Here is a 72,089-nt window from a genome sequence, read left to right as displayed (position 1 = left end):
ACTTGGAGGTCTGAATTAAGCCTGCAAATGCAATAACATATTTAATTGACTTTGAATGATGGAGAGAATGAGAGTGGGGGCAAAGGTTTTCAGCAGGTACTGAGCAGGAAAGAAATCACACAAAATAGGAAAAACACAGAACTGCTGCAAACACAGATGGCAAAAGACACTTCATTAGGGCTAAATTGCAGGGGTTGGGGCAAATGCAAGGATACTGTTTTGGAAAAAAGCTTGTGTGCTTTTATGACAGGACAGAGATTAGATATTACTCTGGATATGGTGGGGCACCAATAACATTAGGGGATATTAATTGCTCAAGGTTTCTACTGCTTAGATATAACACCATGACCAAACGTAACTTGAGGAGGAAATGTTTAATTTATTTGGTGTACATGCCTCTATCATAGTCTATCACCGAGGGAAGCCAAGGTAAGAAGATAGAAACTTGGAAGTAGAAATTGAAGCTCAGACCATGGTGTGCTCTAATGGAGACTAGGGATCAGTTTACAAGTCAAGGAGAGTAGAGCTTATAGACAGAGCATAGCAGACCTGATTGTTAATGGAAGAAGAGAATTAAAATGAGCAAGTGGTTCCTTGTGACATGGAAGGGAGTAACTGGACAGGATGATAGAAATTAAGAGGAAGGTGACCACTGCCTGAAAGCAACATTCAACTCTGGCATGTTGTGATGGCCATACTGAGAAATAAGAAAAGATGAATGAATAGAAAGGCCCTTTAGGAACACCCATTCAGAGCCTGCCCCACATGTGGCCCATACATATACAGCCACCCAATTAGACAAGATGGATGAAGCAAAGAAGTGCAGACCGACAGGAGCCGGATGTAGATCGATCCTGAGAGACACAGCCAGAATACAGCAAATACAGAGGCGAATGCCAGCAGCAAACCACTGAACTGAGAATGGGACCCCCGTTGAAGGAATCAGAGAAAGAACTGGAAGAGCTTGAAGGGGCTTGAGACCCCATATGTACAACAATGCCAAGCAACCAGAGCTTCCAGGGACTAAGCCACTACCTAAAGACTATACATGGACTGACCCTGGACTCTGACCTCATAGGTAGCAATGAATATCCTAGTAAGAGCACCAGTGGAAGGGGAAGCCCTGGGTCCTGCTAAGACTGAACCCCCAGTGAACTAGACTGTCGGGGGGAGGGCGGCAATGGGGGGAGGGTGGGGAGGGGAACACCCATAAGGAAGGGGGGGAGGGAAGGGGATGTTTGCCCGGAAACCGGGAAAGGGAATAACACTCGAAATGTATATAAGAAATATTCAAGTTAATAAAAAAAAAGAAAGAAAGAAAGGCCCTTTAGGGTTTTGAAAGATTCATTTTTAGCAAATGTTTAGAAACGAGTTTGATGGAAACATATGTCATCATTGAAGACTATAGGATGGATTAGTAGATCATCTCTTCCAGAGGTTCACATGTAACAAAATACATGCTACATCTCTAAACATAGGATTCAGAAATATAAGATATAGATTTTACTCACTGTATTTTGGCATTTATTTTAAAAGAATAGTCAGTTGGAAAGGGTTAGACAAATAATACAATAGGAATAATTAATTCTAAAACAATGTGAATGGTAACATTTGGTAGCCAGAGATGGGGTGTGATGTTTGATACCATTTAAACATGTGTATGATAGATAAAGGAACAGGTGCATAAAATTATGTCAAGACCCATTATTTTAAAACAGGTTTTTAGAACCCATTTTTGAAACCACCTTTTCTATTAATATTTGCTATTGTTATGCATAATGTCCTTGTGATCTTAAATAGTAAAGAAAACCTTTAAAGAGACTCAATTGTTTATATTTCAATGCCTCCTAGCTAGTGAATGAACAGGCGCGCGCGCGCACACACACACACACACACACACACACACACACACACACACACGCACACACGCACACGCGCACATGCACACCTGCACATGTTAATTAAAATTGAGCCTATGGCTGGAGAAATTTCCCAGTACTTAAAATAGTTTGTTGTCTTTGTGAAAGATCCAGGTTTCTATCATCCACATGACTGCAGGTTTACAACCATTCTTATTTCCACCCCAGGGGATCTAGCACCATCTTCTGACCTCTGAAGGCACCAGGCACCCCAGGCATTGCACATATATGCATGAAAGCAAATACTTATATCATAAACTAAAAATAAAATTTAAAGAAAAATTGAAAATCATCATAGTTCTGTCATCTCTGGCTGTTACAACTGTGTAATAGATGATTGCTATCTTTAAAAAAATTCACATAGATCTAAAGGCTGAGAAGTTGATGATGAAGGTACCAGAAGGTCTGATGCTGGTGAAAGCCTTCTTCCCAGTTCATAATTAGGTTCATTTTTTATGAGAAAACACAAGGTGCCCAGTTCCTTTATTAAGAGTGTTAGACTCATTGTGAAGCTTTTCCTTGTTACCTAACAATGATCCAAAGTCCTTTTCTTCAATTACCAGAATTAGGGTGTCAACATAATAGGGCAGAGAATTAGGAGCAAAAATAACATGCCATATCATAACACATCCTCAGCCCTTGGTAAGTGCCATTAGCAAAAGAATGTTTAAGTCTAAGATGAGATCATCGACTGAGAATGGTTGAAAGAAGGCAGCTGGCGCTTCTGGAAGATACTACTAAGGATTGAAAAGCAAGTTCTTCAAGGACACCCAAATGCTTGGCAGATAGTGCTGCAGGCTAATGGTACAGCCGGTGGAAACTACTACAAAAGGCTACATGATTTATATTCTTCTCAAAGGTACAGAGAGTCATAGAAATTGTTAGACTCCAGGTGACTATAGGAACCCACAATCTGGGGCTGCGATTGGCCTATTCGTGAAAAATAAGACTTGCCTTCTACTTGCTCTAATGACTTAGTAATTAGACGTCAGGTTGATATTTTTTGATTCACTAAAATAATGTAATATAGAAATAAATTGTTCAAGATTTTCGTATAGAAAACTAGGAACTGTGTGAGTGCTAGAATGCTGAAGTAGTTAGAGATCTTGGAGTAAATGGCTGAATACAAGAGTTGGCACATGATTGGGATTATTAATGTATATTTCATTTTGTGTATTTTATCAGAATTGTAGAGGGTTTACATCCAGTGAGGAATTTCTAACAAATTTGTATGATATATACATGACTTTAATATTCTACAGCTATAGGACGAATTTATAGGTGTCAGTTTTTTCTAACACAGTAGCTTCCGAATAATTGAAACAGAGGCTTATAGATTTATTCAATAAGCTTTAAGCACAACAACTGAATAGATATTTCTAACCCTCTGTGCTATTTAGACATTTCACAGACCCATGCCCTATGATACTTGCATTTAGTCTCTCCTTGGCTCACTTTAATGTAGCTGTCTGTCCTAATGGAGAACTCACTTAGCAACTTGTCCTCATGTCTGACCTCATGGTGACCTTCTTGCTTATCTGCTTTATGCCTCTTCTTCTTCTGGACCCTCACCTACCTCATGGTGAACCCTTCTATCTCATTCTTTTCCCCAGGACCTATGGCTGGGATTGAAAGTTTAGCCTTTCTATCTCCTCTGCCTAGTCACTGGCTATTCAATCTTTTATTAACTAATCAGTGATAATTGGGAACACTTTTCACACCACATTGATACAAGTGACTCTTCAATATTTATGACGATGCTCATGGATATGTCATGTACTTAGCTCTTGGGGCACAGAATTTAACATCTTAATACATGGAACATAAGAACAACCACCAACATAGAGCTGTAGGGGATGATTATGGAAATGAAAGTCACCCAGTGGATTCCATGTACATATCATTAACGATCTGCATGAGGTTACTTTTGGGGGGGGGCAAACCAGAAAAAAACCAATGCTAAAGTGACTAGTTTTGGAAAACCCAACATCATTTTTTGGCATTTGTGGGCTCCTGTATGCATATGTGAATATACATGGACTCAAACACACACATACACAAAAAATAAATATATACGTAAATAAATAAAAATAGAATTTTCAATTATGTATGTTCATGCAGGATTATGACATCAAATGAATGTTTTCTTGTAGTTTTCAAAAGTTTGAAGGAACAATATGAAACTATATTTGGACAAAATATGTAGCAAGAATAGAAAATCATAAGTAACCACAAGAGGAAGCTATGAGAAAAACCCTCCTACTACATTCATTACTCAGTCTCTGTAAAGCAGAAAATTAAGTGACATTTGAGAAGTTCCATAAGGATAGACGGTTGGGGGTAATGTCCAAATTGACTTCTTCTGTTTTAGAAATCATCACTACACTGGATTTATTAGCACTTATCTTACTACTAGGTTCAATGAAAAATTATCAATACATCTATCAATAAGAACAAGTAAGACTTACCCAATATCTGACCACTTAGCTATATTTCTCAAGCTGAATACCTATTACAACCTAAAATGTATGGAAGACTTCATCAATTAAAAAAACTGGTGTCTGCCAGATGCACATTGATATTTTTATTCCTGATCAGTTCCTTGGTGATATGGCCATTATCTAACCTTTAAGAACAGTGTCTCCTTTCAGTAGCTACCTACCTGGGAAGGTTTCAGAAGTATTTTTTTAAGTTACAAGTTCTTTTTACTTGGCTTGTGAAATAAAGGGGTTGTCTTAGCTAACTGAAAAAGAGTTATGTTTTGGTGCTCAGGGACTCAAGAGCCTATTTCTTTTCAGATGTGACACAGTTCATTCTGTTCTCTATGTTGGTAGTGTATTCCTTAGATTCCTTGTGTCCATTATGGTTTTACATTTTGTTGCTGTCATGGCTAGTAAACACACACACACACACACACACACACACACACACACAAACACACACACACACACACACAAACACACACACACACACACTAACATGTCTAGTTGAGCAGCCTGTACCATTGATTCATGTTTGCTGACACATACCTACAAACTTGTATTTCTGAAACATTGGGGGGTTGGGGATTTAGCTCAGTGGTAGAGCGCTTGCCTAGCAAGCACATGGCCCTGGGTTCGGTCCCCAGCTCCGAAAAAAAAAAAGTAGGTGAAACATTGGGTCTTATGGTCATCTCTGAATCAGTCATTAGCAAAGAACTGGGTTCACAGGCTTAAAGTTGATGAATGTGCTCTGAATGTTGGGAAAGGAATTTTTAGTGTGGTATTCCTATTCCTATGAATATGTAAACAAATTCTTCTCCATTTCAAATACTGCACCAATGACAGACAAAGATATTTTTTCACCCACTTCCATCTTGATAATACTAGTGTGTGTGTGTGTGTGTGTGTGTGTGTGTGTGTGTGTGTGTGTGTGTGTCTAGCTTGGACAGCAGCAAACTGTTAAACCATAATGGACACAAGGAATCTAAGGAAGAAGCTAGTGGCATAGAGAATAGAATGAAATGTTTTGCAGCAGAATCCACTGGTCTTATTTTGCAGGATCAGATTGGAGTGCTACTCACCACAGCAGAAATGACCCCAAGATAGCTATAAAACTGTCAAGCCCCAACATAGACAACATCAGTAGAAAAAGCTTTCTACAATGATGTTTGACTTTCAGCTAGCTTTTCTCCTCCTATGTAATTTCGCAGCTTCAACTGGGGCTCAGAAAGAAGCAGTAACTGGAATTGCAATAAGTGTCCCATAACGTTCTCCTTTCTCATTTGCAGAGGAAGTGTCACCAGTCTATTGTCATCAGCACAGACCTAGTTATCACAGTATTGATCTTCTTGTTTTATTTCAGTGATTACACAGCCAAGGTTAATGTAGGTTGGCAGTGCAGCCTTTGTCCTTGATGGTAGGTCCTGTTAAGCCCAGAAGAAGAAGCTATATTTCACACTTTGCACCAACACAGATCAGAAAGGAAAATCGGATTTGACTTTCCTGGATATTTTTGACATTTGTTTGTTGGAGAAGTAACACCATTTATCATTTATCCTATAAATCTGGCCTCTTTTGAATTCTACTGAATGTACATTTCAGGTATTAGAGTGGCCTCCAATTCACCACATGTCTATTAGACTGAGTTGCAGTGGTACCAAAGGAGAGGGCAATTAAGTCCCAGTGCAACCAATTTCACCAGGATTTCATAGATTCAAACCAAGCTGAAATTTTGTATTTGTGATTTGTCCTTAGAAAATTTTTAGAGATTTGCTCTAAGACAATACATTTGGTAGAGTTCAATTTCATACAACGCTTCCTTGTATTTTGTAGACATAAAACTCTATATTATGATAGATATAATTGTTTTTTAATTTTAGTTTTTCAAGATAGTGTTTCTGTGCATCTTTGGCTGTCCTGGAACTCTCTCTATAGCCAAGGCTGGCTTGAACTCACAGAGATCTGCCTACTTCTGCCTCCTGCGTGCTGATATCAACCGCATATTCCAATGACACCCAGCTTCTTTATCCTTTTAAAGCATGTTTGTTTATTTATTGATTGATTGATTGATTGATCTATTTATTTCATATGTGAGAGTTCTGGGCGCATACAGGTGACACTGCACTCATCAGTGGACAACCTGCTTGTGCGCATCCTTTCAGATCTATCTTTTCTACTAAATCTACTGATTTCATCATTTTTCTCCCTTGATCTTGCTTACTGTTACTACATTTTGAGACTTTTCCTACTGTCAATGCACAAGTAGAGCTGTCACCTCAAAGTTGATAAGATATAGTTTCTTCTGAAGCTAAATACATCACTAAGACCAGGAAACATGGGTATCCTAAATACCTCTGTTCCAGTTGACAACAGTTTCCTGAAGGTTTTATAATAACTGAGAAAACAAAAAAGTCAATAATTAAGACACTTGTTGAATAGTTGGTGGATGATCAGGTTACAGAAAAGCAGGGAAGTCTGCTTTAGATCTCAGATGCTCTCTGATAGCTTTGTTAACCTTTGGGTTGTTAGAGGTTAGGAGTTTATTAGTACATTCCGAAAGAATTTTATTAGACAATAACAAAGTTTTTACGTCCAATGCAAAAGTGGGCAATGAACAGGTAACACATGATGGGGGGCCAATAATGACAGCCACGAATGATTTAGTTCCAGACATACAACATTACAGCTCTCTAAAATCATGGCTATGTAGTCTGCCTTATAAAATCTCCTCTGCCACAGGTGACGCTTCCCCTCAACCCCCATGGGTTTTAGCTTATGGCACGTTTCATAATACCATGCATGGTACAAATACAATGTATCTTCCAGGCTTTAGTGTGTTCTGTTCTTTTTGGAATAAGCCACAAAGATGTACCTAATAAATAACAGATCACACTACATATAAAGCTAGAATGGGTCCCTATGTTTTGTGAATCATCCCAGTCCAAGCTGAAATAAGTTATTTTGACACTTTAGTCAGAGCCAAAAGTTCATGGACTGGGTTAGGAAAGGGGTGACCCAACATGTTGTTATGTAGCAAACTGGTATTTTTAGAATAAAGCTTCTGAGGCTCATGATAGGTCTGTACAGTCACCTCAGTATAACTGCAAGGTAACAGACGCCGATGTTTTTGACATAGAGGCCAAGTCTGTGAGACAGACCTATGTTGCTATGCTGCCTACATAATTCACTTGCCTTTCAGCCAAACGTTGAGCTCAGATTCTTTGCGATAAAACTACTTTCCAATTCCTCCAGACACTGATGGATCTACTTTAGGAAACAGTGTACAACAGCAAGAACAGGTGCTTGATCCTTCCCCATTAGGGGCCCCTCTTGCAGAAAGATGGGTAGACAGCGCTGTCACTAGGGGCTGTGCAGAACTGTCAGGTGTAATAGCTCATCTTTGAATCCCTTTGTTTTGAGAACCCATTCCTGTCAGACCTGGAATAAGTAATTTGAGCACTGTACTTACAGCCAGCAGAAATGGGATCAATACATGCCAAGATTAACTCCAGTGATTAATCCCAGAATCAATGAACCAAATGATCATCATTTCTGTCAGCTGAAGATTCTGGGATGCACAATTGTGATTAAAGAGGTGGGTTAATTTTCCTTGGCTGACTTCAGCAGCAGACAAACCAGAAGTTACTGAATTTCCCTTCCCATTGCCTTGCAGTGATTTAGCTTTGCGTTTGTACCACTACCAATTCTGGTGTCACACAGAGGAGTGCACAGAACCCAGATTTGACAGTGTGGGAGGCCGTGCCATCTCCAAGGATAATGCAAACTAGTAAAACTTCTTCTATTAAATCAAACCGATTGTTCTGACTCTGTGTTATGGGTAGGCAGGTATGGGTTGCTGTCTCGCAAAAAAGAACACGCAAAGGCTAGAGAAAATGCTGTAGATATGATTGGCTTGTTGACGGTTGTGGCCATCCGTCTGCTGGAGGATAATCATTTCTTTAGCCCAGGCACGTCCTAGGAGAAACACTAGACACAGCATACATCTGCAGAGAGGACTAGAGAATTGTTATGGGCCAAGCAGAACTCTCTCATTTATGATTTCTTTTATTTGAAAAGCATGTCATCTATGGGTAGGTATCAATATTCTTATTTAACAGGTAAGGCTAAGGCTGATTAGCCACTCAAGTGCTTTTCCCTAAGATATATGCCCAAACGTGTCCCAGGTCTTTCTAACTTTTTGTTCTCTTATTTTCTTCTCTCATTTCAAAGCATCTAAGGTGGGGTCTGAGGGTGATCTGTTAGTCAGCTCTGTCACCTAGTGTGATTCAGCTGTTCTGTTTGGCTAAGTAGGGAAACCTGTTCTCCCTCACCACTCAACCCGTACCCTACCTGCAGAAGCACAGTTATTCAGAGGTCTCTCTTTCAAAATCGAGGAGGGCAATTTTATAATCAATGTAAAGGTTACAATGAAATTCTTCAGGAAATCAAAGTACTCAACACATGATATTACTTTAGAAAGGACATGGCTCTGTTTACCTTTTAACTATAAGCTTTCTATAACAGCAAGACTCACATGGTTGATATTTCAAACTTCTGAGTTAATGATGCTATGTGATCGCAATTTAAGAAGAAGCTTTAGTTAAATATGTACTTATGTATATATTTTTGGAATGGCAGAACAAAAGAAACATCTGGTCCTCAAAGCCACTTATGTATGGGATACAATGTCAAGTACCCTGATACTTTGATAGTAAAGTCACAAACTTGTTCTGTGTTCTTGGCTAGCATAATCCATAAGATTGATCTTCTATAAACTAGTTTTCAGGCACAGTCTCTAGACTTTGGAGTCTGTGTTTCAAAATGAACTTCATCTCCAGTGTCAGGTCTTTATTGATGTGAGGCCCAAAACACACTCTATTGCTTAAGGAGAAATGTTCTAACTTTCCCCTTTATCTTTGTCACTTATCTAGAAAGTAAGAAAGCTGGGGAGAGAGCCAGGAAGCTAATGTTCAGCACATGGAGAAGTGAATGATCTTATCCTTATGTCTAGAACAACCATGGTACCTTTGGGAAAACAAAGTCTCAAAGGTTTGAGGAATTTCCCTAGGAATGCAGATGCTGTAAGTGCTAGAGGCACCATGCAAACTTCATACATAGTTATTCAAAGTTGGAGTTACGCTCCTTCTATTCCAGGGCTTCTTATATTAGAACATACCACCTTACCTGCCAGAGAAGTGGTTGCTACATATTAGGGATATCAATGCAAGAAGGGAGGAGCATATTTGAAAGGAATACCATGAGTGGTTTTGAATGTGAGCTGGAAATGCTGTTCTCATCAAGAATGCTAGACAGAAAAGAAGAAAATGTAAAGGTTGATCTGCAGCCAGCTGTATCCAAGGTACAAGTTGCGATATATGGTAATCTGTTTGGGTAGCTTCAGGTATATAAGGCATGGTGCATAACTGATAGCATCCTTTCTGTCACAGACAATGGGTGCCTTCAGCATCCAAGATCGCCCTGGAGATAGAAGAATCTCAATATGTTGTCATCCTCTCAACACTAATAGCATAACTGATGGGCAGTAGTCCAGTTTGATGACTTTTCCTTAGGGATGTATGATCAAAAGACTAGACATAACCCCACCCAAGTCTAGCTCTATAAATTAACGAATTCATTTGTTTTACTTACAATAGCATGGCTGAAAAGCCCATCCTAGAATGAATATTTAGACTGTGGAGTTTCCTGCCCAGTTTGTAGACTTCTCCACTAAGAAAAAAAGCTTTTTTTTTTCTGCCTAAGCAACATTGGAAAGGGATACTGTGGATCTTGTAACTTTCATGAGCTTCCTGTGGCAAACAGTTTTCATTTAGTTATTGGATCTTTCAAGCCTCTGGGCTCTCTTCCTGAGGGAATGTTTCAATTCCAAGGTAAGAGTTATAAAAGAAACCTTTCTTCAAATAGCTTGATTGAAGCCCCAAACTGAAAAGAAATATAATGTAACCGCAGACATGGTAATAACATGCATGGAATATTTTGTTCATAAGAAACGTCAATTTATTTCCTGAAAGAAAGACCCTAACTCCATGAAGTGGCTTGAAGACTCACTGTTAAGCCTGCCTACTTTCTGCACTCACTTTCCTAGCTGTAACACAAAGGGTGTTGCCGTCTCCTTTTCCTGCCACATTACAAAAAGCATCATTTTTCTATTACCTTTCCTTTACCTCTCCCAACGTACCCGCCCCAAGTTAAATCATGAACTCTGTTTATTTAGTTGTTATTTTATACACACACACACACACACACACACACACACACACACACACACACATGCACGCTCTTGCTCTGTGGGTTTAGTGTTACTAGTATACATCATAGTGTATACAGATGATTTATGATTTCAGGGCTGATAAAATGGAGAATACTATTTCTTCCCAGCTCACAGCATTCCTAATTCTTTGTCTAAGGGTGGGGTTCCATGAGATTTCTTCCTTCCATGCTAGTGTATTGATATCAATATTGTCACTGTTCTGCAGCCATGTCATGGAGATATCACAAGTGAAACTTCCCTGCCATTCCTAGGAGCTGTGATCTCATCTGCCTTTTTCAGCCTCTCCTATCCCCACACCACCACTGCAGTTGTCCCAGAGTCTTAGGTACAGGAGTTGTGCTGCAAATGTTGCAGGGTCTGGGAACCCATTGTAATTTATGAGTTTGTCTTTGAATTTTATTATCAAAACAAGGCTAAAACCTGTAGAAAAGGTTCAGTGTGCATCACCTCCTTCAGATTTTGTTCTTCTGGAATATCTAGGTATTTTCTGTGGGGAGGAAGGTTCTCTCTTCATCTGTGAATTTGGTTTTCACTTATTTAGTAACTCGGGGAGAGTTTGGTATCTGGACAGAATGAAAGGAAACACCAAGGAGAGGGGATGCTGAAGATGGGTGAGTTTCTTTTCTTACCCCATTAGGTTTATGAATTAAGTTGATCTGATGCTGGATATCAATATTTTTAAAAGCCTTGCTGGCTAGAAATGACAATACCACCCCCACACCTAGTTGCTGAAAGAAAGGGATGTTTAAAAGGGAGAAAGGGGCCAATATAACCTTTTAATGGATACAATCTTTATGCAAAGACAAAAATCAAAGCCAAACGTAGCTGTGGATTGGAAGAATACAAGACAGTGATGAATGGAAAAGCATAGAAAAGAATGCAAATGTTTCTAGTGGTTTTTCAAGGTGAAAAGAGAAAATGGTGTCTCAGTTATTAAATATTCCACATCCACTAATCACATAGACTGTAAACATTTAGTTCTCAGGACACTTATCGGGGTGTAGACAGATAGCACAGGCAGTCAAGAGCTTCCTGCAAACATGAGGTGTGAGTTTACCTCTAGCATCCCCATGGAAAACTGGCTGTGAGGGGATGCCTCTGAAGTCCCAGCCATGGGGAGGAGGACACGAGCAGATCTCTGGGACTTATAGCAGGCCAGACTAATCTACTTGCTAAGCTTTAGGTCAATACAATACTTTATCCCAAAAGCAAGGTGCAAAGTGCTGGTGGAATGTTACCAAGAGTGATTTGGGCTTCCACATGCACAAATGTCTATGCACCCATACATGAGCACACATGTAAACATGCACACCTGCACATTGCCCACACAAAACTACAACTATGAAATTCCCAGAGTTCTAGAACCAAAGAGTAAAAAAAATGTAATTTCAAATAAAACACTGCTCCTGAACCCCAGATCCAAACACCTTTTAAATATAGAACTCTTGGTGTTTGTGTCTGTATTAACTTTTAGCCTCTGCACCATTCTAATTGGAGAAAATTAATCACAGGGCCTAATGGCCTGAATCAATGAAGTACAATCAGAATTTTTCCTGACAATACCAAATGCCTAAAATGAAAATACCATTTTATTACCAATACGTGGCATGCATAACAACTCTAAATGTAAAAGAACTCTCAATTACCTCATGTGATAGCAGACTGACAGGATTACTGCAGGCTAAAATCTTCTATTATGCAAAAATGAGCTACTGCAATTTTCTGAAGGACTTTTTATGAATATCGGTTATTGTTTTTTAGTTAACATTTTCTTTGTGAGACTCTAAATATAAACATAAAAATTAACATAAATATTACATCTATAACACTCTCAGGATTTTATCAGGCTTACAAAATTAATAGATTAGTAACTACTGATAGACTCTGGTGTATCTGAACTCATTTTGACTGTAGGAAACATTTCTTGTAAAGAAGCAAGGAGCCAGCAGGTGGCAGCATATACTCACCCTTGAGGGGAGAACCCTTGGTGAAAAGCCCCTACCTGGGCTTGGAAACAACATAAAATGCTTCTTTTCTGCACAAGGCTGTAGAAGGATGGTAAAGTACTCTTCTCAGAGTCCTTGTCTCCTAGGAGTGACTGTGCATTTGTCCTTAACTGGGTGACCTTGTCGTTTTGTTGGACAAGTGTGCAAACTTCTGACACAGCCCACTGCTCTAAAGGCTGAGTCACAGCTACACCCGTAAAGTGTGTGTTCTCCAGAATGCAAGACCTTCAAACGTACTCTCAGGGTGATAAGAACAGCCTAGACAATAGCATATCCTCGTGTGAACTCAGCACCACAAATCTCCCTGAACCTCGGGGTCCATAGCTAACCTCCTCGCTTCACAGGCAAAGGGCCTGAGACCAATAAATAGGATTTACCATTTTGCAAAGAGGAGTGCTTCAAACATTTCTGATAGCTCCACTATCAAAGTACCCCAATTTCATTTCACTCGCTACTGAGATTAAGAACCACTGCCCTAGCAGAAAAAGGTTAACAGAGAGAACTCACAGACAATCTGTCTCACGGACTTCTGATTTACTGACTTTAGTTCTTGAACTCTTTTTATGGTTTGAATAAGAACTGTTCCTTACAGACTCGGGCATTTTGAATTCTCAGTGTCCAGTTCAAAGCTCTCTTTGAAGAGGTGCTACAAACATGTTGACGGAAGTGTGTTTCAGAGAGTACCTTTCAGAGTCTACAGCTTCGTCTCACATCCAGTTTGCTCTCTTTGTGTGGTCTGTGGAAGACATGATTTTTAACACCCTTTCCCAGCCTGTGCTGCTGTGTACATCATGCCTTTCAGGATTCCTTTTCTGGAGATATAAGTCTGAATAAGTCTTTCTCTTATTAGCTGCCTTAACTATGATGTTTTACCACAGAAACAGAAGAAACACTAACATATCTCTGATCTTAGTCAACTCGGATTGCTTGAATGCCAGTTGTGCTGGTGAGTTTTATGTTAATTTGACACAATATAGAGTCATTTGAGAATTGGGCTCTCAGTTCAGAAACGGCCACTTTAAGGGTAGCCTATAGGCAACTCCATCAGGATTTTTTTTTTTCCCACAGATGGGGTATGGCCCAGGTCATTGTGCATGGTAACATTAGTCAGATGATCTTACGTTGTGTAAGATTGCAAATTAAGCAAGCCACGACGAGCAGGCCAGTAAATACTGTTCCTCCATGGTCTTTGCTTCGATTCCTACCTTCAAGTTCTTGCTCTGATTTTCTTCAGTGATGAAATGTGAGCCATGAGTTGAAAAAATAAGCCCTTCTTCCTAAAGCTGCTTTTGCTCATAGTGTTTTATCAAACCAACAGAAATACTACTAAAACCGTAGTCATCCCTCTGTAGTACAAAAGCACTGTGATGCCATTCTTGATTTGGCCATTTAATCATCAACTGTACACATCAGTTATGAAACAAATATCTGAAGCTGCTTAACTTTTATTTCAAATAAAACTCTGTTAAATAATGAGGTCTACTCCCCTGTTTTACGCTGACAGAAACAAAATACCTCAGGAAAAAAAATAGAATATATTGAGAAGACACAGAAAGCCTTCCTGTTTCCATCTATGGATGGAGCTGACTTTGTGCTACAGCACTCTGTACACAAATCCCACCTGGAGAGCTCTAGTCTCCCAGGAATGCTGATACACCTGAGAGCACAAGAAAGGTCACCACTTCTGCTCAAATACCTGGCCCAAGAGAAACCTGCTCAGAGTCCTCAGAACACAGTAACCTAGGAGCAACCTGAGACAGGATCCTTTTGGTTTTTATCAGTGCTTAGAGAAGACCCTATACCACAGCTCTCCTTATCCAAATCCTACTGGAAGTGAGATAGTCTCCGAGGAGTACTTAAACAAAGGCTTACAGGAGAGACAAGCCACATTCAGAGACAGCAAGGCCAGCTAACACAAAAGAAGAGCAGATGGCAAGGGGCATGCTCAAGACATAAGCAACAGACATAGCAAGGCTACTTGGCATCATCAGAAACTAGTTCTCCCACAACAGGAAATTGTGGATAATCCAAAGCACCAGAAATACAAGATTCTGATTTAAAATAATATCTCATGATGATGAAGACTTCAAGGACATAAATAACCCTCTTAAAGAAAACACAAAATCCACAGTAAACAGGTGGAAGCCCTTAAAGAGGAAACACAAAAATCCCTTAAAGAATTACAGGAAAACACAACCAAACAAGTAAAGGAATTGAACAAAACCAACCAGAATCTAAAAATGGAAATAGAACCAATTAAGAAATCACAAAGGGATACAACCCTGGAGATAAAAAAAAAAAAAAAAAAAACCTTAGGAAAGTGATCAGGAGTATAGACATAAAAATCACCTACAGAAAAAAAGAGATAGAAGAGAGAAAATCAGGTGCAGAAGATACCATAGAAAACATTGGCACACAGTCAAATAAAATGCAAATTAAAAAAGCTCCTAACACAAAATATCCAGGAAATCCAGGACACAATGAGAAGACCAAACCTAAGGATAATAGGTATAGAAGAGAGCAAAGATTCCCAAGTTAAAGGACCAGTAAATATCTTCAACAAAGTCACAGAAGAAAACTCACCTAAGGTAAAGAAAGAGGTGTCCATAAACATACAAGAAGCCTACAGAACTACAAATAGATTGGACCAGAAAAGAAAATCCTCCTATGACATAATAGTCAAAACACCAAATACACAAAACAAAGAATATTAAAATCAATAAGAGAAAAAGGTCAAGTAACATATAAACAAGCAGTCCTATCAGAATTACACCAGATTTCATCTTATCAGATCACCATAGACTAACAACAACAACAACAATGAATAACAATAAAAATAACAATGAAAACAGCAGAAATAAAGAAAGAAATTAAAGACTCTTTAGATTTTAATGAAAATGAAGGCACACATACACAAACTTATGGGATATCTCTGAGTGCCTCCAAAAAGAAACTGGAGAGAGCATACACTAGCAGCTTGACACACACCTAAAAGCTCTAGAACAAAAAGAAGCAAATACACCCAAGAGGAGTAGATGTCAGGAAATAATCAAACTCAGGGCTGAAATCAATCAGGTAGAAAAAAACAACTTTACAAAGAATCAACAAAACTAGGAGCTGGTTCTTTGAGAAAATCAACCAGATAGATAACCCTTACCCAGGCTAACCACAGATCCCAGAGACAGTATCCAAATAAACAAAATCAAAAATAAAAATGGAGATATAACAAAAAACTGTGGAAATTAAAAAAATTAACAGATCTAACTGTAAAAGCCTATACTCAACAAAACTGGGTATCTTGATGAAATGGACAATTTTCTAGACAGATACCAGGTACAAAACTTAAGTCAGGACAGATAAGCCATCTGTACAGTCACACAATCCCTAAAGAAATTAAGAGTCATTAAAAGTCTCCCAGACAAGAAAAGCACAGGACCAGGTAGGTATAGTGCAGAATTCTATCAGACCTTCAAAGAAGACCTAATACCAATAATCTTCAAAATACTTGACAAAATATTAACAGAAGTAACACTACCCAATTCGTTCTATTAAGCCACAGCTACACTGACAACAAAATCACACAAAGACTCAACAAAGAAAGAGAACTTCAGACCAATTTCCCTTATGGATATCGATGCAAAAATACTCGATAAAATTCTCACAAACTGAAACCAAAGACACATCAAAACAATCATCCAACATGATCAAGTAGGCTTCATCCCAGGGATGCAGGGATGGTTCAATATATAGAAATCCATCAATGTATCCACCACAAAACAAACTTAAAAAAAAACCCACATAATCATCTCATTAGATGCTGAGAAAGAATTTGACAAAATTCAACACTCCTTCATGTTAAAATTCTTGGAAAGATCAGGAATTCAAGGCCCATTCCTAAACATAGTAAAAGCAATATACATCAAACCAGTAGACAAGATCAAACTAAATGGAGAGAAACTTGAAGCAATCCCACTAAAATCAGGGACTAGACAGGGTTGCACACTCTCTCCCTATCTATTCAATATAGTACTTGAAGTTCTGTCTCAAATAATTTGACAACAAAAGGAGGTCAAAGTGATACAAACTGGGAAGGAAGAAGTCAAAATATCACTATTTGCAGATTATATGATAGTATACTTAAGTAATCCCAAATATTCCACCATAGTACTCCTAATGTTGATTAACAACTTCAGCAAAGCGGCTGGGTATAAAATTATCTCAAACAAATCAGTAGCCTTCTTCTACTTAAAGAGCAAATGCGCTGAGAAAGAAATTAGGGAAAAGACACCTTCACAATAGTCACAAATAATATAAAATATATTGAGGGTTTGTCTAACCAAACAAGTGAAAGATCTGTAGCACAAGAACTTCAAGTCTCTGAAGAAAGAAAGTGAAGAAGACCTCAGAAGATGGAAAGATTTCCAATGCTCAGAGATTGACAGGATAAATATAGTAAAAATGACAATTTTGCCGAAAGCAATGTACAGATTCAATGCAATCTTCATCAAAATTCCAACTCAATTCATCATAGAGTTAGAAAGAACAATTTGCAAATTCACTTGGAATAATAAAAAACCCAGGATAGTGAAAACTATTCTCAACAATAAAAGAGCATCTGGAGAAATTATCATCCCTGACCTCAAGCTGTACTATAGAGCAATAGTGATAAAAACTGCATAGACAGGTAGATCAATGGAATGGAATTGAAGACCCAGAAATGAACTCACACACCTATGGTCATTTGATCCTTGACAAAGAACCAAAACTATCCAGTGGAAAAACACAGCATGTTCAACAAACACTGCTCATTCAACTGGTGTTCAGCATGTGTAAGAACGCAAGTGAATCCATTCTTATCTCCCTGTACAAAGCTCAAATCCAAGTGGATCAAGGACCACCACATAAAAACAGATACACTGAAATGAATAGAAGAGAAAGTAGGGAAAATTCTCGAACACATGGGCACAGGGGAAATTTTCCTGAACAGAACAGCAAAATCAAGAATTGACATATGGAACCTCATAAAATTGCAAAGCTTCTGTAATGCAAAGGTCACTGATAATGGGACAAAATGGCAATCAAACTATTGGGATAAGATCATTATAAATCCTACATCCAATAGAGGCTAATATCATATATATGAAGAACTCAAGAAGTTAGACTCCAGAGAACCAAATAGCCCTATTAAAAAATGGGGACTAGTGCTAAACAGATTTCTCAACTTAGGAACCTCAAATGGACCCAAGTCACCTAAAGAAATGATGAACATCCTTAGTCATCAGGGAAATGCAAATCAAAATGGTTTTGGAATTTCGCCTCACCCCAGTCAGAAAGGCTAAGATCAAAAACTCAGGTGACAACAGATACTGGCAAGGATGTGGAGAAAGAGGAGCACTCCTCCATTGTTAGTGGGATTGCAAGCTGGTACAACCACTCTGGAAATCAATCTGGTGGTTCCTCAGAAAATTAGACATTGTACTACCTGAGGACCCAGCTATACTACTCCTGGGCATATACCCAAAAGTTGCTCTAACATATTAAAGGACACATGCTTCACTATGTTTGTATCAGACATACTTATAATAGCCAAAAGCTGGAAACAACCCAGATGTACCTCAACAGAGGAATGGATACAGAAAATGTGGTGCATTTATACAACTGGCTACTACTCAGCTGTTAAAAACAATGACTTCATGAACTTCTTAGGTAAATGGATGGAACTATGATATGTACTTACTGATCAGTGGATATTAGGCAAAGAGCTTGAAATACCCAAGATACAACTCTTGGACCACATGAAGCTTAAGAGGAAGGAAGACTGAAGTGTACGCCTCAGTCCTACTTAGAAGGGAGAACAAAATAATCAAGGGAAGTAGAATATGGGAGGTATTTGGGAGAATGAAAGGACAGTGAGGGGAAAAAGACGGGCAGAGTCATGTATGGGAGGAAATGGAGGAGATGTATTGAGGGTCAGGAAATTGAACAGAGGTTTGTAACAACTGGGTATAGGGAACTGGGCGTAGCACCAAAACGTCCCAGATACCAGGAAAGCAAGAGCTCCCAGGAAGCCATGGTGATATTAGCTGAAATATCCCACAAAGGAGAGGGAGAACCTATCTGAGACCATATCCAGAGTTTAGGCAAGGTCCCCAGTTGAGGGATGGAGCTACCCATTATTCTCCAAATTTTAACCCAGAATTGCTCCTCTCTAAAGGAAATTCAGGGACAAAGAGTAGAGCAAAGCCTGAAATAAAGGCCATCCAGAGACTGCCCCACGTGAGTATCCATCCCACATGCAGACACCAAACCAAGAATCTATTGTGGATGCCTAGAAGTGATTGTGACAGGAGCCTTGTATAGCTGTATCCTGAAAGGCTCTGCCAGATCCTGACCAATACATATGTGGATACTCAAAGCCAACCATCATACTGATCACAGGGACCCCAATGGAGGAGTTAGGGGAATGACTGAAGGAGCTGAACAGGCCTTATCTGGCATCAGTGGGAGAGGAGGCCCTTGGTTCTGTGAAGGCTTGATGCCCTTGTGTAGAGGAATGCTAGGGCAGTGAAGTGGGAGAGGGTGCGTGGGTGGGAGATTACCATCACAGAAGCAGGGTAATGGGGGATGGATAGGGGTTTTGCAGATGGGAAACCGGGAAAGGGCATAAAATTTCAAATGTAAATAAACAAATTATCCATTTTTTTAAAAAGACACAGAAAGCTCAATGAGGCAGAAGGGAAAAGAAAAAATATTAGATGCAGTTTACAAAAGTACAGCAATTTAGGGAACAAGAGGATGGCTGTGGGTGACAAGTAGATGGGAGGATTTAACAGGTGAGTGATGTCTGATCATGGAGAAAAAAATCACATTGATCAGCACCAGCAGAATACTTAAAAATCACACAGAGTCAGTGTAGTGGTTACTGTGCATTGTAGTAGCTCAGTAGCCTGAGTAAGGGGTATCACATCCATAAGGGTCTTGATACTTGGGGAAATGGATTCAACATGGCTGAAGTCATAAAGCTTGCATAGCTAATGAAGATGGCATGAACTGTTTTACATATCCTAGGAAGCAGGCATGTCTGGTGCTGTCTTTGAAGTCTCTTCTTACTTGTATATCAATACTAAATAATGGGGTATGCCTTTCAATACAAGTCAAGCAGAGAATATCCATCTGAGCATGAGATTTCATACTACTTATATGCCAATAAGGAATAAAACATCTGAAAATAAGACTAATGAAAAGGCTGTAGTAGGATCTCCTAAAGGTATTCACTTTTCAAGAGGTTAGTTTTTCAACTCTACTTCTGTTTTGCTAGGAAATGATCCCAGTTGTGACTTCCACGTCTTCAATCAAGAGTCAGTCCCGACTCTAGATAAGAACATTAACCTTCTTAGCCCTCAAATCATTCTTCTTTCAGAGTTATTTTTTGCCTTTGAGCAACATCAGTTTCTAATCAGTGGCTTTGCATGCCTGTGCAGCCATAAGAGGGTCCACAGAGCTCTGTGAGTCTGCAGGCAAAATCAGTTCACTGCAAATGATTCTACTGATTATTTTAAGTACAACGTTTGTCCCTGTGTCCTTTGTGGACAAGGAGGCACCAGCATTTCCTTTTGCAGAAAAGAATCCCTAGAAGTAGTACTAGGAACAATGGAAGATCTCATATAAACTTTAGTTTTTGAAATAAAACTGCTCAAAATGAAATTCTCTTGACTTGGGCAAGGACACCGAGTACCATGGGGCTTTATTTATATTTCAAACCAAATCCTTCAGATGACCAATGTCCTGAATTGTGAAGTGCAGTTTCTGCAAAAAGATGACTAATGATCCAAATTCATGATTTAACCATTCTTTCCACTGAGGACGAGTTAAATAAGTTGAATTGAACATGTGATACCATCAAGGCAGAAGGTGGTTTAAACTTTGCAGAAACCTCATTGCTTTTCTGGCCATAGTTACGTTTCAAATTCAAATTGGCTTCTGTGGCTGTTATTCAAGAATATTTTACCTGTTGTGTGTGCAGTTCTTGTGATGGGACAGCACAGCTTCATGGGCCTGCATGATGTGGTACTGTGCTGGGATGGAACTGAACCGAACTTGCACCACAATGACTGTGGGTTACCTTTTTTTGCCACCTTGTCAGTATTCATTACTTTGACATTTCTCATGCTTTGATAGGTGATAAGAAATGGTAGCATTTGGCAAAAGGTAAGAAAATGAGGCTTCAGAGGGACACAGAACATTTGCCAAAGGAAGCTAAAGAAAATAGATGTTGCTTTCTTAGGAAATTTTGGCTCAGTTGTTTGCTAAGATGCCCCCATTTCTGTATCACCTGGGTCGTGTATTTCTCTTGCAAATCTGTCATGGATGCTTTTCCCATCTCTGTGTACATGGAAAGTTCTGCCTTATAGGGAAAATGAGTTGCTGGCTACCCAGAAAACATTAATCCACAATATTAATTTCCCTTACAGCTGCTGAGACCTCACAATTATTGGCCTTTCATTTTAATATGGGTATTGCTGACTCTCTTTTCATGGGTTTTATTTTTATATTGTTTAGTAAGACTCTCTGGGCCTTTTGCAAGGATTCTTTTATCCCAAAGTTGTCAAACATGCAGACTGCCTTGGGTTCTTTTCTTCCCATTTAAGTGTTATAAGGAGAATGGCATGCTGATGGAACATGGGAATTCTAATGAAAAATCCAACACAAGTTTCCAGAAGGCATGGGAAACCAGTTATGATCTGGGATGGGATTGCTATCTGGTAGGGGTTTTAACAGTCGGCTGTTGTAGGCAGATGGGCTGTGACAGTGTAATTCCAAATGATGGATCTGTTTGGTGTTGAAATTCTGTTCACCAGTGGCTTGAAGAACAGTGTGTGTGCATGTGTTTTTCTGATATCTGACTTCTACGGTAAATTAATTTTTCTATTCCCCCAAAACCAGTTAGCACAAATGGAAAACTTAAAGCGTTAATGCAAATTCACTTGTTAATGTTCACTGAAAACTTTGACAATTCCATCATTTAGCTTCTTTTACATATATTATTACTCTAGGTACTCCTGTTGCCTTCCTAACCATATAAATCTCACGTGCTAGAGCTGGGAGTCATGCCGAGAGCATTGCTCACCACTCTCTGGTTCTACTTTCTCCAAACTTTACTGCCAAAGGAGGAATATAGGGACTGGAGTGCAGGGCATGATATTTGCAGTCAAATAGATCTGACTCTCAGTGCTAATCATGCCAAAGCTACTCTGGAATACTACTATCATACTGAAAATGGAGAGGCATTCCTTTTTGTTGGTTTTGTGCCCCAACCCCAACGCCTTGGTGTTTTCCCATTTCTTTTGTGTCTTGTGATGGCGGGACACAATCGAATCCATTAGTTTCTGCCAAAAAAAAAAGTCCTAGAAACACAAAGTGATGGACTCATCTCCAGATTAGCACAGAGGAAATGGGTGTGGAGCTGAGAGGCAATATACAAATAGTGTGCACTGCGATTTATCCATCAAAAAGTACAGTGACGCTGTTGAGCAAATATAGCTGAACCTCCAATAAATTTCAACCTAGAGTAAGAAATTGTCCCTTAGTGGATCTTAGCTTTCGAGTGGCAAATATTGCCTATTCTTTTGTGCTGGGATATCTCTGTTCTGTAGCAAGAAGCTCTTGTACTATATGGACACATCACCTGTCAATTAAAAAAAATATGGCATATAGGAAATGGTAGATTAGAAAGTGTGATATCCAATAGGAAGAAAAGATTTGGGGATAGCATCAAGGATAGAAGGACTTACTCTGGACATATAGGTGAATATACATGTGAGAGCTGAGCAGAGGTAACCAGCCTCGTGACAGAAATTAGAATAAATGGGATATTAAGTTATGAGCCAAAGCTTATGACCAAAGTGTTTGCAAATACATTTGAATCTCAGAATCATCATTCTGGGAGTTTTCCTGGAGGAAAAAACATCACACAACATTGTCCATTCCCTAAGGGCTGTCGGAGAGACCACATTGACCTCTTAACTCACATTGCCATCAGCCTAACACAGGCTATGGGATCCTGGCTCTTTTTAGAGAGTTTCATCTGTAACTATCACAACAGAAGTAAGGATATTGAAAACACGCACTTGGTCTCCTCCCTCTATCTATCATGTTATGGAAAGAACAGACACCAAGAAATTGTGTTTCCTTAGCAATCTCGTCATGGAAGCAGGTAAAGCCTGGATTAAGAGCTGTGGGATAACTGAGTTTGAATGTGCTTGCCTCAAGCACACAGCACCCTGAGTCCTACTACCTCAGAAGCATCAATCAACAACAAAAACCCTAGCGGGGGAAACTGAATCATGGCACTATCCAGAAAAGGAACTTGTCTTCCAGAAAAAAATTTATCCAACCCTCATAATTTGTCAGACTACCTTGTTGGACAGTGTCATGCCCTTGCATAGCTCCAGAGAATTGGATCAGATTTGAATGATGATGGAATAAATAAATGCCAGAGAAAGTTAGAGTCAGGTGAGCTGTGCTTTCACATGGAGAGGTTACAGCACCAGACTGTCAACCTGTTTACAATACAGATATGCACAGACTGGTGGGTTTTTATATGTACCTGAGCAACAGGGCGACATTATTACATGCAGATGAACACGGAGGCAGGGTTATCATACACAGTTGGAGGATACGAACAAGTTTAGGTAATCGCTGTAGAAACAATCTCTCCAGGGGAGCAGTCTTCAGTCATAAATCTGGATTAGGGGAGAAAATCATGGTGAACATTTTCTATTGAACTTCACCGCCCCCCAGGGAGGTTTTGCAGCTCTGGGTTCCTTGACATGACCATGACCATGTTAGTAGGGCAGATTTACTGAGGACTTCAACCACTCAGTGCTTTCTTCCTACAGGACAGACAGGAGCAAAGATAATGATGGGTCAATGAAGGATAAGATCACACAACTGGATCAGCACGACTTAGTTGGGCATCCCTCTTACCTTCTAGCTAAACCTAAATTTGATGACAGGAACCTGAAGATGGACTTCAGGTGGGAGTGTTAATGGACATTTTTGTTCTTCTTAATATAGCCCCATGGCACTAGTCACCCCTCCCAATTTACATTATCTATTACCTTCATTGATGTACTGAGCATGGGTAGGCAAGCCTAGCTTTTATGAATGGTAGGGCTCAGGCTCTCAGTCTAATAACTCTGGTCAAATAAACTATTAACTTTTTTCTAGAATCATTTTAAAATATAGTTTTATTTATTTGTTTGCATGTGCATATCTGTCTCTGTGTGTACACATGAGTTTATGTGTAGGAGTCAAAGGACAGCTTGTTGGTATCAACAATTCTGTGATTAAGGTCCTGAGGAATGAACTTGGGTCATCAGGCTCTGTGGCAAGTGTCTTTCTTTACCCAGTGAGCCATCTAGCTGGGCCCTAAGTGTATTTTGCGACTGGTAGACAGTTGAAACTTTTATGGAGTGGCCAATGATGTTTCTGGCACATTTATATATTGTGTAATGATGAAGTCAGGAAATTTAAGCGATCCATCATCCAAAGCACCATCTCTTTGTGATGAGAACATCAAATCTTGTCTTTGAGGTTGTTAACTGTAATCACCTTTCTGTGTAATAGCACATCAGAATTTATTCCTTTGCTCTGCCTATGACTTTGGAGTCACTGTTTTGTCCCTCTCTGAACTGTTCCTTGAAGCTCAGCCTCCAGGAGCCTTTGCCCCCATCCCTAGGACTTTGAAATACAGAAGTTTGGCAAGCAGCAGGCTTCACAGCAGGCTTCACAGCAGATGCAGCAGCAGCAGAAGAAAAGTAGCAGCTGAAGCAACCCTGATGTGTGCCACTGCGCACAGCATTCAGGGCTAGCTGATGATTTGACCCACTTTAAAGCACAAGTCAGCAAGGCTGGGAAAGACCAGCCCCCATGGGTTAATCCACTCAGACATAAAGCCACCCCTTCCCATTGTTCCTTTTATTGCTTGGGGTTATTGTAAGGGTGCAGAGATTAATTAGCAGATTAAAAACCTTGAAAGCTTCACCACATAATTTTTGTCATCAGCAAACTTGGGAAAACTTAAAAAACAATGAAGGCACTAAATCATTTTAATTGCAAATTGAGCTGGTGCATTTATAGGATATTTTATTGCTCGTCTTCTGAAGAGACAGCCAGACTTAATGTGTCCTTAGACACTAGGGTTCACCGCTGGCATGCTTCATGGAAATTCTCATGTTGGCGTGAGGAGGTGGGATTTGCCAGTAGTAACTGGCCTCATCATGCACAAGCTGTTTCTGCTTTAAGAAACCCCAGCATCTGAGAGCCAGGAGGTGCGAATAAAGTATGTCAGGGCATTGCACCTGGCACAAAAAGTGTCTCCTTTTTAATAAAGAACAATTAGGATTCTGAGATAGTGCTTTCGATCCTCTTCCCATGGAGCTCTTTAATTGGGAGGATTTATTTTGCTCTCAGGTGCTGCCGAGACACGCGTGCTGCCTTCAGGAAAATGTGGGACACCTGCAGAGCATGGTCCCCACAAAGCTGCATTGACAGTGAACCCAGGTGCAGAAAAATTGTCTCCCAGCTGCAGGCGCACACTGTGCCCTCGTCAGTGCCAGGCTGACATTCTCCACCCACTCCACCTCCGTTTGCTCTGTGATAACATTTGAATGTGCAATGACCCCGTGCCTTGAACACTTACTTGTTCCCCGGGCTGGCTTTGCTGTTGGGGAACTTCTGAAACCTTCTGCTAAGATCTGACAGGTGGAGGAGGGTCACTGGGGACAGATTTCTTGGATTTAACTTCCATTTGAAACTGAGTCTTTTTTTTTTTCCTGTATCCTGACGACTACTGCTATGCAATTGGTCATTAGTGGGTTATATGACCAAGACGGACCACATAACTTTAGATCACAAGCCAAAATAAGCCTGCTCTTCCTTAAGCTGTGTTTCGTCTGGTGTTGGCAAGAGTAGCTAATGCACCGGGCAAGACGAGGGAAGAGGTAACTTCAGAGGTCCTCTCACTTGCTTATTTGAAAACAATAATAAAGCAAATGAAAGCAGAGAAAGAAGACTGAACAATGTGGGTTTTGTGAGTCGTGTCTACAATCAGCAATTTAATAGCAAGCTGGAGAGCAATCGGGGCTACATGAGGCCCTGTCTCAAACAGAGAAAGTCCGAGAAGACCATTCATAAACAATATTCTGAAAGTAAGTAGTGGTGTTAACACTTGGCAGCTGCCTTTCCTCTGAGATTTATGGTCTGCTTAGATTGCATGAGATCATGATGACCACATCCTCCTGAACTTTGGACGGGTGGGAAGCGTGCCCTGTATACTCCTATCTGGCCTACAAGGTCATGTCTTATGCCACTTCTACTCCTTCAACCACTATCTTTCCAGATTCACAGTATTTCATCCAAGTCGCTAACAATTGGAGGGGAGGGGCTGTGCTTGGCTCCCCAGTGACCAAAAGGGATCATTCTGAAAGGCTGTGCCTGCATGTGGTTCTTTGTGCTGTCTATGGCAGTGTTCCCTGTCTAGTTTCTGTGGAAAGGCCAAGGGGACAGAGCACATGCACAACAGGGACAAAAGTACAAGAACTATCTTTAGCTCACGTCTGTCGCTGGCTCCCGTTTCTCAGCTTTTGAGTGTGGGCCTTCTCGCTGATTCTTCCAATTAATATGCAGCTTACTCAGATGTTATGATGCCTGCTATTTTCCAATTAAACAAAAAGTCAACCATAGCCATAGGAGATGTACTTCATAGTTGTGTTTTATGTTTGAACAGTTCCATTCTCAGGACAAGCAGCTCTCTAAGAGCTACTGTTTTAACTATATGAGTAGGTAGCTTCCAAGGATGATATCGTATTTGCCTGTTTTTTTTTCCTACCATGTACCTAGATTAAATTGTTTTATAATTAATATCAATTAGAGAAAAATAATCTCTACCTTCTAAAAGTTGAAAAATGCATGGAAGTTTTTAAGAAAGGATTCCATAGAGAGTTCTTTTCTTAAATAAGCGAATCAATATGCCTTTGTCATGCATGCCTTTATGTGCAACACACCCATGCCTGAGCCCACAGAGTTCGTTACATGTCCTTGCAATTGGAATTACAAGCAGTCGTGAGCCACATTGTCAAGGCTAGGGTAATAAACCTTAGTTCTTTGAAAGAAGAGGTAGCCCTTTTAACTATTAAACCACATCTCCAGCTCCTGTATGGAGAAAATGCTAAACCATAAGACTTCCTGTGTTTCTAGCCATTCTACCTCAATGTGCTCCCTGATGTCAGCCCCAAACCTCTTCTCATCTGGATCGTGTTTCTGTCCAACACTGGCTGTGAGTCTGCACTGTTGTTAAGTGTCTTTACCAGCCCCCACACCACTCGGTCTTAGTCTTCAAATATTAGCTCCCATAAAGTGTAAGTTACTGTCCTCCTCTCTTAAAAAAGAAAATCCCTGAAACAGTTTTTGCTTCATCAAGTATGACTCCAGTAGCATACCTAGGCTTGTTTTTCTACACGCTTTCTAGGGATTCATAAGATTGTACATTGAGCTCTCTCAGGAGTCTCTGCTGGACATCTAATGCAAACAGCTCCGGTAGAGCTGCACCCTTCCTAAGCTTGGGTGCTTATTTTCCCATTGCCTTCATTTTTTTTTTTGTTTTTTTTTTTGTTTGTTTTTCAATCTGACTAAGCTCTTTGTAAAATTACTTTACTATTCAAGAGAGATTGGATCTTCCCTCATTTCCTTTGGATAGGAATTATGTCACTTTCACTACTTTGGAAAATTTAAAGCATACGGAAGTGTTTACTGCCTTATAAGGTAACTTTTATTCTGTGAGTTTGAATATGAACTGTACCCTAGGCTTAGGTTTTCCATATGTGTTTCCCAGCTGATGATGCTACTTTTGGGAAAATTTAGGGAAGTTAAGACTCATCATAAGGGTCACAACCCATTTGGGGTTTGAAGGACCTTTTAACAGGGGTAACCTAAGACCCTTGGAAAAGACACATATTTAGCTTACACTTCATAACAATAGCAAAATTGCAGTTATAACATAGCAACAAAAATAATTTAATAGTATTAAAATATTAATAATTTAATGGTGTTAAAGGGTCACACCACTAGAAAGATTGAAAACCACTGCTTTAGGAGATACAGTATCATGGGTGGGAGTAGGTCACTAGGGATTGGCCTCTGAAGGCGATACCCATCTCTGAATCCTATTGTGCTATTTCTGCTTATTGGTCCACTGTGGAAATAATTATCACAGTGATGTGAACAGCGACACCATGTTTGCACTGCAATGAAATGGGTTGTTTTAATACTTGCACGTGCATGTACTGGTTAGATTGAAAAATGGTCTTAACATGACTGATAAAGGCTATGATGTGAAGCTTTAAGTTCATGCTTTGACTTACCCATAATAATGAAATATCATCTGAAATTTTGATTCAAAATAGCCCTTTCCACTTCTGTATTGGCTTGGGTTGGGATACTTTATCACAGTAACAAAAATTAAACTAGGGCAATATACCCTTCCCCCGCTTAGAGTTCAGTCATTAATAGTGGACTCTAACATTATATATGTTTTATCTTATGTCTATCATTAAATTTATTTGACTAGCAACCCATCTTCGTTGAGATGAATTTAAAGGATATTTCAGACATTTCTATACTTGAGAGTGGCAGCACTGAAATGGCCCTCAGCTTTTCAGTTCCTCAGTCTTCTTCCACTGCCTCTGGTGCTTAATCAGAGTTGCTATCTGTGATGTATGGAATGTGGTAGGAGAAAATATATGTGACTTGAAGGCCAGAGCACAAAGTAGGCTATGGCTTTAGTAGTCATTCTTAAACAGTTGAGACTGTGTAAAGTCTTGGGCTAAGGGTGATCATGAAAAGAGAACTCTGTGGTCTGTAAAAAGAGGATGTGAAGTTGGGAACAGGATTTGGTTCTGGATGGAATCTGGGAGAATTTGGAAAGATAATAGGGATTGGTGTGATCAAATACATTGTATACATATATGAATTTTTCAGATATGAAGAAAATAAACCACAAATTACTTTGGTTTATGTGAAGAATCTTATAGCATGTCTATTTTTGTATAGCCTGTGTGGTAACCTTTCACAATAGAGCCATACTTTACACCACAGTTCTTTCTATCATTTATTCAAAAATATTGGGGTTAAATTCAGTTTGAGGCATTGTGTGGAAAACTATTGCTTAGGCTGGGAAAATAGCTCACTGCTATAATCTTTTGTACCAAGAACAGAAAGTGTGTCCAATTCCTGGTTCTTCAAAACAAGGCAACAACAATCAACCAAACAAACAAATATTATTTAGATGTCTTAATACAAAACAGTGAAAGATATATGCTCCATTTTTGAATATCATTTTTGTGGACCATATAATATCTTCTGAAAGCCATAAAGTAGGAAATTGTTCACCAACTACTGTCCCCAGACTCAATCCTACCTTCACTATAATAAGATGACACTTGTTCTGAAGCCAGCTGTTGCATCTCAATGTAAAAAAAAATTTCAGCACACCCATGATATATCACAGAAACTATAGTAACCAAACTCAGATTTTTACTTTGGAGACTTTGAATTATATTTTATTCTAAATACCGAGCTAACTTTCTACATAGAAGCTTTCCATTTCTGAGGGAGTATACAAGAAGAGTATGGGCATAGGCTTGCCAAAAAATATAGGAGGAAATAGAAATAGAAATGGAAATAGAAATCAGAGATGATCAGGGGACAGTTGTAAGAATGGAAAAGTAGATATCAAATTATGCAGGGAAATGTGTGAATTCAGCATGAACCAGAATCAATGTCACCCTGTGGCTCTCACCCATAGCTGTTCATTGGCTTTGCTTGAGTGACTGAGAAAGCCTGGGCTATAGCAGATTTGCAATGTGTCTTTGTTAGAATAGAAAAAGGCATTACCTCTAAAGGTTGCACATATTAGTCCAAGTAGCCATCAGTGACATTTTTGTGTGAACTAGACACAAACATTCCTTTTTCTGGGTAAATTTAGCCTTCGCCACAATTCAGCCTCGTTGGCTGAACACTTTGCTTGTCTTTTCAACTTATCCTTGTCTCGAGAAGAGATAAGAAGACCGTGGAAGCCATGAGGAGTTCCTATCTCTATCTCTGGATAGTAGAAATTAGAAAAGTATATGTAAAAAAAAATCTCCCAATATGCGAATGATTCCAATGAAGGAAGGAAATGTCAACATAGACACCAGGCAAGAAGTTGGCCCATTCATTCTCTATTCCTCCTTTTAGCAGTTATGAATTCCATGTTTAAAGTATGTATTTTTAATAACAACCTGAAGTTGATAGACTTCTCTATAGAGGTAGAGTTTTTAGAAGTTTCTGGTATCTCTCCTCATTAAAAATACACATTTTACTAATTCTACAAGAATTTCATACAATGTGTTTTGATCATATTCACCCAACTCCTCTCAAACTAACTCTTCCCAGATCCAAGCTTTGTTGCTTTTAGCTTTTATATAATGAATTTTTTTCATATCCTTTTTCTCCAACCCTTCCTGTATGAATACAAATACATCTTCTCTCTGTCTCTTTCTCATCTCTCTCTCTCTCTCTCTCTCTCTCTCTCTCTGTGTGTGCATGTGCATATGTATGTGTGTGTCTGTGTGTGTGTGTGTGTGTGTGTGTGTGTGTGCATATGTTTATGGGTGTGTGATTAGATTTCTTGACACAGGGTCTCATTTTGTAGTCCTGACTAGCCTGGAGCTTGCTTGCTATGTACACCAAGCTGGCCTTATGCTCATTGAGAAGGCCCTATATCTGTCTCTTGGGAGTTGGAATTAAAAACACTACCATACCAAGAGCTCTTTCCTCTTTCACACACACACACACACACACACACACACACACACACACACACACACACACACACACTCACTCCACAAAGAACAACAAAAAAGAACACAAACTGAAAAACAAAACAAAATGAGACAAAAAAAAAAAAACAAAACCCATTCAGTCTAGTCCATTTTTATCAATCCACTGAACCCATTTTGTTACATCCATATACTTCTATTTGTGGGGTATTCACTGGAGTGTGATCAATGTACCGAGAACCACAATCTTAAAGTGCCAAGGACCAGCCTCAGCTTGGAAAGGGGTTCTGAGGAAAGGGTATGAGGTAGCAGCAAAAACAAAGGACTCCAAGTCAAATCGTGGGTCAAAGCAGGTGGCCTATACTCTTCTCAAGACAGCTTTCCAGCCTGTTTTCTCTCTCTCTAATCTGCTTTCTCTGGAGATCTCCAGACAGCTCTCTCTTGCTATCTTCTGCTTGAGACAGTTCTCCAAGCAATTTTTCTCTTGTTATTCTAAAAAATTCTTCTGGATAGCTCATCTCTTGCAGATCATAAGCCCAGTCAATCCAGTCATTTACTTCAGGTTTCCTTTTGATTATCCTGTAAATCAGTATCCTGTGTCCTCAGCCCCTCAGTATTTAGGAAACAGAAAGTGCACATTTTCTCTTAACATTACAAGAGAATTCAGAGATCTGCCCACCTCTATTTAGCACAAATGATAAGCTAGCTGGATGGGACTCCATCGAGAAATTACCATTTTTACCACATCTAGGGCTGGCCTTGCTGTGCCCCTGGCTGATTTTAATTTATATTGCTTCCCTTATATTTTGCATAGTCGAGAAATTATATATTTTTGAACTCATGTTTTTAAGAGTTATTTTCCACAGCCTTAAGGGCTGTGGACACTGAAGGTTCCAGCTTTTTAACACTTCGCTAGCCTATTACCCCATCTTCACCTCCCTGATTGAGCTGTCTCTGATGATCATGGAGCCATTAGCTTTAACAGGGAGGAAATTTCTTAAAGTAGAAATGAGCCTTATGTCCATGGCAGCCATCAACACTCATAGAAGAGGAACATCTCCCCAACCCTGTCCCAGAGGCAGGAACCATATCATTCTTTCCCCACCAAGGCCACACTGGAACCAACATAAACAAACAAACAACAAAAACCTGGATTCTCTTCCACAAAACTCATCATTTATCAATAGTGCATAAATGCCCCCAGGAGCAATCAGATAAGGTTTCTTCCATGGTGAGCATGACATGCTTCTCTAGAGAACAGTAACCAACTTCATCTGAATAGTTCCTTCTCAGGGTCATTCTGAAGCAGTAACTATAAGGGGACTGACACAGTGAAAAGCATGTCCATAGAACACTATTCCATACCCCACTCCTTCTGCCTCATCCAGATTTAAGTGCTTCATGCTAAAATTGCCTGGAAATCAGCAGAAGGATTAAAGTTCATAGTGACAAACAGAGAAAGAGACATTCTCTTTACTTCTGAGTTTATTTGACAGTTTATGTCATTCTAGCCTGAATGCCAAGATTCTGAGGTGGTGTTGACTTTATTCTACAGTCTCATCATATGGAGCCCTACTTTCATTGTCATCAGGATGCAAAAAGATAAACAAAGTGTTAAAGACTGAGGGGTATAGAATCCCTTTATGATGGTAAATATAATGTTTTTTGCAGAACTCCACCATCTGGAGAAAGCCACATTATAAACCTTGATATGTTCTGCAATCAAATACATTTATGAGGGGATCAGCTAGCCACCCCACCCCTACCTGTCTCCCAGGAGGCTGCTTTAATGTGGGATACAGATATCCCAAGAGACCTGCTCTAATCTGTAGCTTTCCCTGCTTCTCAGAAGACGTGTTCCAACCCAGGACTGCCAGGACAGCCAACACAGAGACAACCAGATGGCAAAAGGAAAGAAAAGAGCATAATCAACAGAAGCTAATACAATATGGCAAGCTCAGATCCCAGCTCTCCTACAAAGGAAGCCCTGAGTATCCCAACACACATAAAGAGCAAGATGGTGACCTTAAATAGAGGCCTTTAAAGAGGATATAAATAATTTCCTTAAAGAAATACAGGGAATGCAATCAAACAGGTAGAAGATGTTAAAGAGGAACAAATAAATCCCTTAAAGAAATATAAAAAAGAAGGAAAGAGAATAAAACCCACAATCAAACAGATGAAGGAAATGAATAAAATGACCCTCAACCTAAAATGGAAATAGAAGCAATAAAGTAATCACAAACGGAAGCAACCCTGGAAATGGAAAACCTAGGAAAGAGAATAGAACTACAGAAGAGCATCACCTATGGAATATAAAAGATGGAAGAGAGACTCTCAGGCATAGAAGATGCCATAGAAGGAATTGATACATCTATCAAAGAAACTGTCAAATGCAAAAAGTTCCTAGCACAAAACATGAAGAAAGTTTGGGACACTATGAAAAGGTTAAACCTAAGAATGAATAATAGTAGTAGAAGAGAGTGAAGATTCCCAGTTCAAAGTGCCAGAAAATTTCCCTAACCTAAAGAAAGACACAACTATAAACTTATAAAAAGCTTAATAAACACAAATAGATTGGGTCAAAAATGAAAATCTTCCTGCCACATAATAATCAAAACACTAAATGCAAAAAACAAAAGAAGAATACTAAAATCTGCAAGGAAAAAAGTTTACGCAACATATAAAGTAGACCTATCGGAAATGCACAGACTTCTTAACAGAGACTTTAAAAGCTAGAAGATCCTAGATAAGTGTCTTGCAGACCCTAAGAGAGAACAGATGCCAGCACAGTCTACTATACTCAGGAAAACCCTGACTCAGCATAATTAGAGAAGCCAAAATCCAGTTCAACAAAAGAAGGGCAGCTCCAACGCAAGGAGTGTTACTAGACCTAAGAAAACAGGAATTAACTCACCTCTCAGCAGAACCAAAGGAAGAAAATCAGAAACACAAAAACTCTTCCAACATCAAAATAGCAGAAACTAGCAATCACTAGCATCCAGGACTTAGCTCACCAATAAAAGTACACAGGGTAACAGACTAAGTACATAAATACAATCCATCATTCTACTACATACAAGAACCACACGTCAGTAAGAAAGATATCATGGGAAAGAACTGGAGAATGTATTCCAAGAAAATGGTCCCAAGAAACAAAATAGAGTAGCCATTCAAATATCTAATAGAATAAATTTTCAACCAAAAGTTATCAAAAGAAAGGAGCAACTTCATACTCATTTTAAAATGGCACTATAATGACATCTCAATTCTGAATATCTATACCCCAATTGCAAGGGCATCCAAATTCATAAAAGAAATCTTACTAAAGTTCAAACACACATTGAACATTGCATCATAATACAAGAAGACTTCAACACTGAACTCTCACCAATGGACAGGTAATTGAAACAAAAACTAAGGAAAGAAAGCATACAACTGACAGATGTTATGAACCAAGTCAATTTAACAGCTATTAGAGTATCTTTCACCCTATTAAAAAAGAATAAATCAATCAATTAGAAATAATGAGAACAATACAAACAATCCACAAAACCAAGAGCTGGTTCTTTTAGGAATCAACAAGATAGACAGACCCTTAGCCAAAGTAACTAATAAACATAGAGACAGTATTCAAATTAACGAAATCAGAAATGAAAAGGAAGACATAAAAACAGAAACTGAGCAAATTAAAAATATCATTGGGTTTTACTTCAAAACCTTTACTCAACACAACAGGAATATCTAAAGAAAATGGATGATTTTCTAGACAGGTAACACTTACCAAATTTAATCAAGACTAGGAAAACTATCTATACCATTGCAGAACCCCTAAGGGAATAGAAACAGTCATTAAAAGTCTTCCAACCAAAAAAAAAAAAAAAGCCCAGGTTTTAGTGCAGAAATTTAAGATACTTTCAACAAAGAACTAACACCAACACTCTACAAACTATTTCACAAAATAGAAATAGAAGCAACATTACCTAATTCATTCAGTGAGGCCACAATTACCCTGATATCATAAACCACAAAGACTTAACAAGGAAAGAGAACTTCAGACCAATTTCTCTTATGATCATTGACACAAAACTACTTCAAAACCATCATTCACCATGATCAAGTAGGCCTCATCCCAGGGATACAGGGATGGATCAAAACCTAAAATCCATTAATGTAATCTACTATGTAAACAGAGTGAAAGAAAAAATACTGTATCATCTCAATAGATGGTGGGAAAAAACCCTTTGACAAAAACCAACACCCCTTCATGTTAAAAGTCTCAGAGAGATAAGGGATTCTAGGCACATATCTAAACATAATAAATGCAACATACAGCAAGCCAATTGTCAACATCAAATTGAATGGAGAGAAACTTGAATGAGAGAAACAATCCCACTAAAATCAGGAACAAGAAAAGGTTACCCACTCTCTTTCTATCTATTATAATACTTAAAGTTTTAGATGAACAACAAAAGGATATCAAGGGGATACAAATTGGAAAGGAAGAACTCAAAGTGTGACCATTTACAGATGATGTGATAACATACATAAGTGAAAGCCCCAAATTCTACAAGAGAACAATTCCAGCTGATTAATAGATCAGCAAAGTATCTGGATATGAAATTAACTCAAATAAATCAGTAGCCTTCCTGCTTACAAATGGTAGATGTACAGAGAAAAAAATAGATAGCAACACACTTTATAGTAGCCACAAATAATATAAAATATCTTGGTGTAACTCTAGCCAAGAAAGTGAAAGATCTTCATGACAAGAATATTAAGTGCCTGAAGAAAGACATTGAAGAAGATATCAGAAGATGGAAAACCTTCCGTGCTCAAGGATAAGGATTAACATAGTGAATTGGCAGATCCACCAAAAGCAATCTGCAGATTCAGTGCAATCCCCTCAAAATAAGAACACAAGTTTTTATAGACCTTGAAAGAGCAATTCTCAACTTCCAGAAACCCAAATAACCCTATTAAAAATGGGGCACAGAGCTAAACAAAGGATTCTCAGCTGAGGAATTTGAAGTGGCCGAGAAGCACCTAAAGGAATTATTACCATCTTTAGTTATCAGGGAAATGCAAATGAAACAACAACGAGATTCCATCTCACACCAACCAGAATGGCCAAGATAAAAATCTCAGGTGACAACAAATGCTGGTGAGGATGGAGAAAGAGGAACACTCCTCCATTGCTAGTCGGATTGCAAACTGGTACAACCACTCTGGAAATTAATCTAGAGGTTCCTCAGAAACTTGGAAATAGATCTGTATGAAGACTTTAGTATACCACTCTTGCTCATATACCCCAAAAAATGCCCCATCATGCTACAGGGGCACATGTACATGGCGGCCATATTTTGTGATAGCCAGAAGCTGGAAGCAACCCAGATGTCCCACAATGGAAGAATGGATACAGAAAATGTGGTTCATTCACACAGTGGAATACTATTCAGCTATTAAGAATGAGGATACCATGAGTTTTGCAGGCAAAAGGATGGAAATAGAAAATATCCTGAGTGAGGTAACTCAGACCCAAAAGGACATACATGGTATGTACTCACTAATAAGTGGATGTTAGCCAAACAAAAAGTACAGAATACTCAGAATACAATCCACCGAACTCACTCAAGAAGGTTAAGTAGCCAATAGGCCCAAGTGAAGATTCTTCAATCCCACTTGGGTGGGAGAAGAAAGCAACCATGGGGGACAGAGGGAGGGAGAGAGGGAGGAAGAGAGGTACCTGGGTGAGAGAGAGGACAAGGAGGGGAAAAGGGAAACATGATCAAGTATTGGGGGAACAGGAGTGAAGTCTTGATGCACAGCAGAAAAAATGGAAACAAGCAACCTTGGAAGGTAGAAGGTGGGAGGACCTTCCAGAATATACCAGAGATCTGGGAGGTGAGAAACTCTCAGGACCCAAAGGGAGGGACCTTAGATGAAATACCCTACAGTGGGGAGAGGGAACTTGTAGAGTCCACCTCCTGAAGAAAGATAGGGCATCAAGTGGAGAAATGGGGCTGCCATCCCATAGTCAAAAACTCTGACCCAGAATTGTTCCTATTTAAAACAACTTCAGGGACAAAGATGGAGAAGAGACTGAGGGAAAGGAGGTCCAACGACTGGCCCAAATTGGGATCCAGCTCAAGGGGAGGCTCCAAGGCCTGACACTATTCCTGATATAATGCTGTTCTTACAGCCAGGAGCATAGCACGGCTGTCCTCTGGGAGGCACAACAAGCAGCTTAAAAACTCAAATGCCAATAGTTGCACCCAACCAATGGACAGAATCTGGTGACTTCTGAGGTTCAATTAGGAAAAGGCTGGAAGAAGCTGAGGAGGAGGAGGAAGGCAACCCCATAGGCAGACCAGCAGTCTCAACTAACCTGGACCCCCAAGATATCTCAGACACTGAGCCACCAACCAGGCAGCATACACCAGCTCATATGAGACCCCCAACACATATATGCCTGGTTTGGCCTCAGTGAGAGAAGATGCACCTAACCCTGGAGAGACTTGAGGGTCTAGGGGCTAGTGAGGACTTGTGGGGTGTGGGTGTGGACATCCTTTTGGAGAAAGGGGAGGAGGAATGGGATAGAGAACTAATGGAAGGTAGATTGGAACAAGGATAAAGACTGGATTGTAAAAAAATATTAAGGAATAATAATAATTTTAAAAAAAAGATGAAGCAGAGACTGAAGAAATCGCCAACAAATAACTGGTCCAACTAAAAATCCATCCTACTTGGGAAACACCAGTCGCTAACATTGTTAATAATACTCTGTTATGCTTGGAGACAGGAGCCTAGCATAACAATCTTTGAGAGGTTATATTGAGTAGCTATTTGAAGCAGACACAGATATCCACAGTCAAACATTGGATGGAGGTCCACGAACTCTTATGGAAGAACTGGGAGAATCATTGTATCAGCAAATAGGGTGCGTGCGTACCCCCCCGCCCCCTGGGCTGGAGTGAGGCCACCCAGGACATACGCAACAGATGTGCGGCTCAGTCTCCACGTGTGTCCCCCAACAACTTGATCAGAAGCTCTCCATAAAGTTGTAGTCTGTCTGTGGTATCCTTTCCCCAACAGGCTGTCTTATCTGGCCTCTGTGGGAGAGGATGTGCCTAATTTGGAATAGGCTTGATGAGCCAGGGTAGCGGGTATACCAGGGTGGGGGGACCCTCTCAGAGGAGAAAGGGAGGAGGAATAGGGATGGGTCTCAGTGAGGGGTGTCCAGGAGGGAGGCAGTGCTTAGGATAAAAATTAATTTACTAATTAAATAATTTGACCTTAGTGGGAAAGTGAGGTGCCTAATCTGGCAGACTTGATGTGACCGGCTGGGGGCAGGGTCCCAGTGGGTCTCATCCACTCAGAGGAGAAGATGAAAAGGAATGGAGAAATGGGTCTCAATGAGGAGGTATCTGGCAGGAGAGTAGCTCTTGGGATATAAATTAATTAATTAAGGAAGGAAGTAATGAAAATACTGTTATGAGATAGCACATAATTTTCTATTTTTATTTAACACTGTTACTGCTATATTACCTTAAATAAAATTTGAAGACCTAAAATTAAATTGCTAAATAATACAATATTTAAAAATCCTTGATATTCAATTTGCAAGAAACTAATTAAACTTTAACATGGACTGACCCATGGCGCCAGCTGCAGAGGATGGCCTTGTTGGACAACAATGGGAAGAGAAGCCCTTGGTCCTGACAAGGCTGGACCTCCCAGTGTAAGGAAATGTCAGGGAGGGAAAGTTGGGTGGTTGTGGAGGGGGAACACCCTCATAGAAGAAAGGGAGGGTTGGGATAGGGGGGTTTATGGACAAGATACCAGGAAAGGGACTAACATTTGAAATGTAAATGAAAAAATCTAATAAAAGAAATTAAAAATAAAGATATCCAGAGCCATCAACAATGAACGATGCTTTTATTGCCACTAATATTGTCAGTCTAGGGATGTTCTTTAATATTAAAAACTTTATATTAAACTTTATATTAATATAAAAAACATTAGTTTTGAGGTGATTGTGTATTTTATGATTTTTTTTTACATTTTGTTCTTTTGATTTCTATGAAGAAATTCTTTCTTTTAATCTTGCTTCATTTATGTTGCCCATTTTCAGCTTTTAGAGTTAATTTAAAATTTACTAAAACTTCATAGGAATTTATTATTTTTTTTAAAAAATCACACACTATATCTTCCCAGTTTATTTTTAAATCATTATAAATTATTGAAGAGGAAAAAGGTTACCTAGTATTTTCAACGCTGAGAACATTTTTGCTCCTTTCCTGTTTGATTCCCTGGTTAGTCATTTCCCACTATGAGCAATCACACTACCTTTTGCCTATTCATTTACATATACTTTTTAGTGTAAGTACAAAATTCATTCTAAACCCTACTTTGGTTAAATAGTATGCCGTATATATGCCTATTATTCTTAATGTTTAATTTAATTATAATTTACTGACATATACTTTACCAGGTCATGACACATCAGCTTCATCCTGTATTTAATTACTGCTTTATAATGGTGCTTTTGTGTGCCTTCTATTCTATGTCATTGATCTGTCTTTCTATTTTTGCATCAGATTTTAATATTTAGTCAGGACCAATCATCTTAGTTTTCATTTAATTTCCAATATTTCTTTATTCATTTATTTATCTGTTCAGACATATTGTAGGGTAATTTTATTAGGCCCTTATTTGTCTTGCATTTTTACCTAGAGGCTTATAAGCTCTTTATATTGATCCTCAATATTCTAGAATATTAGAATGTAAATCCTTCAAATTAATTTAATTATCTGAACAAGTGCAATAAGAGAGTATAGCTCATCTATACTTCTGAAAGGGGAGCTAAGGTCATCTGCACTAAAGGGAAATTGAATATATAAGAGTTCTGCTCACAGTAAAGACAGAATACTATGGATGGCATGTTCCTCTTGCCTGGCAAACTCAAAAATAGATAAAACATTTAAAACTACACTTAGAAAGGGGATATTAAGTATGATTAATTAAAGTATATGAAGTATTTAAAACACTCAATGTTCTATCAGTAAAGTGTGTGTGTGTGCGTGAATGCGTGTGTGTGTGTGTGTGTGTGTGTGTGTGTGTGTGTGTGTGTGTGTGTGTGTGTGTACGTGGAGATGCCCATTCAGGTTGAAGCCAGATGTCAACCTCATATGTCATTCTTCATGAGCAGATCACAAGTTTGCTGATACAGTGATTCTGGTTCACCTAGAACTTGTCATTTAATGTGGGCTAATTGGCTAGCAAACCGTAACGAGCTTTGGATCTCTGCCTTCTCATGTTTTTCACAATGATAGCTTTATTGTAGGGCCTCAGGATCAAAATCAGTTCTCCATGATTTAATGCAAGTGCTTTTTTGACTCCCAAGGCCCCAAATAGGATCATAATTAATAACGGATTATATACTTAAGGAGAACTTACTATCTGGAAGTTTAATCTTAATTGACAGCCTGATGTCCTTTAGAATGACCTACAGGAAAAACCCTACACGATGCTAATCAGTATGTCCCTACGGAGATGTAAGTGGGGAAAGCTTATCCTGAATAGGAGTTGTACCATTTAGTGGCCTAGTGTCTTGGGCTGAATAAAATGGAGAAAGTTTGTTGAATGACTACTGAGGACCAGGCTCAGTCATCTGTGCGTTCCAGACAATGAGAGGATTGGATCTGCGAGAAGTCAGGTTCAGGCAATGAAGCAAGTACAAGCTGACAAGTTACTCATTGCTCTCCTGAAGCTGCACTCAGAGACAGCTTGTAGCTTCGCTTCTCTCCCCACCTCTCAGTTTCTCTTCCATTCCCTCTCAGGTTTTCTTTCTTGCTCTGAGTTTCCCTCAGACTTTTATCGGTTACACATGTCTTTGGTACACAATAGTACATAATCCATCTACAAACTGCAAGCTTACCAATCCTCCTACCCTTCTGTATCCCCCTTTTCTGAGGCATCAAGTTTCTACAGGGTTAGGCACTTCCTCTCCCATTGAGGCCGGACAAGGCAGTCCTCTGCTACATATGTGCTGGGGAACCACAGACCTGCCCATGTATTTTCTTTGGTTGGTGGCTTAGTTTCTGTGAGCTCTCAGGGGTCTGGGTTAGTTGATACTGTTGGTCTTCCTATGGGATGCCATTCCCTTCAGTTTCTTCAATTCTTCTCCTAACTCTTCTACAGGGATTCCTGACCTTAGTCCAATGGTTTACTCTAAGCATCGGTCACAGTCTGCTGCTAGTAGAGTTTCTCAGGAGACAGCCATGCTAGGCTCCTGTCTGCAAGAAAAATCTGGTATCAGTATTAATGTCCATGTTCATTGCCCATTCATGGGATAAATCCCAATTTGGCCAGTCACTGGATGGCCTTTTCTTAATCTCTGCACCATTTTTGTCCTTGTATTTCTTTTAGTCAGGTACAATTCTAATTCAAAAATCTTAAAGGTGAGTTGGTGACTCCTTTGTCTACTGGAGGCCCTGCCTATCTACTAGAGGTGGTCTCTTCAAGTTCTACCTCCACATTAATGGACATTTCGGCTAAGGTCATCCACATTGATTACTGGGAGCCTCTCATATTCCAGTTCTCCTGAACTTTCTAGAAGTTTCCCCCACTCCCCACCCCCCACACCTGCATATTTCCCTTCATTCTCCTGACCCCTCAGGGCTTCCTTCCTGTCTCCACCCATACCTTATCCTCCCTCCTTTTCTCTCCCTCTCCTCTGTCCCACATAGGTCTCTCCTTCCCTCTGCCTCCCATAGTTATTTTGTTACTCACTCTAAGTGGGATTGAAACACTTCTTATGGTCTGTGGGTTATATCATGAGTATTCTGTACTTTTTGACTAATATCCATTTATCAATAAATACATATCATGCATATCCTTTTTGGCCTGGATTACTTCATTCAGGACAATATTTTTCACTTCCATTCATTTGCCTTCAAAATTCACAATGCCCTCATTTTTAAAGGCTAAATATCATTCCTTTGTGTAAATGAACCACATTTTCTGTTGAAAGATATCCACATTGTTTTCAGCTTTTGGCTATTATGAATAAGACTACTATGAACATATTAAATGACATGACCTTGTGGTATCGTGGAGCAACTTTTGGATATATGCACAGGAGCAGTATAGCTGAGTCTTCAGATAAAATTATTTCCAAATTTCCCAAGAACTACCAGATTGACTTCCATAGTGGTTGTACCAGTTTGCAATCTCACCAGCAAAGGAGGGGTCTTCCTCTTTCTCAACATCTTTGCTAGCATGTGCTGTCACTTGAGTTTTTGACCTCAGCCATTTTGATTGGTATAAAGTAGAATCTCAAGGTACTTTTGATTTCCATTACCCTGATGACTAAGGATGTTGAACATTTCTTTAAGTGCCTCTCAGCCATTCGGGAGTTCTCTGTTGAAAATCCTCTGTTTAGCTCTGTAGAGAAACTTGAAGCAATCCCACTACAATCAGGGACAAAACAATAGTACTCACTCTCTCCTTATCTATTTAATATAGTACTTGAAGGTCTACCTAGAAAAATTAGTCAACAAAAGGAGATCAAGAGGATAAAGATTTGAAAGGAAAAAAAATCAAGCTATCACTATTTTTGGATGATATGATAATAAAGATTTGTGACCCCCAAAATTGTTCCAGAGAAGTACAGCCAATAAACAACTTCATCAAAATGAGTGGATAAAAGTCAACTCAATCAAATCAGTAACCTTCCTTTATATAAATGATAAATGGTCTGAGAAAGAATTTAGGGAATCAACTGCTTTCACAATAGCCACAAATAACACAAAATATCTTAGTGTTACTAGCCAAGCAAATGAAATATCTGTATGACAAGAACTTCAAGTCCCTGAAGGAAGAAGTTGAAGAAGACCTCAGAAGATTGAAATGATCTCCCATGCTCATGGATTAGTAGGATTAACATAGTGAAAAGGGCTATTTTACCAAAAAGATAATCTACAGATTCAAGGCAATCCCTATCAAAATTCAAACACAATTCTTCATAGATGTGGAAAGAACAGTTCTTAACTTCACATGGACAAACACAAACCAAAAACAGGATAGCCAAAACAGTCATCAACAATAAAAGAACTTCTGGGAGAATTATTATAGCTGACCTCAAGCTATATTGCAGAGCAATAGTGATTAAACTCACATGGTATTGGTACAGAGACAGACAGGTTCATCAATGGACTAAAATCAAAGACCCAGAAATAAACCCCCACGCCTATTAACAAAGAAGCCAGAACCATACAGTGGGGGAAAAAAGAAAGCATCTCCAACAAATGGTGCTGGTCTAACTAGCCATCTGTCTGTAGAAGAATGCAAACTGATCCACAACTATCACCTTGTACAAAGCTCAAGTTCAAGTGGATCAAGGAACTCAATATAAAACAAGGTACATTAAACTACTAAAAGAGAAAGTGGGGAAAAGCCTGAAATGCATTGGCACAGGGGAAATTTGCCTGAACAGACACAAGTGGCTCAGACTCTAAGATCAACAAGTGACAAATGCGATCTCATAAAACTAAAAATCTGGGGTTGGGGATTTAGCTCAGTGGTAGAGCACTTGCCTAGCAAGCACAAGGCCCTAGGTTCGGTCCCCAGCTCCGAAAAAAAGAAAAAAGAAAAAAAAATCTCCTGTAAGGCAAAAGACACTGTCAATAGGACAAAATGGAATCCCACAAATTGGAAAAAGATCTTCACAAACCCTACATCTGATAGAGGGATAATATCCAAAATATATAAAGAACTCAGGAAGTTAGACTCTAAAAAACAAGTAACCTAATTATACATTAACTTAACTCTCAGAGAAACCTCCAACTCACAGGTCAGAAAGGTACTAAACAAGTCAAGGTAATATTAACAGTTTTAACTTGTCTATGTTTGCAAAATCTTTAGTAAACTCATCCAAATATCTATTTCTACAATACTTTTTAAAGGTTTTCCCATATGCAATATTAATTCCTCTTGTAGCTTCTCCAAGGTCTCTTTCACAAGTTCAAATTCTATCTCTTAGAACTTGTACTCCAGTTTCCTTAGGCAGGCAATGACAGGGGGGTCAAATCATTATGTTCCAACCTTTCCAGGAGGATCAGTTCAGTTATCCAATAGACCTATTTCTTCCTCTATCTTGCCCCTTATATTTTCTATGGGTATCCCTGTCCTTAGTGACTAAGACCCAAGGTCTTGAATTCCATTAAATATGAAAACTTCAGGTTTCTCAAAAATATTTCCGGCTTCAAACATTTCCTGGTGCAACTTAATCATCATGAGTTGACTAAAATTTCCCAGAAAACAATTAAGGCAGTCAGTCTCCACAAGGGGTCAGAACCCCTTGTCCCATTATGCCTGAGTTGACTGCAGTGATGGTCAGGACCAGTACAGTTTGTTCCTAATAGACATCAGAACACTTTCCTTTTCTATTAATGGCTCTAGTCCCTTTTCCAGATAATAGAAAGAATCTACTAGCCATCTGTCTGTAGAAGAATACAAACTGATCCACATCTATCTCCTTTTACAAAGCTCAAGTTCAAGTGCATCAAGGACCTCAATATAAAACAAGATACATTAATCTATTAAAAGAGAAAGTGGGAAAAAGCCTGAAAAACATTGGCACATTTTACCAGACTTATATTCGAAGACAAACGTAGTATAGAAAAAGGCAAAACAAACAAGCATACAAGAAAGAACAATGCCATCTGGAAAATCAGAAATTCATTAATCAGATTAATGATGCCCCTGCATCTGAAACTGTGTCATGCAGCCACATTCACAATCATGTTGCACCTAACATTTATTCTTCTCTACTTCTGGATTAGGACGAGCCACTTTATGTCCTTACTTGTAAGAGCGTCCTAGTATAATGGATTGTGTTCCGATGAAGTGTGAGCAGGAACAAACACCTCCCTCCTTAACTGCGTTCTTCTGAACTATGGGTAGGAATGACCCACCCCTGCCCTCCTTAATGTGCGATTCTCAAGTGTTTTAGTACAGCAGCTAGAGAAGTAATTAATAGCAGTACTAAACTTGAGGACATGGCACGGAAACTGTTCAAAATAAACACCCAGAGGAAAGAAATTAAATTTGGCAATGTTTCAAGTGCTGTGAGAAAATGTTGCCTGACAGTGAGTGCAGAATCGAAGTCTGTGAAGAACCGAGGACAGACACATTTGTAGCTCAGTTCATTTTACATATTAGCAAAACTATACCGATTCACTATAAAATTACATTGCTTTAAAACTAGAAAGAAAAGAATTAAGCAACTAAAACCAACCAACCATCTAACCAACAAAACCAAAACAAAACCACAACTCAACATTAAATTACACATTAGGCAACATATGTGTCTCTTTCCCTTAAGGGACTTTGGACAAATTATTTTTAGAAAACAATATGATGTTTTGATATTTAATGTCAACTCAGCATTGTTTTTCATGAAATGCTTTACAAAGTAAAGACTAGCAGAGGACCACAGTTTCAAATGCCTAAGGTAATGACATCTGCTGAAGCTTCTGATAGGCAATAAGTAAGACATCAGCTTCTGTTCCTTATGTCACCAGCATTTCACTCTGGTCTCCCTTAAGTTCCATAATCCTTGTAGTGACCTTCGAAAAATTCAAATGAGACACAGAGCAAGTATTGTACCAAAAAGAGTTTACTGTACTGTACAACACTTAGTGGGGTAAAGTTGGGTGTTGGCCTTTGGCTCCATTGTGCTGATTTGCATTTTGGGGAGACTTTATTTGACTTCAAAACTTCTAGAACAGACAGCTTTATTTGAGGGAGGGTATGTTATTCTTCTCCAGGTGATTGACTGACCCACATGGATTAACTGCTAAGGGGGTGATTGTATTTCTTATTCTTTACTAGAAAAGTTCTAGATAGACATTAATTTTATTATTATTCTGGACAGTATAGAATACTATGTCTCCATTCAGACACCATTCTCTTGCTCAATAATTAACGTCCTACATTTCTGCTCCTGGATTTATAAGTACTGAATGTGAAAAAGCGATCCATCCTCAGTGACCTCTAAAACTACTCAACTAGCTGCAAATCACTGATGCCTTTACAGACTGTTAAGCATACATTTAGTGTCAGAGATGGGGAAGGCTTGTGCAAATTATTTTCTTCAAACTATCTTAAAACATGTCTTTCTGCAGTTTGTGTTAGACTGGAAGAAGGTGTTGCAAACTTGGCAGTTTGGGTAATTTTGGTAATAAAGTTTACGTTTATTTGGTCTTAAATGTGTTAGGGAATAGACTTGTGAATTAAAAGCTACTGGTTTAGGAACAGCTAAAGACACACATTGTTAAGTGGACAATTTTTCCAGATAATGATACTGCAGAATTACTTGTCCACATGTGCAAGAATGATCCCTGTTACCCATTTCTCACCAGTTATAAAATTTAACCAAAAATGAACTGAAGACTTAACTCTGAGATGTGCAGTTCTGAATCTGTAGAGATCACATAGGGGAAATACCTCAACCCTTGCAAATAGGCAAGAATGTCTTTGGGAAAAAATTTAAAACCATAGGATGCCAAAGGAAAAATAAAATAATGAAGTTATCAAAAAATTAAAGAAAAAACCTTTTTATTCATCAAGGGCAAGAGTCAATAGGTGGCTCAAATAACCTGTTTAATGGGAGAAAGTATCTGTAACCTATGCAGCTCAGAGTAGACTAATATTCAGAATCTATAAGAAATGCAAGGCTCAGTAGCAGAAAATATTTTAAGTATCTTGATTTCCAAAAAATTGGATGGTAGGTCTAAACAGACATTTCTAAAAAGAAGGCATACAAATGACAAATAGGTTTATAAAGATGTTGAACATCAATAGTCATCAGGGAATTGATAATTTTGAGAAAGGAGATATAACAGTGAATAGGGAAGGAGGGACAGAAAGGACAATGTGGGGAATGGAGTAAAATACTAGCTGTACTTGATGAGAATGTCATTGTGAAGCCTGCAATTTATCCAGTGGATACCCCATTACAGTGTTTACAAAAGGTAGGAGAGATTACTCAGGGGTTGAAAGTGATTAATGTCCTCGCAGAAGTTTATTTCCTAATACCCACATTGGATGTCTCATAACCAAGTATAACTTTATCTCTATGGGAGCTGATGGGCTTTTCCACCATCCATAAGAAAAAGCATACATGCAGCTCACCCATGAGACACAATGCCACATACACACAAGCACACTCAAGTAAAAATAATAAGAATGATACCTTAGAAAAATACCTTAAAACTCTACAATGTGGCATAGTAAGATGACTCAATGAATAAAGCCAGATGACCTGAGTTTAATCCCTGGATCCACATGTTGTAAAGAGAGAACTGAGTTTTAAAGAAATGTCTTCTGTTATCTATACATATACTGTATCAAGTGCACATGACAATGATGATGATCATGACGATGACAGCAACAACGATAATTTCGTAAAGATTTAAAATCCCATAATGAAATATCATTTTATCAAAGTGAGAATAGGCATTATCAAAAGGACTAAAAGTTATAAGTGCTGGTGAGATGTGAATAAAAAGGAATTCTTGTGCACCTAATGAGAATATGAATTACCACAGTCATGCAAAACATATTGAACTTCTTGAATAAAATGAGGAGTTGATCTATCTTATACTCCAGAAATCCTGTGATTCTATTAAGTATATATCCAAAGGAAATACAATCATATCAAGAAGGCATTTGTAGTTCTGTACAATATATAATTACATTGAAATTAGCTAAGCAATTATAAGTAGAGAGGTTAATAAGGGGAAAGTGGTACATACGCACTGTGGAATACTATGTAACCACAAACCAGAATGAAGTCCCATCACTATGACAGCATGGTTGCAGCAGGAAGATCCAATAGAAAAAACCAATTATTTCAAAGAAACTGAGACTCTAGTGATGGTTGCCAGGAAGTGGGTAGAATCAGGTCTGGGAGTAGATGGCCAGCTGTTGACTGATGTGTGCTCATTAGTGGGTAGACAGAACTGGGAAGTTGTAGTATACTATTCCACCATAGGTAGAAATAGATTGTAAATGTGTGTTTCCAAATTATAGGTAGAAGAGACCTGAAAGTTTTTGTTGATCCTCTGGTGTTCATCTAATCTGAGCTTGAAAGTGCGTATTTCAATACTTTTCTGGAAGTTGTGAAATTCTTTCTAAATATGCAATCGTGGGGCTAAAATGATGTCTTTGTGGTTAAGAGCACTTGGTGCTCTTCCAGTTTGGTGTCTGACGACCATATCGGGTAGCTCACAACTCACCGTAAACTCCAATTCAAGGGGATCCAACTCCTACTTCAAGTCTCCATGAGTGCCTTCACAGATGTAGCAGACGCTCACTCACACATATAGATAAGTAAAAATATTTTTAAAACCTTTATAACATCAAGATGCATGTTTAAGTCATGTGGGTCCCTAAGGCCCAGTATGAACCAGAATATTCCAGCTGACTCAAAGTAGAGACAGAGTAGATGATGATGATAACGATGTTGATGCTCTTGTTGTTGTTGTTGTTTTTGTTGTTTATGTTGATGATGATGATATTGATGATATATGTCTTTTAATCATGTGATTATATTTGGGTGATTTTGTCAGTTTTTGGATCCCACTCTGTGTGTAGTTGTTAGTCTGTTTCAATTAGTACACTTACAGATATCCCTACCGTCTTAGACTTAGGAAACCAGAGATATTTCAGCTTGTGAAAGTCTCATGTGTTTCAGTGTGTTATCTTCTTAGTGAGATCCTAAAGCTAGGAAGCCCTAGCTTCTAAGATGGTAACAGAAATCAGGAGTTCCACAGGGAACACCCTCCTTTAGTGCCCAGAATTTCTTCTCAGCAGCTGGATAAATTATGGTCACTTTGTATTCCTGCTTTATATAAAATGAAATAGCATGTTTATTTACATCCTGGTGCTCAACTGAGGATGTATAGACACAAATAAACACTAAGACCAGTGAGTGTCACTGGTAAGAAAAGGTCTTAGGGAATCTATGTTGTTAATACAGATATCTGGACAGTCAGATAGAAAACGACTTCTAAATCTCCCACAATGCTCTATAATTAATGGTTCCTACTAGGCAGACTCTCATGCCTCAGCCTCCTTTGCTCTCCTATTGCCGTCTCAACATTGGCTGTGAAGGTGCTGCCAGGGTTCAGTGTTCTTGGTAACTTACCATAATTCTGTCTCTGTTTTTCTTTTATCCTTGTTTCCTTCTACAAGGAAAGTCTGGGTAGAGAAACAATAAGGGTGGGATGCAAAAGGAAAGATGCAGGCAGTAAAAGAAACAATCCCATCCTGGCCAGATATTTACTCATTGAAAGTGATTTTAATTGGGTTATTTGAGAAGTAGCCCACAAGTAGCCAGAAGAAGACTTTCTTATTTTCTTCTAAATATGTTTCTAGTGGAGAATCCATTTGCTGAGAGTGAGGAAGTATAGTCTAGCAATGTAACCAATGTGGAATGATTTCTCTGTACACTTAAAAATGATGTATCGTATACTTAGTTATGTGTATGTACCTGGGAGGTGGTGTCTCGGGTGTACTTGTGAGTGCAGGTATTTAAAGAGGCCAGAAGAGGCAATCGGGTCCCTTGGAGCTGGAACTATAGAAGGTTGGGAGTTACCTGACGTAGATACTAGAGACTGAATTCAGGTCCCCTGGAGAAGTAAGCGCAGCTGAGCTACGTCTGCAGCTCCTCTGTCCTCCTTTAAAACATCACTGGTAATAACAGCTCATGAAATGTATGGACATAGTATGCGTCTACATCTAAATCAATTTCGGTTTGTAACTCTGAATAATTAGAACACACTGAGAGTTCTGCTATTTGTTTGCCTTTGTATTTCAGCACTTACATATTTATTACCACAAAAGTGTGAAGGTTTTATTTTCTTAATTATAAGTGGTTCTTATGTTTGCCTATGTGTTGACACATTTGACCATTTTTTATGATTACTACATTTGGCTTGGAGGCAGCATGAATAGTGTGATGGGAGAATAGTAAATTAGGAAATAAGATGTGCAGCTTGGTCCTTTTCGTCACCTAGTGTCTGTTGACTGACAGTTTAATAGGAAATCCTGGCAGAGCCTGCCCTGGATCAGGAGACCGTGTCAGCTGCTTGGCTCTAACACCTGATATACAACTCCACAATGGAGATATTTATTTGTATGTGCCTCGGTGGGCAAAGCTCTAAAATTCCATTTTGTTTGGTTTTATTTAGTTCTCTTTTCTAACATGAAATCATACATGTGCACAATGGCACAATGTGCGCATACAGAGCAAAAATGATACAGAATCTCTGTAGATGTGCAGGACCTAACAGTGACGTAAGGAAACATGTGTCACCAGGAATTCTGTTATAGTAGTTTGCATTTTTTATGTTTAGATTCATTAAGTCCTTATTAAGGATAAAATCTAGTAAAATTAGGGGAAATAACAATATTAACAATGCAAATTATCCTGTTTTTACAACACTAATATTTAGGTTGCTTTGGTTCTAGTTATCCTTTCTACTTCTACCTCCTATTCTTTTGTATATTTGATATTTGGCAAGAGTACCCTGTTTTCGTGGTTCATAGTTAAAAGCAGAAATCTTCTGTTCTATGAATAATTATTCTGTTTCAATTGAGAAAAAATTAAAATGTCTCTGCCTTTTTATTTTAGAGTTTTCATTTGGATTTCCTTTTGTCTTTCAATTAAATGATAAAAATGTATTTCATCTCGAGCAACAATAGAATTTAGATGTTCTCTCAAACTTTGTGTGAGTATGATTGGCAGTTTAGGATTTTTATATTGTCAAATTTTCTTTCAATTTTCTCATTAGTTTAATAAGCATTCAGGTACACAGGAGCTAAATTACATTGTAGAAATTTTAACTCAACTTTTAATATCTTTATGACATGTTATTAGTAAAAGAAAATAAAAACCAAATAGCCAATGATATCTTAATATTCAATAGAAAAGAATTATCACCCATAATCTTACTACCTACAAAAGACTGCTGTCAAATTCTCTATGCAAATAATGCTCAGCATGGACACATGTACACACATACACACACACACACACACACACACACACACACACACACACACACACACACACCATCTCCAAAATCTAACAGAGGTCTTTTCATGGATAGCTTGTAACTGAGGAGTTCTGAAATATTCTATTACATAGAAACTCCATAACGATTTCTCCTCCTTTCTTACGTTTTGAAGAACAAAGTATTCTCGTATTACCTCCAACAGTAGTAGTTGAGGGTACATTACATGTTTTAAAGACTTAATAAAGGAGTGCTTTATTCAGTGTTTGAACAGCAGGGCCTCTTTGATGGAAGGTGACAAGACTATCATAAGAGACACATGGAAAAAACTGTACTTGAGGAAAAGGAAATGAGACTGATTAGCTTATCACTAAGAATAAATGTTCCAGACACATGCCTAACTAGACAAGGATACAAGATCCATCTCCTGCCTGTGCCTTTGCTTTCTCCCGTTTGTGTTTCCCATAGTCAGCAAGAAGTAAAAGTATTAAGCCAGGCATGTTGACTCACAGGGTTATTTCCCAGAAAATAGAAGTAGAGGCACAGACAGACAAATCTCTTTGAGTTTGAGGTCAGCCTGATCTACATAGCAAATTCTTGGCTAGTCATGGTTACAAAGTAAGGTTCTATCTAAAAAAATGTAAATATAGTATAACAACATATAAGTGCATTGAATGAGTGTGTGTATATAGCTCACATAAAATTGAGTAGGCATATTTTAATTTTCCCCATTTTGCCATCATTATTCTTAATTTCCTAGAACAACTAATTTACAAACTAAACTAACTGGCAGATATGTGTATATGGGAACAGATATAACATTTATAAAGCCTAGTAGTCTGTGCACGTCCAAGTATCTGCTTACAGTCTGAGAAGATATCTTTCATAGGTAGTAGGAGCAACTCTGAGCTGGATTCTATACATTATCAGGTTCCCTGGGTGATTCTATAAACTCTGGGCTTCCCTACCTACATAGCACACAGATTATTTTTCTCAAAACTAATTAGAACACAATTCTAGAATTTTAAAATGCAGTAAAATGCTTATATAATTCAATACTACTCTGTGACCACTGATTAACTAATATGACATTATATGGATTGTGTGACTTCCTGTGTGACATCCCTCTTCATCTCCAAGATTTAATCACACAATGGATTTCAGACTGCCATCTCCTTTCTCCTTTGTCTAGATCTTAACACCTATATACTTGCTCCTGGACAATATATTATTTACATTGTTTTAAATTTTACTAGTTTTAAAGTTCTGTGTGTGCATATTATTATAAGATCCACTCCTTAGTTTTACACTGCTTAAAACTCATTTACAAACACAATTTAAATGCAGGACAGTGAGCAAATGTACAAGGTAATTATTACTTTCCTGTTGGTTAAGATTGTAATTATCTCATGGTATTCTGGCTGTCTCACTCTAGGGAGGCTGGAATCCAGTAGAAGTTCATTCAGTCCACAAGGATGGATATCTTGGCAGTTAGTTTCAACATGGATCTGAAGACCTAGGGTATTCTTGGAGGGTTTCTGGTCCTCAGTCTACAGTTAAAGCCCAGAAAACTAGGTGATATTGGCAAGCATTTCTTTCCTTCAAGACTTTTTATCTGAGCTGCCACTAGAAGGTGCCACTCACATTTAGGGCAGGTCTTCCTGCTTCAACTAATCTAATCAAGAAAACCCTTCCCAGGAGCGCTCAGCAACTTTTGCTTTCAGTTGATTCCAGATACAGCCAGCATTAGTTTTCACACAGACCCGCTGCCCTAGTTACTCTTGTGATCACCACATAATGCACACAATATTTCTCCTAATAAATAGACAATTGACTCAAATCGTGTTTGTCTGTTTTTTGTAATTGCCTATGATTGAAATACTAGTCTTTATAGGATATGCATATTCAATGTTCCTTAGTATTATCATATATGTCTGAGTATTTATTGTAATTTATACATTGATCATTAGTGTTTATCTTCCCATTCCTTTATGTTGTTTGCTACCATTTAGAGTCTTGGGTGTTTAAACATTGCTCTATGGGTAGATCCACAGTGATTTGTCGTGTGTGCCTCATTTGGCAGTACTGGAGACATGGAGATATTGCAGCTTATTAGAGTATACATTTTCTGCTGCAGGTTCCAAATGCCAGGTATTGATCTGAAGGTTTTCCTCCTATGTTTCTTTTGGTTTAGTCCAGTCTTCACTGATATCCTCCTAATATTTCTTTTTTTTTTTTTACTTTTTTATTAGATATATTTCTTTACTTAAATTTCAAATGTTATTCCCTTTCCCGGTTTCCTGTCCATAAGCCTCCATCCCGCTTACCTGTATTCTCCACATACACCCCCCTTACTGCCTTCCCCCATATTCCCCTGCACTGGGGGTTCAACCTTGGCAGGACAAAGGCCTTCCCCTTCCACTGGGGCCCCATCAAGGCTATTCTCTGCTACATATGCAGTGGGAGCCCTGGGTCAGTCCATATATAGACTTTCAGTAGTGGTTTAGTTCCTGGAAGCTCTGGTTGATTGGCATTGCTGTTTTTATGGGATTGTAAGCCCCTTCAACTCTTTCAATACTTCTTCCCATTCCCCCCAAAGGGGATCCTGTTCTCAGTTCAGTGGTTTGCTGCTAACATTGACCTCTGTATTGGAAATGCTCTAGATGTGTCTCTCAGGAGAGATCTACATCTAGTCCTTTTCAGCATGCATTTCTCAGCTTCATCAATCTTATAAATTTTGGTGGCTGGGACAGGCTCTGAATGGCCATTCCTTGAGTCACTGCTCTAAACTTTGCTTCCATATCCCCTCCTATGGATATATTTTTCCCCCTTTAAAAAGGAGTAGGAGCATTCGCAGTTTGGTCATCATTCTTCTTGAGCTTCCTATAGTCTGTGGATTGCATCTTGGATAATTTGAGCTTTTTGGCTAATATCCACTTCTCAATGAATGCATACCAAGTGTGTTTTTCTTTGATTGAGTTACCTCCATCAGGATGATATTTTCTAGTTCATTCCAATTGTCTATGAATTTCATGAAGTCATTGTTTTTGATAGCTGAATAGTACACCATTGTGTAGATATACCACTTTTTTTAATCCATTCCTCTGTTGAAGGGCATCTGGGTTCTTTCCAGCTTCTAGCTATTATGAATAAGGCTGCTATGAGCATAATGAAGCATGTGTCTTTGTTGTATGTTGAAGCATCATTTGGGTATATGCCCAGGAAGGGTATAGCTGAGTCCTCAGGTAGTGTAATGTTCAATTTTCTGAAGAACCTCCAGACTGATTTCCAGAGCGGTTGTACCAGTTTGCAATACCACCAACATGGAGGAGTGTCTCCATTCTCCACATTGTCACCAGTATCTGCTGTCACCTGAGTTTTTTTATCTTAGTCATTCTGACTGGCATGAGGTGGAATCTCAGGGTTGTTTTGATTTGCATTTCCCTGATGACTAAGGATGGTCAACATTTCTTTAGGTGATTTTTGGCCATTAAATAATCCTCAGCTGAGAATGTTTTGTTTAATAGGGTTCTTTGGTTCTCTGGAGTCTAATTTCTTGAGTTCTGTGTCTATCTTAGATATTAGCCCTCTATCAGATGTAGGATTGGTAAAGATCTTTTCCCAATCTCTTGGTTGCTGTTTTGTCCTAATGACCGTGTCTTTTGCCTTGCAGAAGCTTTGCAGTTTTATGAGGTCTCATTTGTTGATTCTTGATCTTAGACCATAAGCCACTGGTGTTTTGTTTGGGATATTTTCCCCAATGCACCTATGTTTGAGACTCTTCCCCACTTTTTCTTCTATTAGTTTGAGTGTACCTGGTTTGATGTGGAGGTCCTTGATCCACTTGGGCTTAAGCTTTGTACATGGTGATAAGAATGGATCGATTTCCATTCTTCTACATCCTGACCTTCAGTTCAACCAGCACCATTTGTAGAACATGCTATCTTTCTTCGATTGGATGGTTTTGGCTCCTTTGTCAAAAATCAAGTGACCATAGGTGTATGGGTTCATTACTGGGTCTTCAATTCTGTTCCACTGATCTATCTGCCTATCTCTGTACCAATACCATACATCCAGTTTTTATGACTATTGTTCTGTAATACTGCTTGAACTCAGGGATGGTGATTTCCCTAGAAGTTCTTTTATTATTGAGTATAGTTTTCACTATCCTGGGTTTTTTGTTATTCCAAATGAATTTGCAAATTGCTCTTTCTATCTCTATAAAGAATTGAGATGGAATTTTGATGGGGATTGCATTGAATCTGTAGATTTCTTTTTTGCAAAATGGCCATCTTTACTACATTAATTCTCCCAATCCATGAGCAAGATCTTTCCATTTTCTGAGATCTTCCTCAATTTCTTTCTCCAGAGACTTGAAGTTCTTGTCATAAGATCTTTAACTTGCTTGGTTAAAGTCACACTAAGATATTTTATATTATTTGGGACAATTGTAAAGGGTGTCATTTCCCTAATTTCTCTCTTGGCCTGTTTATCCTTTGAGAGGAAGGCTACTGATTTGTTTGAGTTAATTGTATACCCCGACACTTTGCTGAAGTTGTTGAACAGGTTAAGTAGTTCTCTGGTGGAACTTTTGGGGTCACTTATCTACAATATCATATCAACTGCAAATAGTGATATTTTGAATTTTTCCTTTCCAATTTGAATCCCTTTGACCTCCTTTAGCTGTCCGATTACTCTGTATATGACATCGAGTACCATATTGAATAAATAGGGAGAGAGTGGGCAGCCTTTTCTAGTCCCTGATTTTAGAGGGATTGCTTCAAATTTCTCTCCATTTAGTTTGATGTTAGCTACTGATTTGCTCTATATTGACTTTACTTTGTTTAGATATATGCTTTCAACTCCTGATCTCTCCAGGACTTTTATCATGAAGCGGTGCTTAATTTTGTCAAATGCTTTCTCAGTATCTAATGAAATGACCATGTGGTTCTTATCTTTGTGTTTGTTTATATAGTGGATTACATAGATGGATTTCCGTATATTAAACCATCCCTGCATCCCTGGGATGAAGCCTATTTTATCATGATGGATGATCCTTTTCATGTGTTCTTGGATTCAGTTTGCAAGAATTTTATTGAGTATTTTTGTGTCAATGTTCAAAAGGGAAATTGGTTTGGAGTTCTATTTCTTTGTGGGTCTTTGTGTGGTTTCAATATAAGAGTAATTGTGGATTCATTGAAGGAATTTGGTAGTGCTCCATCTGTTTCAATTTTGTGAGATAGTTTAGACAGTATTGGTATGAGGTCTTCTGTGAAGGTCTGATAGAGTTCTGCAATAAACCTATCTGGTCCTGGGCTCTTTTTGGTTGGGAGAGTTTCAATAATTTCTTCTATTTCTTTAGGAGTTATGGGGTTGTTAAGATGGTTTATTTGTTCCTAATTTAACTTTGGTACCTTGTATCTGTCTAGAAAATTGTCTATTTCCTCCAGGTTTTCCAGTTTTGTTGAATATAGCCTTTTGTAGTAGGATCTGAAGATTTTTAAAAATTTCTTCAGATTCTTCAGATGTCTCGCTTTTCATTTCTGATTTTGTTAATTTGGAAACACTCTTTGTGACCTCTGGTTAGTGTGGCTAAAGGTTTATCTATCTTGCTGATTTTCTCAAAGAACCAGCTACTGTTTTTGTTGATTCTACGTATAGCTCAGACACACCTGAAATCAGAGCACCTGGTCTCAGGAAAGGCTGAAAGAACACAAGAAAACAGTTCTACAGGAGTGCTCACACAGAGGCCTACAGCAGGGGCAAGTCACTCTCAGAAACAGCAAGACAAGCAAACACCAGAGACAACCCAATGGCTAGAGGCAAGCTCAGGAACCTAAGCAACAGAAACCAAGACTAATTGGCATCATCAGAGCCCAGTTGTCCCACCAAAGAAAATACTGGCTATCCAAACATAGCAGAAAAACAAGATTTAGATGCAAAATCACATTTTTTTATTATAATGGAGGACTTTAAGAAAGACATGTAGAACTTCCTTAAAGAAATGCAGGAAAACACAAGTAAAGAAGTAGAAGTCCTTAGAGAGAAAACATAAAAATTCCTGAAAAAATTACAGGAAAACACAACTAAAACGGTGAATGAATTGAAAATGGAAATAGAATCAAGACAGAAAGCACAAAGGGGGACAACCCTGGATATAGAAAACCTAAGGAAGAGACAATGAGCTATAGATACAAGCATCACCCACAGAATGCAAGAGTTAGAAGAGAGAATCTCAGGGGCCAAAGATACCATAGAAAAGATAGACACAACTGTCAAAGGTAATGTAAAATGCAAAAAGCTCCTAGCCCAAAACATACAAGAAATCCAAGACACAATGAGAAGATCAAATCTAAGGATAATAGGTATAGTAGAAAGTGAAGGCTCCCAACTTAAAGGGCCAGTAAATATCTTCAACAAAATTATAGAAGAAAACTTCCCTAACTTAAAGAAAGAGATGCCCATAAATATATAGGAAGCCTACAGAACTCCAAGTAGATTAGAGCAGAAGAGAATTTCCTCCTGTCACATAATAGTTAAAAGACCAAATGCACGAAGCATAGAAAGAATATTGAAAACAGTAAGGGCAAAAGGTCAAGTGACATATAAAGGCAGACCTATAAGAATTACACCAGACTTCTCACCAGAGACTGTGAAAGCCAGGTGATCCTGGACCAATATCACAGAGACTCCAAGAGTACACAAATGCTAGCCCAAGTTACTGTATCGAGCAAAACTCTCAATTAACATAAATGTAGAATCCAAGATATTCCATGACAAAACCAAATTTGCACAATATCTTCCTACAAATCCATCTCTACAAAGGATAATACATGGAAAACTCCACCACAAAGAGAGAAACTACACCATACAGAAAGCAAGAATATAATTTCCTTGCACTGAAACCAAAAGAGAGACAAACAAACATAATTCCATCTCTAACAATGAAAATAACAGTAAGCAACAATCACTATTCCTTAATATCTCTCAACATCAATGGACTCAATTCTCCTATAAAAAGATATAGACTAACAGAATGGATATGTAAGAGAACCCAGCATTTTGCTGCATGCAGGAAACATACCTCAGAAACAAAGACAGACACTACCTCAGAGTAAATGGCTGGAAAACAACTTTCCAAGCAAACGGCCCAAAGAAACAGCTGGAATTGCCATTCTAATATCAAATAAAATTGACTTTCAATTAAAAGTCATTAAAAAAAGATAAGGAAGGACACTTTATATTCATCAAAGGAAAAATCCACCAACATGAACTCTCAATCCTAAATATCACTGCTCCAAATGCAAGGGCACCTACATTCATTAAAGAAACCTTACTAAAGCTCAAAGCACACATTCAACCTCACATGCTAATAGTAGATTTCAACACACCACTCTCATCAATGGACAGTTCATGGAAATAGAAATTAAACAGAGACATAGAGAAACTAACAGAAGTTATGAACCAAATGTATTTAACAGATATTTATAGAACATTCTATCCTAAATCAAAAGGAAATACTTTCTTCTCAAGACTTCATGGAACCTTCTCCAAAATTGACAATATAATCAGTCACAAAAGAGTCCTCAACAGATACAGGAAGATAGAATTAATCCCATGCATCCTATCAGATCACCACGCACTAAGTAAGACAGATCTTCAATAACAACAATAATGACAGAAAGCCCACATATACATGGAAGTTCACCAATGCTCTACTTACTGACAACTTGGTCAAGGAAGGAATAAAGATAGAAATTAAATACTTCTTTGAATTTAATGAAAGTGAAGATACAACATTCCCAAATTTATGGGACACAATGAAAGTGTTACTAAGAGGAAAACTCATAGCTCTGAGTGTTTGCAAAAAGAAGTAGGAGAGAGCATATGTCAGTATCTTGACAGCAAACATAAAGCTCTAGAACAAAAAGAAATAAATAAATCTAAGAGGAGTAGAAAGCAGGAAATAATCAAACTCAGGGCTGAATTCAACCAAGTAGAAACAATAAGAACTAATATTTTCTTGTAGAATGGGACTGCTAAATTGCTTTGGTGAGATACTTTCTCACAGCAATGACAAAAGTAACTGATGACTGATGAAGCCTCTTCTGATTTTGCACACAAAGTGCCTATTATAAAATTCTTCATAATATTCTTGACAGACCTTCTCACTGTTTCCCCAAATCCAATATTCAAGTCTCATCCCTGTTCCACAGCAGAACACCCCTGACAGTCCTCTTTGCTCCCATCTCCTGTGAATCCCAAAGATTTTCTCATTATAACCTTCATCCTACCACACATCACTTGGTCAAAAAACCCAACCCAAGCAATCAACCCATGACAACATAAGTGACACTTTTTTTCAGAGCAGGTACGTTGGAAGCAAATTAACACATTTCCTGATGTTCCTGAAGTCTAATCCCCTATTTTCATCCTGAGCTTTGTAATAGTAAATCCCCTGTCATCTTCCTTTTTTGTTTAACTCTATCCCCAGTGGTTGGGCAGTGAAATACACCCTGGTGCTTGGTTAAGCTGAGATTTGAAACCCTGGTGACCCTGAAAGGGATGATAAGTGTTTTCCTAAGCTGGCCCAGAGCTCTCCATAGATTTGTGACCATAAAGAAGGAGATGCATATTAAAGTACAAGAAGCACCAAGAACACCAAAGAGAATGAATCTGAAAAGAAATTCCTCTTACCACATAGTAATTAAAACACTAGCCATATAGAACAAAGAAAGAATATTAAAGGCTGCAAGGATAAAGATTAATTAACCTAAAGGCAGGTCTATTTGAATTACATTAAACTTGTTGGTGAAGACATTAAAAGCCAAAAGGACTGATAAGATGCCTTCAGATTCTAAGAGATCACAGATGCTTTCCTAGACTACTATACCCAACAAAACTTCCAATCACTATAAATGGAGAATACAAGATATTGCATAATAAAGTCAAATTACAACAATATCTGCATGCAGTCCCATAGAAGATACTTAAAAAGTCAATCTAAGGAGATTAACTATATCCATGAAAACACAGAAAATAAATACTTTTACACCAATGCCAGCAATATCAAAACAAAGGAAGTGGAAGCACATACTACAAACATCACCCCCTTCCTCACGTGTATCACCATAAACAACAACAAAATAACAGGAATTAACAATCATTGGTATTGATATCTCTCAATGTCAGTGATCTCAATTTCCCAATAAAAAGACAAAAAGTAACAGAATGTATGCAGAAACAGGATCCGTCCTTCTGCTGTTACCAAGAAACACACTACAAATTCAAGAACAATTATAATTTCAGGATAATGAGCTGAAAAAAGATATTGCTAGAAAATGGAGCTAAGAAGAAAGCTCTTGTAAATATTTTAATATCTAATAAAATAGAGTTCAAACCAAAAATAATCAATAGAGATATGGTAAGGACTCTATGTATTCATCAAAGAAAAAAAGTATCCAAGATGACATTTCAAATCTTTACATGGATGCCACAAACATAAGGGTACCCAAGATTGTAAGAAATACCACTATGTCTTACATGACATCTTGGTCCTCCTACACTGATAGTGGGAGTCATAAATACCCAACTCTCACCAAACAGTTCATCCAGAAACAACAACAACAACAAAAACTAAACAGAGAAATACTGGAGTTAATACAAGTGATAAACTGAATGGGCCTGACAGACATTTACAGGACATTTCAGTCAAGTAAAAAGAATTTACCTATTTATATATAAAATGGAACTTTGTCCAAAGTTGACCACATGCTTGCACACAAAGCAACTCTTAACAGATCAAGAAAGAAAGAAAGAAAGAAAGTAAGAAAGAAACTCACTGAATCTTATCATATTACCATGGATTGAAACTAGATATCACTAGCAACAGAGAATGGGAACAACAGAAATCTTAAAAACTCATGGAACCTGGAGAACTTTCTATTGAGTGAAAAATGGGTCAGGACAGAAATAAAGAAATTGAACACTTTCTAGAATTCAACAAAAAGAAACACACATCACAGTCAATCTTATGGCACACAATAAAAGTGATGCTAAGAGGAAAATTCATGGCTCTATGTACCTGCATTAAAAATAAATGCTAGCAACTTAACAGCACACCTAAAAGCTCTAGAACAAAAAGAAGTGAACATACCCAAGAGAAGAGCAGAAGACAGAAAAAAATCAAATTAAAGGCTGAGATCAATAAAATAGAAACAAGAGGGGAAGGGGCCTCACTGGGATGTGAGACGAAGGGCTCTCCCCTGAGAGCAGCCAAAGTAGGTTGCAAGTGGGAGGGGGGCTAAAGAGCGTCAAGTGGAGGAAAATATAAACAACAGTGTTCAGTGAGTGCAGGAGCCAAGGCAAATGGAAGATAATGTTATTGGATGAGTTCACTACCAAGATTCTGTCTTCGTGCTGAAGAATAACAGACCTGATAGAAGAGGGTGTGGTGGTTATAGAGAATATAAGAATTGTGAACCTGTCAGATAAATAAAAGCTCTTTATCTCTCCAACATCAAAATCTAAATTGAATTTCTTTTGAGATGTTGGAAGTAAATCTGAGAAAAAAATACAAAGTATCATGTGTATACTTCACTGACTTTTGTCCTGTCAGTATCTTTAACACTATATTCATAGCAGCCTTATTTATAATAGCCAGAAGGTGGAAACAACACAGATGTCCTTCAACAGAGGAATGGATACAGGAAATGTGGTACATTTACACAATGGAGAACTACTCACCTATTAAAAACAATGGCTTCATGAAATTCATTGGCAAATAGATGGAACTGGGAAATATCATCCTGAGTGAGATAACCCAATCACAAAAAAAAAAAAAATACAAAAAAACCACATATGGTATTCACTCGCTGATAATTGGATCTTAGCTCAAAAGCTTGGAATACCCAAGATACAATTCACAGACCACATGAAGCTCAAGAAGAAGGAAGACCAAGACCAAATTTTGGATGCTTCTTAGAAGGGGGAACAAAATACAGGAGGAAATATGGAGACAAAGAGTAGAGCAGAGACTGCAGGAAAAGTCAACATGAGACTGCCCCACCTGGGCATCCATCCCAGATGGATATAGTCACCAAATCCAGACAATATTGCAGATGCCAAGAAGTGCATGCTGATAAAAGCTGTCTCCTGAGAGGCTCAGACAGAGGATGACAAATACAGAGGCAGATGTTCACAGCTAACCATTGAACTGAGAACAGGGTCCCCAATGGAGGAGTTAAGACAGGACTAAGGTAGCTGAAGGGATTTGCAACACCATAGGAAGAACAACAGTATCAATCAACCAGACCCCCCAGAGCTCCCAGGGACTAAACCACCAACCAAAGAGTACATATGGAGCGACCCATGGCTACAGCTGCATATGTAGCAGTGATGGGCTTTGTCAAGCATTGGTGGGAGGAGAGGTTATTGGTCCTGTGAAGGCTTGAAGCATCAGCTAGGTGAATGTCAGGGCAGGGAGGTAGGAAGGAATGGGTGAGTGGGTAAGGGGAGCAACCTCACAGAAGCAGGTGGAAATAGAGGGTTTCTGGAGGGGAAAGAGGAATGGGGATAAAAATTGAAATGTAAATTTAAAAATCCAATGAAAAAAAAGAATAAAAAATTGGTAAGGAAATAAGTATTTCCTTTATTCCATGTGAATCTCAGGTTTATACTCTTGATGTATCAGATGCATTCTAGTACCATTACAGTCCAGACCCTAGTAATGCCAGCAGAAAAGAAGCAATCATGGAAGCAATGACTGAGCAGATTGTGACAGTGTGTGCCACTCTGGATGGAAACCCTGGAATGGGGTAGAAGAGTAAGCCTCTAGATAATGCCAGTAAGCTTGCACAGCTGGTTGAGAAAAAGCTTGAAGACTATTACAGAATTGATGATAAAGGCCTAATAAAGAGTAAAACTCAGTCACAGATCTTAATAATAATTGACCCTGTGTCTACTGTCCTGCATGAACTGATCGTTCAGGCAATGGCGTATGACCTACTACCAATTGAGAATGATACATAAAAGTACAAAACAGATGGCAAAGAGGAGGCAGTTCCTGAGGAAGATGTTGACCTCTGGGTGCTGCGCGCATGGCACCAGCACACCATGGTTTTGTTGGATGAAATTCTAAAGCTTATGAAGGGCATTTCCCAACAGAGAAACCTACAGAGGGGAAGACATCACTTTGCGCTCTTACTCAGCTGATGAAAAAGATGCTACACTTCCGTAAACATGTCTCAAAGCAAGTCGTCCATCTTAGCGTAGCTGAAGACCGCATGAATAAGTTTAAGCTGATTATTGAGAAGTTCTGCAAAACTGAGCAGGGCCTGGCACTTGCTCCTCCCAGAACTGCTCAACAAAAACCACGACAACTGCAACTAAATATGGACAGTCTTACTCTACATCTTCCATAGTAATGGAACCACTGAGGAAAATCTGGACAGACTGATCCACAATGTAAAGATAGAAGATGATGGTGATATGATTTGTAACTGGAGTCGCCTTGATGTTCTCATCGTTTCTCCATCCCAACAAGCCAAACCGCTAAGAAAAGATTGGTCTGCAAAAGAGACTTTTTAGCTTTCTCAATGGACACATTTTATCAAAATTATCCTGGAGGATGCTATTGATAATAGATTGGATTCCAAAAAAAGGCCATATTGCTCCTGAGGCCCAGCAGAATGGGATGGCTCTGGAGCTGCAAGTGCCTGCCAGAAACCCAGAGCTATTTAGAGGTGGACCAGGAAAATGGGTCGAGGCTGATTACTTTTGTAATAGGAGCAATTACATACTCTGAGATGAGTGGTGCTTACTAAGTTTCTCAGGCACATAAATCCTGTGAGGTTATTATTGGTTCCATACATATTTTAACACCTAGAAAGCTGCTGGATGATATAAATATGCTGAATAAATCAAAGGATAAAGTTTCCTTTCTTAAGGATGAGTAGCTTTTTTATTGTTTAAAGGTGTTGTTAACAGATTCAGCTAAAGATGTTGCTGCTATCATTTAAGCAGTGTAAAGAGTGCATAGATGACGTGGTTTTCAAGCGAACATCTTAAGGAAGTTTATTGTTATTGGGTTTGCCATTTCTAATAATTTAAATACTGTTGCTGCTTTGTACAAGATATGACATCAAAGGGCTCTGTAATCAGGATGTTTCCACCTTGGGACAGAATTTGTTACAAGGTATGGGTAGTTTTTACAGCCAGCTGTATACATACTAATTACTCACTGAAAACTTATGCTGAAATACAGTGTTGACTGCAAAATGAGTTTGAATGAAGAAATTATAAAAGTAAAAACTGTAAATGTATGTACAATAGAATTATTTCTTTTAAATGCAGTTTCATAAGACCAAAATTGATAATTTTTATGTATAAAATAATTCGTTATTAATATAATGATTTCACTGTATATGTTACTCACAAGATAATTCTAAGGAACACAGTTTTATATGTTTGAGACCATGTCTGCTTAAGTTTGAAACCAAAAATAATCGTAAACATTCTGAGAGAAAATAAATATATTGTTAACTTATAAATAAATAAATTAAACAAAACAATATAATGAATCAATGCAACAGAGTTGGTTCTTTGAGAAAATCAACAAGACAAACACTTATCAAAATTAACTAAAATGTGGAGATAGAATATCTAACTTAACAAATCAACAACAAAAAGGGAGACATAATAAACACTGAAGTATCATAAGGATATACTTTAAAAATCTACACTTTACCAGATTGGAATATTGAAGAGAAATTAATAGTTCCTTCAATATGTATCACTTGCCAAAGCTAAACAAGATTGGACAAACAATTTATATTGGCCTAAAATACCTAGTGCAATAGAAACAGTAAATAACATCTTCCAACTGAAAAAAATTACTGAGGTCTAAATGTAGATTTCTCTCAGAATTACAAAGAAGACTTAGCACAAATACTCCTCAAATTATTCCCCAAATTAGAAACAGCAGAAACATTGTCCAATTCAATTATTAAGGTCACAGTTACCCTGATACTCAAACCACATAAAGACTCAACAAAGAAAGAGAATTACAGACCAATTCCCCTATGAACATGGAAGCCAAAAGGCTAAGTAAAATACTTGCAAACCAAATCCAAGAACACATCAAAAAGATCTTGGTGGATACCAAGATCAGAAGGCTTAATCTCAGTGACTTGGGGATGGTTCAAAATATAAAAATCAATAAACGTAATCCACAATAAAAACAATCTGAAAGAAAAAAGAACAATGATCATCGCAACAGATGCAGAGAAGACACTTGCATGTGTCTTCTAGCACTTGATGATCACATCTACCAAAGACATATAAGATATAATGGGCATACCTAAACCCAAGAAAGGCACATTTCAGCAAATATGGTGAACATCAAATCAAATGGAGAGAAACTCAGAGCAATTCTGTTAAACTCAAGAACAAGATAAGGTTCTGTGCTTTCCCTATCTATTAATATGGAATTAATTTTTAATAGTAATTTTGTTCTCTGGAGTCTAACTCCTTCAGTTCTTTGTACATATTAGAGATATTAGCCCACTCTTGGATGTAGGATTGGTAAAGATCTTTTCCCACTCCGTTGGTTGCTGTTTTGTGCTATTGACAGTGTTCTTTGCCTTACAGAAGCTTTTCCATATATGTTTAATATGATAGTTTAATTTAGCTGAAAGAGATCAAGGGGATACAAATTGTGAAGAAGTCAAAGTATCATTATTTTCAGATGATTTGTGAGTATACATAAGAACTCTAAAATTCCACCAGGGTATTCCCAAAGCTGATAAATGTCTTCAGCAGTTCCATTTATGAATATTTGGGGGTAAAGGAGCCTAGTGTATTTAGTCAGTTTTAGGGATTTCCTGAAGCTATTGATTGGTTTAACTTGTGAAAAAGTTGGATCCTCCCTGAAGAATGAAATATTCTTATCTTCTCCTAGAACATTGTATGTATTATAAAGTTTTTCTTCTCAGGGAAAATTACACTCAGCTACACGGTATGGCTATGTCCCAAGTGGAAAGAATGAAGGAAAGAAAAAGAAAGAAAGAAAGAAAGAAAGAAAGAAAGAAAGAAAGGGCAACAAAATGTGGTTTTAACTGTGATTGTTTATGCTTATTCTCTTCTATTTTGCCATTTGTTTTATTAACTTCATTTTGCAGAAGCATATTTTCAATTTTTTAAAAGATTTATTTCATAATTAAAATGGAATAAAGCATTTTGTCCTCAATAGTTGTGCTTATTTAGATAAATTTGTATTTTTTCTCTTTGCTGGATTGCATTCTGAAAAGTTCTTTAAAACTATTTACTTGTTAACCTGTTCAATATAGTTAATGCATTTTGATTTTAGAAAATCTGCATTGGTTTTCTTTAAACCAACTTATTCACGATATCATTTTCCTGACACTTCCAACTGTTCATGGTATGCTATTACTTAGCATTTTACCTTTGACAGTCCTTCTTCCTGGCTCTATTTCTAGTCTTTCATCTGTACTTCTAGTTTGTATTCTAAGTTTACTGCTCTTGCCTGCTCGTGAGTTTGGAATTTTACCTCCAGTGATGCTGCACTTTAATATTTAGAATTGAATTCATGTACACTTAACAGGATTAGCTGCTGCTTCTATTCCCTGGAAGCACTGCCTATTATGATGTCTTTAAATAAAATTGCCCATGTGAGATTTTTTAATAGAATGCATAAATGTGATGAATTGGGACAAAATAAATGCTCCTATAAGATGGGTATGAATTTTTTAATTCTCAGGAGAGATTGATTTTATACAATTAAATGCCTAGATTTTTAAAAGCAATTTTCCTTATTGCACCTTTGTATTTATTGTTGTTTATACTATATTTAGCTCCAAAGGAAGATGTGTCTAAATGTTTCCTCAGGGAAGTCCTGTTACATTTCTTAATGTGACATATCTCCAGACAGTTTTCTTCCGTGTCCAATGCAACACTTAAAGGAAAACACAATGTTTAAGGTCTTAGATAAGTTCATAGGAAGGAAAGAACTTAAACTTGAAGGATTGTTTTAAGAGCCTGAACTAATAATGTTATCAACATGTAGTGAAAGATTAATAACACTCAGTATGGAGCAAATCAATATTAAAAACATATTTTATGTGTATAATTCAATGAAGGGTGATTCTGTTCATATGGGAATTTCTGTTTAGAAAGATGAGTGAGAGAATTAGTAACATTTCTCTTGGAATAAAAACAGCTCTGTATATATAACAAAACAAAACATGGCAAAAAAAAAACAAAATATGCTCTACCATATTACAAAGACACTTGATCCACTATGTTCACAAGAGATTTATTTGTAACAGTTAGAAACTGAAAACAATCCAGATGTCAATAGATACAGAAAATTTCATTTACAGAATGGAATACTATTCAGCTATTAAAATGAAAATAGAAAATATAATCCTAAGTGAGGTAACTCAGACCAAAACGCACATGCCCTGTATTTTCTCACTGATAAGTGGACATTAGACATAAATTACAGGATACCCATGACATACCCCACAGACCCAAAGAAGCTAAACAAGAAGGAAGACGCCAGTGAGGAGGCTTCAATCTCACTTAGAAAGGGAAATAAAGTAGTCATAAGAGGCAAAGGGAGAAGTGTAACTGGATGGGGAAGAAGGGGGTTGGTTAGGATCAGGTGTGGGGAGAAACAAGCGGGAGGGCCAGAGGGCCAGGAGAATGAATGAATTCTTCAGTTCATTCAGTTGGGGAGAGTCGGAGAGAAGATTTAGAAAGTCCCAGAGACCTGTAATGGGGGAGGCTTCCAGAAGTCAATGCAGGTGACCTTAGCCAAAATGCCCAATAGTAGGGATATGGAAATTGAAGAGACCTCCTGCATCCAGGCAGGACCCTTAATGGATATCAACCCACTCACAAAACTTTGAGTCCAAAATTAATCCTGTCTTAAAAGAGAAAAGGAAAGAAAAACAGTGCAGGAACAAAGATGTAACAGAGACTGAAGGGATGGTTCAATTTGAGATCCATCCCATGGACAAATACCAGTCTCTGACACTATCAATGATACTCTGCTATGTTTACACACAGGAGCCTAGCATAAGTGGGAGGCATTACCCAGCAGCTGAGTAAAACAGATACAGAGACTCACAGTCAAATATTTTATGGAGATCAGGGACACCTATGGAAGAGTTAGGGGAAGGATTAAAGACCCTGAAAGAGATAGGAACTCCACAGGAAGACCAACAGAGCCAACTAATCCTTGGGAGCTCTCAGAGACTGAGCTACTAAGGAAAGAGCATACACAGGTGGCCTTGTCCTGCATCAGTGGGAGAGAATGTGCCTAACTCTGCAAAGACTTGATGTGCCAGAGGGAGGAGATACTGGGGGCAGACACTATGAGGGGTAGGGGTAGGCGGAAGAATCCTGGGATGAAGGGCCTGCAGCTATTGAGACGTAAATAAATAATAGAAAAAACAAAAACAATCAAAATTCCCAAACAAACCAGGAGCCTAAATTCAATAATCACAGAAATGACTCTTGTTATATTCTGGTAATGTTAGAAACCAGTCCCAGATTCCTACTAAAGATGAAGGAATTTTACATTAGTATATGTACAGGAAGTAGATCAAATGAAGACTACATTAGAGTCTGTTTGTCACAACCAATTCTGAGTGATTCCATCATTGAATTTACTGAGAGTGTGTCATATGGCCCATCTGTAGTAAAACAAAACAAAACAAAACAACACCAAAAATAACCTGCAGAGAGAGAGAGAGAGAGGGAGAGAGAGAGAGAGAGAGAGAGAGAGAGAGAGAGAGAGAGAGAGAGAGCATTTGAAGCAGTCTGTAAACGTTGGTTAAAATGGTAGAATGGGGATTTCCCCTTAACACACCATTATAAAACTTCAGCTTGATTTGCCACATAGATGCCACAATAGTTACAGCTGTCTAGACACACTGGCCACAATGTGCTTGTCTTTTACTGTCCATAACCACACCTACTGCCATCTTCCCTGTCCTCCTCCTGGAATCTGCAATATTGATCCTATCCCTTCACTCCTGATTGCAACAAGATTAGCAAATTGTTAATCTCCTCTGTGTTCATAGAAAATAGGGTAAAGCTCAAGTCCTCATTTCCTCTGTCACTGTCAAGCAGAGTGCTTTATCATGCATCAGCCTCCTGCTACCAGAGGAAACTGCATTTAGACTGATCATTCAAGCTACCCAGAGAAGCATGACATGCTCAAATCCTGGCCTCCGCCTTGAATGGTTTTAGCTAAGTAGTTTATAGTGGTCAAAATAACCCCAAATCCCTATTCATCTTTTGGTATATTTGCACAGCTTGAAAACAACACTACCAAAACCAATAACTCTTTTGTCAATGGTCATGCCTCTAAAGGCAAGACTTTGACCTAGATTTCACAGTGAGACATCCTTGTTAAAATAATAAACACAAAAACAGTATGGTTGGGTCCTTTCTGACAACCCAGAGCCTTGTTCTGTTTTCCCACTGTCACTTGCACAAACAGTATAAGCAGTGTAAACTTACTGCTCTCCCAATTGCAATTACTTAGAGGCTTAATTCTATTTGGATATTAGTTGAAGGTACAGTAAAGTGTTACTATTGCCAAATGACCTGCATTTAACTAGAATAAAGAAAAATCTGGTTGTCTGGCGATGTAGCACAGTTGATAAGGCTTCCTTAGCACACATAAGGATCTGTGCTCCATTTTTGGTAACATATTTGGTATTATGAACTATAAAACAAAACAAAACAAAAAAAACAAAAAAACTTGCCTTTAAAGCAAATAAACAAGTAAATAAATTGTACTGGCTGGTTTTATTTCTCAGCTTGCACAAGCTGGAGTTATCACAGAGAAAAGAGCCTCCCATGAGGAAATGTCTCCATGAGATCAGTTGTAAGGCATTTTCTCAATTAGTGATCAATGGTGGAGGGCCCAGTCCATTGTAGTTGGTGTCATTCCTGGACTGGTACTCCTGCATTCTATAAGAAAGCAAGCTGAGCAATCTAGAGGAAGCAAATCAGTAAATAACATCCCTCCATGGCCTCTGCACCAGCTCCTGCATTATGACCTGCTTGAGTTCCAGTCCTCACTTCCTTTGGTGATGAACAACCATGTGAAAGTATAAGCTGGATAAACCCTTTCCTCCCCACACTTGCTTCTTCTCATAATGTTTTATGCAGGAATAGAAAACCTGACTAAAACATAAATGATTGTTTAATTTTATTTAAAAATTTTATTTATATATTTCATGTAAATGTATGTATATATCTGTGTGGACATGTGTACCAAGGTGCATATAAATGCCAGAGGATAATATGGAATTGGTTCTCTCCTTCCTCCTCGTGAATCCTGTGAATCTAATTGAAGTTGTCAGGCTTCATAGCAAGTGCCTTTCCTCACTTTGCCCTCTCTCTTGAATGAAAGAAACAACCCTGTTTACAAAAATCTTAAATGGAGAATTTTAAATAATGTGACCTCTAAATAAGGGAATAGATTCTGTATGGGAATTCTTCAAAGTCTGCCAAATCAATTTTCTGACAACAACAGTGTTAAGTAGCTATTACCTATTATTCACATTGGGAATATTTATTACATGCCAAGTTTTGTAGACTTCAGTAAGGGCTTCCACTGTATTGATACACTACAGTCTTTATCCTTGTTACAGCTCACGAAATTTAAGTTTAAATACATAAATTTATAAAGGCCATATAGCAGCAGCCTCTACAGAATTCTCCTGTGTTGAAATAAGTCATGTCTTACTGTTGACATCCACAAGAGGGAAAAGTTTCCCACATAACACACATAACAGAGCCTTGGAATCCTGACACAGGCTTGCTCCTGGCAAAGCTGCTTGAACCCACCCAGAACAATATTTTAGGCGTTCTTTGTCTGCATTAATTTAGAAAACTGTGTTAAAAGAACTGTGTCATTTTTCATGTACAATTCCGATGTAAACTATTATAAGTTATTAATGCTGCTGATAACAAGTCTAAAATACTGGGCTGTCTTTCTAAATTCACAGGCAGAGGTGAGAAAACCATGACAACCTTATTGAGTGGAATCAAGATCAAAATCTCTCATTTATGAGAGTACACATTTGACTCTAAGGGAGTATCACTTTGAAATGTGTTGCTACTTATAAACCTATACATTCAGAATTGTTTGGTTTCTTAACTGTTAATTGAGATGCAATTTCATTTGCATAATATAAGACTAGCATGGTAATTAACACTCTTCTTACTAATTGCCACCCAATTAACCTGCTTTCACTGTCTTCTTGGTGAAAGTGCAGCATCCAAATACTACATTTGCAACCTAGTTGCCGCATAAGGCTATGATTACCTTTTATGGCTTATAAAATTTATAATTAATGGCATTGCAGCTAGACCTGGCCTCAACCTTATAACTCAAAACAGGTCTATTAGGCAATTATTTAATAACTAATTAAGTTTTTGCCATCACAGTAAATCAACTTAAAATGCCTCACTTCTAATGTAGATTTAACATGTTAAGAGAGACTCTTGAATGATCAGGAGCAGAGTCAACCACGCCATTCAGATTGTCCCTTGATGGTTTCTTCAGTAACATCTATCCACCAGAGCTCAATTCCCATCCTAGGGTGGAAGCCTCTTGTTCCTCATTTTAGAGGCAGGACTTTGACAAAGAAAGTATCTTATTTTTTTGAGCAGGAATTGATAATTTCAAGTTCTGTTTCCAGGCCAGACTCTGCTTAGGATCTGTTCTGAGCCATTTTTTCCTAACCTCCTACCCTTGCCTCTTTGCTGTGTTCCCCCCAGAGAGGTCTGGCACAGAAAGGACAAGACCGTCATTCTTATTTTTCAATCTGGATTTGGATTGTTATATTACAGACAGTTTAGGACTTCACTGAAGGAAGAGTCCTAAGCTTTTGAAATCCATGGAGCTATCTATTATCTTACAAAATGCTGATAAGTGGTAACAGAAGATATAATCCTAAATCCCCTGTAATGGAAAAAAATTTAAAGATGAAACCATTGCAAAAATCAAACACACAGTTGTAGGTTCAAATCCTACTGGTGAGGAGGATCATAGACAGAAATAGTAACAACTGAAGATACTGGTACTTAACCCTCACACATTCTTCCCACTGTAAATCTGTATCATAATGGATAATGTTTTTCTGTACACTAGTATGAGTGCATATGGGATAACAAACTTTTCTATGTGCAATTCTATCACGTTCACTTTTAGAAATAAACTCTGCCACATTTAGTTATTGATTGATCAATTTAATACAAATTTATTTAGTTTTAGATACTATAGTAGGTTTTAAGAACCCAGTGTTTAAAAATAAAAGATACAGAACTATGGTAAAAAAAAATTGGGAATGCAGACATTAAACAAATTATTGCCAGTGAAAA

General features: G+C 38.3%; 1 pseudogene; it reads left to right on the top strand.

Annotated features, from left to right (window-relative positions):
• Positions 1 to 20,882: 20,882 nt before the first annotated feature.
• On the top strand, positions 20,883 to 63,616 carry LOC116904335 (annotated as a pseudogene).
• The last annotated feature ends 8,473 nt before the right edge of the window (positions 63,617 to 72,089 follow it).

This window comes from Rattus rattus, chromosome 6 (assembly GCF_011064425.1).
Source record: "Rattus rattus isolate New Zealand chromosome 6, Rrattus_CSIRO_v1, whole genome shotgun sequence".
Lineage (NCBI taxonomy): Eukaryota > Metazoa > Chordata > Mammalia > Rodentia > Muridae > Rattus > Rattus rattus.
The sequence above is the reverse complement of the archived record's forward strand: the minus strand, read 5'-3'. Positions and strand labels throughout refer to the sequence as shown.